Genomic DNA, 71,931 nt, shown 5'->3' on the forward strand with positions numbered 1-71,931 from the left:
GATGAGGGCATGGAGTCAGTCATCAGCAAGTGTGCAGATGACACCAAGCTGGGGGCAGATGTGGCTGGGTTGGAGGGCAGAAGGGCTCTGCAGTGGGACCTTGACCGCCTGCACAGATGGGCAGAGTCCAAGGGGATGGCTTCAATAGCTCCAAGTGCAGGGTGCTGCACTTTGGCCACAACAACCCCATGCAGAGATACAGGCTGGGGTCGGAGTGGCTGAGAGCAGCCAGACAGAGAGGGATCTGGGGGTGCTGATTGATACCCACCTGAACATGAGCCAGCAGTGTGCCCAGGTGGCCAAGAGAGCCAATGGCATCCTTGAGTACTGTGTTCAGGGGAGATTTAGGCTGGAGGTGAGGAGAAAGTTCTTCCCTGAGAGAGTCATTGGACACTGGAATGGGCTGCCCGGGGAGGTGGTGGAGTCGCCGTCCCTGGAGCTGTTCAAGGCAGGACTGGACGTGGCACTTGGTGCCATGGTCTGGCGTTGAGCTCTGTGGTAAAGGGTTGGACTTGATGATCTGTGAGGTCTCTTCCAACCTTAGTGATACTGTGATACTGTGGAAGAGGTGGGATAGGACAGAAATGAGCTCCAGGAACTGATTGTGATAACCCTACCCCCATAGTGAAAAGGAGTGATTTTGTAGCAGAAACATTTCACCTGACCAAGGTGAGGGCGTGCAAGGGCTTTGGAGGATGAGCTCTCCTGGTCACCCAGGCTGATGAAACATGCCTTACCTGATACCACTCTCTGTGTGCTCAGGTCTCATTTTCCCTAAGACAGCCTGCAGCAGCTTTGTGGCTCTGCACTGCACTCTTTCACCCTCATCCAGCCCAACCATTATCCAACTCTACCAAGGCTGGTGCTAAGCCACGTCCCTCAGCATCACATCTCTGCTTCTTTGAAACACCTCGAGGGATGGGGAATCAACCACCTCCCTGGGCAGCCTGTTTCAGTTCCTGAGAACCACTCCTATAGGATAAGTTTAGTTTAAGACCTGAATCCTCTTCCCAATCAGCACAATTTGATTCAAGGACTGAGTCAGTAGCAGTGAATAATTACTTTGCATTTCATTTTACGTTCTGTAGCAAAGGAAGTGACTTTGTGTGCATGTAGACAAGCAGAGAGGGATGGTGACACCAACTCTAGCAAGCATCCTTCATTCCCAGAGCTATCTGTGTGCTGCATTTCAGACTTGCAGCTTTTAGGCCTTCCTTTAGAACAAATCCTCATTTTGTATGAGGAGCAGAAGTGCTGCTGAGGCTCCTTACTGCTTTGCTTTCTTAATGTTTACTGATTTGAATCCAAATCATAGAATCATAGAATGGTTTAGGTTGGAAGGGACCTCAAGGATCATCCAGTTCCAACCCCCTGCCATAGGCAGGGACATCTCCCACTAGAACAGGTTGCTCAAGGTCTCATCCAACCTGGTTCTGAACACCTCCAGGGAGGTTGTGGAGCACAGAAGCACCCAATGTGATCTTTGATCACATTGGGTGCTTCTGTGCTCCACAACCTCCCTGGGCAACCTGTGCCAGTGTCTCACCACCCTCACTGCAAACAACTTCTTCCTAACATCCACTTTCAGTCTCCCTTCTTGACAATCTAAAGCATTGCAGGGACTCTGAATTAAAGAGATGTGCCCAGGTGATTTAAAACATTTCATAGGAAACTATCAGTGCTTAAGGGCTGGAGATATTTCTGAGCAGAAGCTTGACAGAGCTGGGTTAGAGAGAATTGTCTGCTTTGTTTTTATTGTCATCAAGTCCAGGCAGAAAGTTTCTCCTTTAATAGTTTGCCATTGTCACCAAACACATGGGACAGCAGTTCCATATTGACTTGGAGACCTGTTAGCAAAAGACAGGGATGGAAAGCTGGAATTTTCTTCACAGCAAATGTGCCAAATGGAGGAACTCCTCAGAGGCACCAAGAAGATCATGCTCTAATAATATTAAATTAGGGAAGGGAGAAAAGTGAGCATAGAAGTCACCAAGTACCTGGCTCAATTAAAGGGAGGCTACAAAAAAGCTGGGGAGGGACATTTTAGGCTCTCAGAGAGTGACAGGACTGGGGGGAATGAAGCAAAGCTGGAGGTGGGGAGAGTCAGGCTGGATGTGAGGGGGAAGTTGTTCAGCAGGAGAGTGGTGAGAGGCTGGAATGGGTTGCCCAGGGAGGTGGTTGAGGCCCCATGGCTGGAGGTGTTTAAGGCCAGGCTGGATGAGGCTGTGTGCAGCCTGCTCTAGGGTAGGGTGTCCCTGGGCATGGCAGGGGAGTTGGGACTGGCTGATCCTTGTGGTCCCTTCCAACCCTGATTGATTCTATGATTCTGTGGTACAGAGAGCAAAGAGAGGGAAAGCAGAGAGAGTTTCATTCATTGCACTGACTTCCACAAACAGTTGATTAATCTCAGAAATGATAAAGTCACTGAAGTGGAACATGCAGGAGGTCTTGCTCAGCCATGTGTGTTTCGTTGTAGCTCAGTTCAACTCTGTGACTGATAACCCTGTCAGGTTGTGGTTATAGACAGCTAGATCACTGCACACTTACAGCAAGATAGCTGCCTGGGTCAGAGGCAAAACAAACAGTGTGGGTCAGGGCTGGCCAAAATGCTGCTGAAAGACAAAAGACAAAAACTCAATTCAACCATCAAACCTCTCAGCATCTTCAGCTACATTTTTTTGGTGCTTTGCTGGCAAATCTTGAGGTGTGAGGGTAGTCAATACACTGCCACTATTCATTTGTTGGAGAGTAGGAGAGCCCTGCAGAGGGACCTGGCCAGGCTGGATGGGTGGGCAGAGGCCAATGGGATGAGATTGAACAAGGCCAAGGGCAGGGTTCTGCACTTTGGCCACAACAACCCCAAGCAGCACTACAGGCTGGGGCCAGAGTGGCTGAGAGCAGGCAGGCAGAGAGGGAGCTGGGGGTGCTGGCAGAGAGGAGCTGAAGCTGAGGCAGCAGTGCCCAGGTGGGCAGCAGAGCCAATGGCATCCTGGGCTGGCTCAGGAGCAGTGTGGGCAGCAGGACAAGGGAGGTTCTTCTGCCCCTGTGCTCAGCACTGCTCAGGCCACAGCTTTCTATGACCTCATCCCTCAGCCTGTATGGATAATAAGGGATTGCTCCAACCCAGGTGTGGCACTCTACACTTGTTCTTGTTGAACCTCATGAGGTTCACCTGGATGAATCACAGAAATAACCAGTGTGGCAAAGACTTCTGAGACCATTGAGTCCAATCTACCACCTAACACCTTCCAATTAACTAACCCATGGTACTAAGTGCCTCAGCAAGGCTTTGATTCAACACCTCCAGGGACAGCAACTTCACCACCTCCCTGGGCAGCCCATTCCAATGCCAATCACTCTGACAACAACTTCTTCCTAACATCCAGCCTAGACCTCCTCTGGCACAACCTGAGACTGTGCCCCTTTTTCTGTTGTTGGGTGCCTGGCAGAAGAGCCCAACCTCACCTGGCTACAGCCTCCCTTCAGGTAGTTGTAGACAGCAATGAGCTCTGCCCTGAGCCTCCTCTTCTGCAGGCTAAACAACCCCCAGCTGCCTCAGCCTCTCCTCACAGGGCTGTGCTCCAGGCCCCTCCCCAGCCTTTCTGCCCTTCTCTGGACACCTTCCAGCACCTCAACATCCTTCTTAAATCAAGGGACTTAAATCAACCATTTGCTGTTGCAAGCCATGTGTGGCTCAAGGCACAGGGAACTGTGTTGATTTTACCTTCACATCATTCCTATGGCTAACTGTTGTTAATCTGCCCTCAGAAGGCATGACCTTGCAGGTAATTGCCACGACTATTTGCTTTCCTTTCCATTCCTAGGAAGTGGTGGGGAAAGAAAGCAGTGCTGAGAACTGAAAGAGCAGCCAGCTTCAGAAGAGTGCAAGGCTTTTAATTAGGCTGCTTTTCACATATTGCCTTTTACTACGTATGGTGTCACGAAGGGAGGTTGTTAACGAGGCTGCCAGGACAGATGCTGTGTGGTTAACTGGGTTAGAGAGAAATCATATCAAATTATAACTGTCTTGTAAATCTTTTCTTTTAATGGTTTTGCCCTGTAAAGTTTACTGCCCTATTAAATCTGCGCATTAGCTTTGTTAGGAGGCTTTCATAAGTAGATGGCTGGTGGAAGAATTCCTTGTTTAAAACAACTCCTCTCAGGAATTCCTACTTATAATTCAGTTTATAAGAGGAGGGAATTAGGAGAGAGATTTCTTTCCTCCCCTTACTTCCAATTTCAAATTAACAGACAGACCTTCCTAAATCATTGAATCATAGAATCATAGAAACCAGGTTGGAAGAGACCTCCAAGATCATCCTGTCCAATCATTGAATCATAGAATGATAGAAACCAGCTTGGAAGAGACCTTCAAGATCATCTAGTCCAATCATTAACTCATAGAGTGATAGAAACCAGGTTGGAAGAGACCTCCAAGATCTCCCAGTCCAATCACTGAATCATAGAATGATAGAAACCAGGTTGGAAGAGACCTCCAAGATCATCCAGTCCAATCATTGAATCATAGAATGATAGAAACCAGGTTGGAAGAGACCTCCAAGATCATCCAGTCCAATCATTGAATCATAGAATGATAGAAACCAGGTTGGAAGAGACCTCCAAGATCACCCAGTCCAATCATTGAATCATAGAATGATAGAAACCAGGTTGGAAGAGACCTCCAAGATCATCCTGTCCAATCATTGAATCACAGAATCATAGAAACCAGGTTGGAAGAGACCTCCAAGATCACCCAGTCCAATCATTGAATCATAGAATGATAGAAACCAGGTTGGAAGAGACCTCCAAGATCACCCAGTCCAATCATTGAATCATAGAATGATAGAAACCAGGTTGGAAGAGACCTCCAAGATCACCCAGTCCAATCATTGAATCATAGCATCATAGAAACCAGCTTGGAAGAGACCTCCAAGATCACCCAGTCCAATCATTGAATCATAGAATGATAGAAACCAGGTTGGAAGAGACCTCCAAGATCACCCAGTCCAATCATTGAATCATAGAATGATAGAAACCAGGTTGGAAGAGACCTCCAAGATCACCCAGTCCAATCATTGAATCATAGAATGATAGAAACCAGGTTGGAAGAGACCTCCAAGATCACCCAGTCCAATCATTGAATCATAGAATGATAGAAACCAGGTTGGAAGAGACCTCCAAGATCACCCAGTCCAATCATTGAATCATAGAATGATAGAAACCATGTTGGAAGAGACCTCTAAGATCATCCTGTCCAATCATTGAATCACAGAATCATAGAAACCAGGTTGGAAGAGACCTCCAAGATCACCCAGTCCAATCACTGAATCATAGAATGATAGAAAGCAGATTGGAAGAGACCTCCAAAGATCATCTAGTCAAATCATTAACTCATAGAATGATAGAAACCAGCTTGGAAGAGACCTCCAAGGTCATCCAGTCCAATCATCTTAATTCTTCTGCTGGCCACACTGCTTTTCATGCAGCCCAGGAGTTTGCTCGCTTGAGTCTATCCAGCCCTTTTCCTACAGGGAAAGAAAGGGAAGAGCTTTTTCCCCACTCTCAATTAGCAAGGTCCAACCTGTCACCCAAAATGATGCTGTCCAATCCATCAGGCAAAAATCAATCTGCTTAAAAATATTGGAAATGCACTTGATGCATTGCAGAGCAGCTCAGCTGTTTTTCCTCTTTGCTTTTAAACAGCCTGGCAGTAACTCATGGTGTGTAGACAGAGAGTGGTTTACCTTCAACAACAGTAATGGGAAGAGAGACAGCAAGAAAATACAATTATTTATCATAGAATCAATCAGTCAGGGTTGGAAGGGACCACAAGGATCAGCCATTCCACCCCCCCCTGCCATGCCCAGGGACACCCTACCCTAGAGCAGGCTGCCCACAGCCTCATCCAGCCTGGCCTTAAACACCTCCAGCCATGGGGCCTCAACCACCTCCCTGGGCAACCCATTCCAGCCTCTCACCACTCTCATGCTCAACAACTTCCTCCTCACATCAAAAAGCAGCTTCATGAGGAGTTGTGGACAGTAGACAGTGAGAGGTTTATTCTGCTGCTTTACTCTGCTCTGGTGAGCCTGCCTGGAGGTTGTGGAGTCTCCTCCACTGGAGATGTTCAAAACTCACCTGGATGTGTTCCTGTGTGACCTGCCCTGGGTGATCCTGCTCTGGCAGGAGAGTTGGACTACATGAAGTCTAGAGGCCCCTTCCAACCCCTAACATTCTATGATTCTATGATCATCAAGTCCAACCAGTTCATTCTGGACAAGAGGAGACTCCAAGGAGGACTTATTGTGGCCTTCCAACATCTGAAGGGTGCCTACAGGAAAGCTGGGGAGGGACATTTTAGGATGTGGGTAGTGGGGGGAATGGAACAAAGCTAGAAGTGGGTAGATTCAAATTGGGTACTAGGAAGAAGTTCTTCAGCATGAGGGTGGTGAGACACTGAGACAAGTTGCTCAGAGAAGACAACTTCCAGAGGTGGAAACCTCATTCCTGGAGGTGTTTAAGGCCAGGCTTGATGTGGCTCTGAGCAACCTGATCTAGCATGAGGTGTCCCTTGCCCATGGCAGGGGAATTGGAGCTGGATGATCTTTGTGGTCCCTTCCAGCCCTGGCAATTGTGTGATAACAACCAACCCATACCACCATGGCTACTAAAGCAGGTGGCACCGTGGGCTACATCATGCCTTGTTATTTTAGCAGGATGTAGAACATCATCATGAAACATTTGCCATTACTGAGGGAAACCATGGAATTATGTTCTTAAACAGCCACCCCAGGGAGGTGGTGGAGTCACCATCCCTGGAGGTACTTAAGAGACCTGTGGCAGTGAGAGACAGGGCTCTGCAGCCTGGAGAAGTGAAGGCTTCCAGGAGATCTCATCGTGGCCTTCCAGTATCTGAAGGAGGCTACAAGAAGGCTGGGGAGAGAGGATTGACAAGGTCAGCAGGAGGAGGAATGGGTTTGAAATGGCAGAGGGGAGATTGAAACTGGATATTAGGAAGTTGTTTGCAGTGAGGGTGGTGAGACACTGGCACAGGTTTGAGGGTGGTGAGACACTGGCACAGGTTGCCCAGGGTGGTGAGACACTGGCACAGGTTGCCCAGGGAGGTTGCGGAGCACAGAAGCACCCAATGGGATCAAAGATCCCATTGGGTGCTTCTGTGCTCCGCAGCCTCCCTGAAGGTGTTCAGGAGCAGGTTGGATGAGGCCTTGAGCAACCTGTTCTAGTAGGGTAGGTGGTTGGAACTGGCTGAGCTTTGATCTCCCTTCCAACCTAAACCATTCTGTGTTGTACTTAGGGGTGAGGTGCAGCGGCAGTAGCTCAGTAGAACTGTTGGGACTGTGAGCTCTGAGCAAGCAGTTGGACTTGATCTCAAACATCTAACCTCAACAGTTCTCAGATTCTGTGATTATTGAAAGTCCTTTGGCAGTCAGTTGTGTCAAAATTTGGCAGCTAATGCTCCTAATTTTCCTTTTCCTACTGATGGCCTGGATGTGACAAGTAAAGATGCTGCAATCCACACGTGAAAAGAGGAGAGGAAATGGTGAAAAGAGTGTGATGCAAGAGCTTAAGAATGGCAGCCATAAACCAAGCTGTTAATTCACTTTACAAGCAATGCATATCTCAGTCTAGGAGGAAAGATCTTTTTATTGCTCTCATAGAAGTCATAAATCATGGTGAAAAATTGTCTGGAGCTACAGCCTTGCACAGTGGAAATGTCCTTGTCATGCCTAAAAGCTGATTAAAAAGTGTGCTGGAATTACACAGAGCTCTTCTGGGCTGCTGAGGAAGAATTGGAAGAAGGACCTGAAAGGGGCCTTCAAGAAAGCTGGGATGAGACTTTGGACAAGGGTTTGCTGTGATGAGTGGGGGACTTGAGTGTCTTCCCTATGCAGAGAGACTGACAGCCTATTTAGTCTGGAGAAGAGAAGGCTGAGAGGAGATCTGAGCAATGTGTACAAATCCCTGAGGGGATCTGGGTCCAAGCTCTTTTTGGTGGTCAGCAGCAATAAGCCAGGGAGCAACAGCTACAAACTGGAACAGAGAAGGTTTCAGCTCAGCATGAGGACAAACATCTTTCCAGTGAGGGTGGCAGAGCCCTGGAGCAGGCTGCCCAGAGAGGTTGTGGAGTCTCCTTCTCTGGAGCCTTTCCAAATCCACTTGGAAGCATTCCTGTGCCAACTACCCTGGCAGCAGGGGATTGGAGTTGATGATCTCTGGAGGTCTCTTCCAACCTCTAACATTGTGATGTTACTAAAGTATCACTAATAGCTGGGGCTGAGCAGAGACATTTCTTGTGCTTGAGTAAAAGGATTAGGAATTAAGACAGGAATAGGAACAGCGATAAGGATAGGGATAAAGATAGGAATAGGATCAGGAATAGGGATAGGAGTAGGAACAGGAGTAGGGATAGAGATAGGAATAGCAATAGAAATAACAACAGTGATTGCAATAGTGAGAGCAGTAGTATGGAAAAGGAAAAGAAAAAGGACTAGAAATAGGTAGACTTGGAGTAAAAGGGTTAGGAATAGGAATAATAATCTCCACATCAGGTAAGTTGTGCTTTTGGATAGCTGATGGGAATGGGAGCAGAGAAGCCCTGAAGCAGGCTGCCCAGAGAGGCTGTGGAGTCTCCTTCTCTGGAGATTTTCCAAGCCCACCTGAATGCATTCCTATGTTAGCTGTCCTAGGTGATCCTGCCTTGACAGGAGGATTGGACTGGATGATCTCTGGAAGTTTCTTCCAATCTTTAAAGTTCTGTGATTCTGTGATGAGGTGAGAGGGAATGGATTGAAATTTGAGGAAGGCAGATGGAGACTTGACATCAGGAAGAAATTCTTTATGGCAGGGGTTTTAGAACACTGGCACACGTTGCCCAGGGAGGTGATGGAAGCCTCATCCCTGGAGGTGTTTAAGGACAGGCTGGATGAGACTGTGGCCAGGCTGATCTAGTGTGAGGTGTCCCTGGGCATGGCAGGGGAGTTGGAATTGGGTGGGCCTTGGAGGTGTTGAAGCAAAGCCTGGTTGAGGCACTTAGTGCCATGGTCTGGTTGATTGGACAGGGCTGGGTGCTAGGTTGGACTGGATGGGCTTGGAGTTCTCTTCCAACCTGTTTGATTCTATGATCCTCGAGGTCCCTTCCAGCCCTAACAGTTCTATGATTCTGTGGTTCCCCTGATTTTGTTAGATGCTAAGGATGCTGAGGGACATGGTTCAGCACTAGAGCTGGTAAAGGTAGATAACAGCTGAACTCAGTGATCTTAAAAGGGCTTTTCCAACCAAAACAATTCTATGGTTCCATGCACCAAAATTTTCTAGACAGATATTTAGGACTAAGATGAGAAAAATCTCCTGATGCAGAACAGAAATATTAAAAATATTAAAGATATTAAATAACAACATAAATTAATTTAAAAACTATAATAGAATCACAAACTGTCAGAGCTGGAAGGGACCACAAGGATCAGACAGTTCCAACCCCCCTGCCATGCCCAGGGACACCTCACACTAGATCAGGCTGGTCACAGCCTCATCCAGCTTGGCCTTTAACACCTCCAGCCATGAGGCTTCCACCACCTCCCTGGGCAACCCCTTCCAGGTTCTCACCACCCTCATGCTGAACAACTTCTTCCTAACTTCTAATGTGAATCTCCCCATTTCCATTTTTGCTCCATTCCCCCCAGTTCTATCACTACCTGACAGCCTCAAAAGTCCCTCCCCAGCTTTCTTATAACCCCCTTAAGACACTGGAAGGCCACAATAAGGTCTCCTCACAGCCTTCTCCTCCCCAGTCTGAGCAGCCCCAACTCTCTCAGTCTGTCTGTATAAAATCTGACTCTCAAAAATATCCAAATGTAGCCAAAACATCTTTGCTGCAGAACATATCCAAATCTTTCCGGGCTCCTGAAAGAGCTGAGAGCATTTTTACTCCATCTTTTCCCCCTCCCCATTGTGGAAGCTGTGCAGCACCTTGCAGGACTGAGCTTTTTAATCAGGATTTCCACAACGTTTGAACTTAATGTTCCCTGTCAGGAATACTCCACCAGTGCTGCTCTTTGAACCTCAAATTAAACAAATAATCAGGGAAGAAACAAGGCTGTCACAAATGCATGAAAAGAGTGCTCAGAAGAGGACAAGGATGAATTATTCCCATTAGCAAATGAGGGTTGAAGAAGAAATGTTTTAAAACTGTAAGGGAGGGAATATGCAGGGTAAATATTGCAATAAAATAAAAGCATTGATAGAAATTAACTGTAACAAGCAATTTTAATGAGGAGAGGGAGGAGATGGGCAAGGGTAGGAAATCTTCTTTTAGGAGTGGTTAGTTTAATGATCACTGACAGTAGGGAGCGACTGAACGTATTAATGACCAGCTAAAGGTTTTATTCCACTCCAAATGACTCTGGAAATTCTCTTGTGGGTCTAAAACTTTCTTTTGAGCTCCATCTAAAGGCACAGAACCAAAGAGCTGACTCAAAGTCACTGCACTGCTCCTTGGCAAGCGGGAAGTGGTTGGCACCCTGGGCTCAGCGTTGCTTGAATGCTGGCTTGAGTTTTGGGGCACTCTCTGCAAGAAAGGCATGGAGGTGCTGGAGTGTACCAGAGAAGGGCAACAAAGCTGGGGAAGGGTCTGGACAATAGGTCTGGGGAGCAGCAGCTGAGGGAGCTGGGGGTGTTTAATCTGGAGAAGAGGAGGCTGAGGGCAGAGCTCACTGCTGTACAACTTCCTGAGAGGAGGTTGGAGCTAGGTGGGTTTGGGTTCCTTTTCCCTAGTACCAAGTGATAGGATGAGAACAAACAGTGTCAGGTTGCACCAGGTTGGCTGTTAGAAGAAACTTTCTTGACTTGAAAGGTTGGGACAGGCTGCCCAGGGGGGTGGTGTTATCTACACCTTTTTTGAACAACTTCAGGGGTGGTGACTCCAGCACCAATCTGGGCAGCCTGTTCCAGTGCCTCACCACTCTCACAGTAAAGAATTGGGACTTGGGGGTGCTGCTGGAGGAGAAGCTCAACAGGAGCCAGCAGTGTGCACTTGCAGTCCCGAAAGCCAAGCAGAGCCTGGGCTGCAGCAGCAGCAGTGTGGCCAGCAGGGCCAGGGAGGTGATTCTCCTCCTCTGCTGCACTCTGGTCAGACCCCACCTGAAGTACTGCATCCAGTTCTGGAGCCCCTGGGACAAGAGGGCTGTGGAGATGCTGAAGCATCTCGAGAGAAGGGCCAAGAGGATGCTGAGAGGGCTGCAGCAGCTCTGCTGTGAGCACAGAGTGAAAGAGTTGGGGCTCTGCAGTCTGGAGTAGAGGAGGCTCCCAGGTGACCTTCTTGTGGCCTGCCAGGATCTGAAGTGGGCTACAAAAAAGCTGGGGAGGGACTTTTTAGGCTGTCATGGAGTGCCAGGAGTGGGGGGGAATGGAGCAAAGCTGGAGGTGGGGAGAGTCAGGCTGGCTGCAAAGAGGAAGTTGTTGAGCATGAGAGTGGTGAGAGGCTGGACTGGGTTGCCCAGGGAGGTGGTTGAGGCCCCATGGCTGGAGGTGTTTAAGGTCAGGCTGGCTGAGGCTGTGTGCAGCCTGCTCTAGGGTAAAGTGTCCCTGGGCATGGCAGGGGACTTGGAGCTGGCTCATTCTTGTGGTCCTTTCCAACCCTGACTGATTCTATGTTCCCATTATTCTATTCTGTGAACAATGGACAATGAGCCAAGGGCTGGAACACCTCTACTATGAATATAAGCTATGGGACCTCAGATTCTTCAGTCTGGAGAAGACTCTGGGGAGACCTTAGAGCTACTTTCCAATACAGGAAGGCCGGAAAGAACTTTTTTACAAGAGTTTGCACAAACAGAACAAGGAGAAATGGATTTAAATTAAAGGAGAAGAAGTTTAGATTGGATCTTAGAAAAAGCTCCTCACTAGGAGGGTGGCAAGGCTCTGGAATGAATTGCCCTGAGTGGGTGTGGGTGCCTCCTCCCTGGAGATGTTCAACGTCAGTGTGGCCAGTAGGACAAGGAAGGTCCTCTCCCTGTACTCAACATTAGTCAGGCCACACCTTGAGTACTGTGTCCCAGGTCTGGGCTCCTGAATTGAAGAGAGATGTTGAGGTGCTGGAAGGTGTCCAGAGAAAGGTAGCAAAGCTGGGGAGGGGCCTGGAGCAGAGCCTTGTGAGGAGAGGCTGAGGGAGCTGGGGGGGTGCAGCCTGCAGAAGAGGAGGCTCAGGGCAGAGCTCATTGCTGTCTGCAGCTACCTGAAGGGACATTGTAGCCAGGTGGGGTTGGGCTCTTCTGCCAGGCACCCAGCAACAGAACAAGGGGACACATCTTCAAGCTGTGCCAGGGCAGGTTCAGGAGGTTGAGGCTGGATGTTGTTAGGAAGTTGTTGTCAGAGAGAGTGATTGGCATTGGAATGGGCTGCCCAGGGAGGTTGTGGAGTTGCTGTGCCTGGAGGTGTTGAAGCCAAGCCTGGCTGGGGCACTTAGTGCCATGGTCTGGTTGATTGGCTAGGGCTGGGTGCTAGGTTGGACTGGATGAGCTTGGAGGTCTCTTCCAACCTGGTTGATTCTATGATTCTATGATTCTAGGGTCAGGTTGGATAGGGCCCTGAATAACCAGGTCTAGTTGAGAGGCCCCCTTGCCTATGGCAGGGAAGTTGGATGAATTGATCTCTAAGGTCTCTTCCAGTTGAAGCCTTTATCTGCTTCTACGATGAATCATTTTGCAAACATCTTTCTCTTCACTCATCTCCCATCCAGACCCATCTGGATCAGCAGTGCTGATCCACTCTGCTCCCTCCCTCCCAGGAGCAGATTTCGGGGGTGGGTTAATTTGTCTTTGGATGAGGTCTCAGCAATAGGCCACTTGATGTAATTTCCAGCGGGAGGTCTTGTAAACCAGCCCTGAGTCAGTAGCTAATTTTCTTACAATGTTATAATAATAAAAATAATAATTATTTAGTACACAGCACATTTCATTTCCAAAGTGCTTTTTGCAGTGCTAATTAATCCTCACTGTGAGGTTTAATGGCGCGTACCAGAGAATTATACCCTGGCTTCATGCCAATTGCCAATCAACTGACAAGATTCTAATTTCAGGAGTTTTCCTAAGGGGGGAAGGGAAAAAAAAAAAAAAAAGGCAAAGCCCAAAGAACAAGAAGAGAAAAAAGAAAATGAAAGGGAGAATTTAAATTAGCCTGGACAGCAGCAGCTGTTTGTACAGAGAGAGATTCGTTGGTCTTTGGAGTGCTCTGAATGTTTGGTTGCTTGGGTTGAGAGTGAAATGAAATGAGGAAATTCCAAACAATTACACTAAGAATAGACAAAGATTGCTCTAAAAAGGGGGAAAAAAACCCCAACCCCAACAACAACAAAAGGCATTTTATAAGATGTGCTTAACAGGGTGTCCTGATGATGTAGGGATCATGGTCCTGTTTAGCCTGGAGAAGAGGAGGCTCAGAGGTGATCTTATTACTGTCTACAACTACCTGAAGGGACATTGTAGCCAGGTGGGGGGTGGCCTCTTCTCCCAGGCAACCAGCAATAGAACAAGAGGACACAGTCTCAAGTTGTGCCAGGGTAGGTCTAGGCTGGATGTTAGGAAGAAGTTCTTCACAGAGAGAGTGATTGGCATTGGAATGGGCTGCCCAGGGAGGTGGTGGAGGCACCGTCCCTGGGAGTCTTCAAGCAAAGCCTGGCTGGGGCACTTAGTGCCATGGTCTGGTTGATTGGTTAGGGCTGGGTGCTAGGTTGGACTGGATGAGCTTGGGGGTCTCTTCCAACCTGCTTGATTCTATAAATTAATTCTATAAATAAATCAATACCCAGCTCCACCATTAGCTGAAAATAGATGAGGGTTATTAGCTGTGCTTCACATGCAACAAAACAGAGAGTCATAGAATGGGTTGGGTTGGAAGGGAACATAAAGGTCATCCAGTTCCAACTCCCCTGCCATGGGCAGGGAAACCTTCCACCAGACCAGGTTGCTCAAGGCCTCATCCAGCCTGGCCTTGAACACCTCCAAGGAGCCCCTTCCATGCCCTCCCTGTTTCAGTGTCTCACCACACTCATAGTAATCAATTTCTTAGAGTCATAGAATCAGTCACGGTTTGAAGGGACCACAAAGATCAGGCAACTCCAAACCCCCTGCCATGCCCAGGGACACCCTACCCTAGAGCAGGCTGCACACAGCCTCATCCAGCCTGGCCTCAAACACCTCCAGCCATGGGGCCTCAACCACCTCCCTGGGCAACCCATTCCAGCCTCTCACCACTGTCATGCTCAACAACTTCCTCCTCATATCCAGTCTGAACCTGACCCAGTTCTTCCTCATCTCCAGGCTAAATCTACCCTCCTCAGACTTCAGTCCATTCCCTCTCATCCTGTCACTATAAACCTCAGTAAAAATTCCCTTCCCAGTTTCAGGCACTGCCATAAGGTCTCTCCAGAGATTTCTCCTCTCCAGGCTGAACAGCCCCAACACTCTCAGCCTGTCCCCATAGGAGAGGTTCTCCAGCCTTTTGACGGTCATTGTGGCCTCCTCTTGACCCATTCCAAGCAGTTTGATGTCCTTCTTATGATGGTGGGGACTTAATGAAGCTTAGGACTTAATGAAACACAGGTTCAAGAACTAAGTTACCTTTCTTAGGGTAGGAGCTGTTGTTCCACCTTCTACTGCCGAATAAAAAAGGCTATCTTGTGCTGCAAATTTCCCTTGAGTGATGCTGCTATACTTGATATGAGGCCAGTATGGAAGTCAGAAATGAAGTAGTGGAGTTTTAAAGGGGGGAAGACCACATTTGAAGTATTTCCAGTTCTGGGCTCCCCAGTTCAAGAGGGACAGAGATCAGCTGGAGACTCCAATGGATGATGAGGATGATGAAGTGAACAGAACGTTTGTCTGATGAGGAAAGGCTGAGAGACTTGAGGCTGTTAGATTTGGAAAAGAGGAGACTGAGAGGAGATCTTATTAATGTTTTTAGATACCTGAAGGGTGGGTGTTGAGAATCAGAATCATAGAATCATAGAATCAACCAGGAGAAGAAGGTACCAGGCTCTTTTCAGTGGTGTCCTGTGGTAGGACAATGCTCAATGGACACAAACTAGAGCAGAGAAGTTTTCACTTAAGCATAGAGAGAACATTCTTCACTTCAAAGGTGCTGGAGCACTGCAGCAGGCTGCTCACAGTGGTTGTGGAGCCTCCTTCTCTGGAGACTTTCAAGACCTGTCTGTGTATGTTCCTGTGCAGCTCAATCTAGGCTATCCTACTTTGGTAGCAGGGTTATAGAACCATAGAATAGTTTAGATTGGAAGGGACCTCACAGCTCAGCCAGTTCCAACCCCCTGTGCCATAGGCAGGGACACCTCCCACTAGAACAGGTCAGTCAGGGCCTCATCAAGCCTGGTGCTGAACACATCCAGGGAGGTTGTGGAGCACAGATGCACCCAATGTGATCTTTGATCTGTGCTCCACAACCTCCCTGGGCAACCTGTGCCAGTGTCTCACCACCCTCACTGCAAAGACTTTCATCCTAACATCCAGTTTCAATCTCCCCTCTGCACTTCAAACCCATTCCTCCTCATCCTGTCATTACAAGATCTTGTCAATAGTCCCTCCCCAGCCCTCCTGTAGCCCCCTTCAGATCCTGGAAGGCCACTCCAAGGTCTCCTGGAATCCTTCTCTTCTCCAGGATGCAGAGCTCCAAATCTCTGTGCTGGTTTGAGACTAATTGGCATATTTTGCTGAGAGAAATTAAATTGTTATCTGTGAGAAGAAAGAAAGAAAAACCAAGCAACAGTAACCCTATATCAGCTATTCTTCTGCTGAGAATCACAGTATCACAGTGTCACAGTATCATCAGGGTTGGAAGAGACCTCACAGACCATCAAGTCCAACCCTTTAGCACAGAGCTCAAGGCCAGACCATGGCACCAAGTGCCACGTCCAGTCCTGCCTTGAACAGCTCCAGGGACGGCGACTCCACCACCTCCCCGGGCAGCCCATTCCAGTGTCCAATGACTCTCTCAGGGAAGAACTTTCTCCTCACCTCCAGCCTAAATCTCCCCTGGCACAGCCTGAGGCTGTGTCCTCTTGTTCTGGTGCTGGCCACCTGAGAGAAGAGAGCAACCTCCTCCTGGCCACAACCTCCCCTCAGGTAGTTGTAGACAGCAATAAGGTCACCCCTGAGCCTCCTCTTCTCCAGGCTAACCAATCCCAGCTCCCTCAGCCTCTCCTCGTAGGGCTGTGCTCAAGGCCTCTCCCCAGCCTCGTTGCCCTTCTCTGGACACGCTCAAGCATCTCAATGTCCCTCCTAAACTGGGGGGCCCAGAACTGAACACAGCACTCAAGGTGAGGTCTAAGCAGTGCAGAGTACAGGGGCAGAATGACCTCCCTGCTCCTGCTGGCCACACCATTCCTGATGCAGGCCAGGATGCCACTGGCTGTCTTGGCCACCTGGGCACACTGCTGGCTCATGTTCAGGCAGGTATCAATCAGCACCCCCAGATCCCTCTCTGTCTGGCTGCTCTCCAGGCACTCTGACCCCAGCCTGTATCTCTGCATGGGGTTGTTGTGGCCAAAGTGCAGCACCCTGCACTTGGAGCTATTGAAGCCATCCCCTTGGACTCTGCCCATCTGTGCAGGTGGTCAAGGTCCTGCTGCAGAGCCCTTCTGCCCTCCAACCCAGCCACATCTGCCCCCAGCTTGGTGTCATCTGCACACTTGCTGATGACTGACTCCATGCCCTCATCCAGATCATCTATGAAGATGTTAAAGAGGATGGGGCCCAGCACAGATCCCTGAGGGACACCACTAGTGACAGCTGCCAGTTGGATGTGGCACCATTCACCACCACTCTCTGGGTCCGGCCCTCCAGCCAGTTCCTAACCCAGCACAGAGTGTTGCCATCCAAGCCATGGGCTGACAGCTTAGCCAGCAGTTTGCTGTGGGGGACAGTGTCAAAGGCCTTGCTGAAGTCCAGACAGAGCACATCCACAGGCCTCCCCACATCCACCAAGCAGTCACCTGATCATAGAAGGACATCAGGTTAGAAAGGCAGGATCTGCCCTTCCTAAACCCATGCTGGCTGGACCTGGATATGGCACTTGGTACCATGGTCTAGTTGATTAGGCAGGGCTGGGTGCTAGGTTGGACTGGATGACCTTGGAGATCTCCTCCAACCTCCTTGATTCTATGATTCTATGATTTTATGATTTCATTGTGAGTGTGGGGCAGGTAACTCCCAAACCATCACACTCTAGTAGCCTGTCCTCATAGCAGAGCTGCTGCAGTCCTCTGAGCATCTTTGTGGCCTCCTCTGGGCTGGCTCCAACAGTTTCATATCCTTTTTGTGCTGGGATCTCCAGAACTGTACATAGTACTCCAGGTGGGGTCTCAGGAGAGCAGAGTGGAGGGGGAGAATCCCTTCCCTTGGACTAGATGATCTCCAGAGGTTCCTTCCCATCCTTATCATTCTGCCATTCTATGATTATTTCCTTTTCCTTCACTATTTCATTTTATTCAGCTGATCCCAGAGCAGGGAGCAATCAGACTTTTGCAGGTTGGGAGAGTTGTGATTCTCCAGCCAGCTCTAATATTTTATGTTGAGAAATAACCAGCAGAAATCTTCCTCGAGAGGTTGACAGAACTTGTTTAATTTCCAGTGACATTTTTACAAGTGTTTACATAATGTACAGTAGTTTCATTTGTTTAATGCAGCCAAGAAGCTGGAGAGGCAATTTTTCTAGCCTGATGTAATCAGCAATGCCATTGCTTTCCTCCTCGGGGGAAAAAGAAATCCCACCAAATGTATGTACCATATTAAAGACTTCAGAAACATGAATTACTTGACAGATTGTTACTCTCCAGCCTGTAAATACATTCAGGGTATTTTTTTAAAAGACATATTAGCTACCTGATAGAATGTAATAACTCCAAATGGTTTTACTTCAGTGTGTCACATAGCTACAGTTAAAGTTCTTAAAATACAACAGAAAAATAACATATCCTTTAGCCAAAGGGAAAGCAGCAGTAGCAGCAGCTGCTGCAGAGGTGTTGCACTGTGGTTTATTTATCCTTGTAAATCAGATTTGGCTTCTTTAGAGCTGCAACCAGGGCTGTGTCAACAGCAATGTTTCTACCCTAACAGTTTGAAACACTGCAAGAGGAGAGAGTTAGTTTGGAATGGTTTAAAATGCTGTGAGAGGGAAGAGTTGGTTTGGAATGGTTTAATATGCTGTAAGAGGAAAGAGTTGGTTTGGAACAATTTAAAACACTGTAAGAGGGAGGAGTTGGCTTGGAATGGTTTAAAACACTGTAAGAGGGAGGAGTTGGTTTGGAATGGTTTAAAACACTGTAAGAGGGAAGAGTTGGTTTGGAACAGTTTAAAAACACTGTAAGAGGGAAGAATGGGTTTGGAACTGTTTAAACATTGAGGGAAGAGTTGGTTTGGAACGGTTTAAAATGCTGTAAGAGGAAAGAGTTGGTTTGGAATGGTTTAAAACACTGTAAGAGGGAGGAATTGGTTTGGAATGGTTTAAAAACACTGTAAGAGGGAAGAATTGACTTGGAACTGTTTAAACATTGAGAGAAGAGTTGGCTTGGAACGGTTTAAAATGCTGTAAGAGGAAGGAGTTGGTTTGGAATGGTTTAAAACACTGTAAGAGGGAGGAGTTGGTTTGGAATGGTTTAAAACACTGTAAGAGGGAGGAGTTGGTTTGGAATGCTTCAAAATGCTGTAAGAGAGAAGAGTTGGTTTGGAATGGTTTAAAACACTGTAAGTTGGAAGAGTTGGTTTGGAATGGTTTAAAACATTGTAAGAGGGAGGAGTTGGTTTGGAATGGTTTAAAACACTCTAAGAGGATTGGTTTGGAATGGTTTAAAAACACTGTAAGAGGGAAGAATTGACTTGGAACTGTTTAAACATTGAGAGAAGAGTTGGTTTGGAACGGTTTAAAATGCTGTAAGAGGAAGGAGTTGGTTTGGAATGGTCTAAAACACTGTAAGAGGGAGGAGTTGGTTTGGAATGGTTTAAAACACTGTAAGAGGGAGGAGTTGGTTTGGAATGGTTCAAGACGCTGTAAGAGGGAGGAGTTGGTTTGGAATGGTTTAAAACACTGTAAGAGGGAGGAGTTGGTTTGGAATGGTTTAAAACACTGTAAGAGGAAGGAATTGGTTTGGAAAGGTCTAAAACACTGTAAGAGGGAAGAGTTGGTTTGGAATGGTTCAAAACACGGTAAGAGGGAAGAGTTGGTTTGGAATGCTTCAAAATGCTGTAAGAGGGAAGAGTTGGTTTGGAATGGTTCAAAACACTGTAAGAGGGAAGAGTTGGTTTGGAATGTTTCAAAACGTTGTAAGAGGGAAGAGTTGGTTTGGAATGCTTCAAAATGCTGTAAGAGGGAAGAGTTGGTTTGGAATGCTTCAAAATGCTGTAAGAGGGAAGAGTTGGTTTGGAATGGTTTAAAACACTGTAAGAGGGAGGAATTGGTTTGGAATGGTCTAAAACACTGTAAGAGGGAAGAGTTGGTTTGGAATGGTTCAAAACACTGTAAGAGGGAAGAGTTGGTTTGGAATGGTTTAAAACACTGTAAGTCGGAAGAGTTGGTTTGGAATGGTTTAAAACACTGTAAGAAGGACGAGTTGGTTTGGAATGGTTTAAAACACTGTAAGAGGGAGGAGTTGGTTTGGAATGGTTTAAAAACACTGTAAGAGGGAAGAATTGACTTGGAACTGTTTAAACATTGAGAGAAGAGTTGGCTTGGAACGGTTTAAAATGCTGTAAGAGGAAGGAGTTGGTTTGGAATGGTTTAAAACACTGTAAGAGGGAGGAGTTGGTTTGGAATGGTTTAAAACACTGTAAGAGGGAGGAGTTGGTTTGGAATGCTTCAAAATGCTGTAAGAGAGAAGAGTTGGTTTGGAATGGTTTAAAACACTGTAAGTTGGAAGAGTTGGTTTGGAATGGTTTAAAACACTGTAAGAGGGAGGAGTTGGTTTGGAATGGTTTAAAACACTCTAAGAGGATTGGTTTGGAATGGTTTAAAAACACTGTAAGAGGGAAGAATTGACTTGGAACTGTTTAAACATTGAGAGAAGAGTTGGCTTGGAACGGTTTAAAATGCTGTAAGAGGAAGGAGTTGGTTTGGAATGGTCTAAAACACTGTAAGAGGGAGGAGTTGGTTTGGAATGGTTTAAAACACTGTAAGAGGGAGGAGTTGGTTTGGAATGGTTCAAGACGCTGTAAGAGGGAGAAGTTGGTTTGGAATGGTTTAAAACACTCTAAGAGGGTTGGTTTGGAACGGTTTAAAAACGCTGTAAGAGGGAAGAATTGGTTTGGAACTGTTTAAACATTGAGGGAAGAGTTGGTTTGGAATGGTTTAAAATGCTGTAAGAGGAAAGAGTTAGTTTGGAACAGTTTAAAACACTGTAAGAAGGGAGCGTTGGTTTGGGTGTGATCAGAAGTTGCAACAAGCTGATAATCACCAGGCTACTAAAGATAAGATCTGGGGGAATCAGGACTTGCAGGTGTGCACATGAGCAGTAGGGAAAGATGGGATGGAACAGATTCCAAAATAAAGGAGAAATTTGGTTCTCCTTGGTTCAGAACTCTGGGATGCACTGGACACAGGTCAGATGTTGGGTTGGCCTCTCTTCTAGGCTGCAAGGGAGAGGGAGAGACACAAGGCTTACACAAATGTAAAGTTCAATCCATTTACTGAAGCTGTGTGATACCTATAGAGTGGAGTTCAGTACAAGGATGTGTACTTTTGATAGGCTTACATAGGCAGAAATGGGCTGTCCACAGGCACAGAGACAGACCTGACCAACTACCCCCCTTAATCTCCCTTTTCAGCAGTTTAGCCACAACGTTGCTTGTTCCCAGGGCTAACCAGCCTGCCCTCCTCGCACAGCTCAGCTACAGGTAGCAGCTTCTCTGCTAGCCTCCCAAGGCCACTTTTCTGCACCTGTGCCTCCTTATCAGAATGACCTAAGTCTGCTCAGTGTCCCGGGTTTGGGCTGATCCCTCCCCCGGGAAGAAAATTCACAACACAAACCCCCTCCTCCTTTTTTGAAAGTCAGGGAAAGATGAAATTGTATTTTCTTATAGTATAAGTATAACAATGTAAAGAGAAATAATAACTAGAGAAGGAAGGAAGGAAAAAAAAACCACAATACAATAACCTTAAGGGAGATGGGGGAGGGGTCAGGCGGTGGCAAAGCAGCAGAAGCAGCAGTAGCCAAAACAGCAGCCGGGGAAGATAGGCGAAGCTGCAGCAGCAGAAGCCAGCAGGAGAAGGGGCAGAACAAGCTGTGCTTCTAGACATTAAGTTCTTGATGCTCCAATGAAATTATAGTAATTTATCTATTGTTGCCATTTATGTGGCCTATCCCTGGAATGTTCATCTCTCCCCTATGTCTGAGCTAGAGGATCAGCTCAAACGGCCACACTCAGTTAGCCTACTCTCCTTATTTTCTCCGACCATTTAGTTCTGCTCAGTTCTGCTCAATCCTGTTCAAACCCTGGCAGTCAGAGAATTCTGAACATGTACAAATGGAGATAATGGGTAGGGGAGTTGGAGCAGCACCAGTCCTACCACCATGCTGGTGCAGCTCCAGGTGGGGATGCCTACCTGCTAAGCCAGAGGCTGACCAGCTCTTGGGAGCTCTGCTGGCCAGGGGGATAGGGTGTTGCGAAGGGGAAATCAATTAATGTGAGATGTTATTTTGTCCAAAATTACTATTGTTTATTCATTTTGATATTCTGGACTCTCTTCACCCCCAACCATTTGTTTTAATAATATTTAGGTTCTTACATGGTCATGGAAGCATTCTGTGGATAATATCTGGATCTAGTAATAACCAGCAAAATATATAAACAAGAATTGAACTGGAAGAGTAGATTCTCGTGGTCAAATGCCACTTGTAGTCAGTACACTGCTTGCCCATTAGATGGATTCAAGGAGCTCTTTCAGCTCTATGACAGAAAGCAGTGGAGAATTACAAAGAGGCTTTTAAGCATTTGCTCACAAGTTATTATTATGACCCAACTTGCAGGGGCCAGCCACAGTCCAGACAGTACCCAAATGTTTTCAGGGGACTCTGTCTTGTTGGCTGTTGAGACTTGATTCTTCCCAGGCTTCTGGGAAAAGGAGGTAGACAATCTCTGACTTTGTCTCCTGGCTCCTCTGGACAGTCTGTGTATGTCCAGGACTTCTAGGTGTAGAGGCAGGAGGTCATGCAGTCTCAGCACTATGTCACGCTGGCCATGCAGGCCAATCATGTGCAGGCATCCAGAGTCAGCTCCTGGTAAACTCATGACAGTGAAGTTCATCAGCACACAGTAAGGCAGTAGGCAATTGCAGCAGGCAATGGCAGAGCTCAGCAGAAAGCATGGCTGAGCACAGGGGGGCAGGTTGTTCACCTGTGTTTCTCCTTTTATCAATGTGGGCCCAGATGAATTGCCCTTTGCACACAGAACAGCCAATCAGAATGGCAGTTAGCCAAACCTAACCATATTAGGCAAAGCCACAGGCTCGTTTTTACCCAAATTTGGGCAAAGCACAGGCCTTGCACTAGGCAGGCACAAGCTCAGTGTGTGTACCTTGTTTACCACAGGACCCTGGGCAGCCCAGACTCAGCGGCTCCAGGTTCTTCTGTGTCCGTTTCCCACGCTTGCCTCTCTGGTGGAGCAGAAAAACATGCCTAGGCAAGGCAGAATGTGTATAAACTTATTTTGGGCCTATCAGGCTTACCATGAGATAGGGTGAGTAGCATCTGCCTGTTGAGCTACTCAGGATTGTTTGTCATGTCTTATTCAGCACTGTAGTTTCTCCCTGTGGCTGCAGCAGGTGAGCCATAGGTATTGTGTCCCCACCTTTCTCCTGATGGTTTTAGTGTTTAAGCTATAATGAAGTATTGAAACTGTACCCAGAGCAGGGTACCAATGTGTGAAAACCTTCTCTGTTCACTGGAACAAACATGGTAGCAGGGGTAGGTGGTGTTCAAGAGACCTGTGGACATGGCACTTTGGGACATGGTTTAAGGGCTATGGTGGTGTTAGGCTGATGGTTGGATTCAATCATAGAATCACAAAATCACAGAATTAAGCAGGTTGGAATAGACCTCTGAGATCATCACGTCCACCCCATCACTTAACCCTTCTAATTAACTAAACCATGACACTAAATGCCTCATCCAGCCTCCTTTTAAACACCTCCAGGGTTGGGGATTCCACCACCTCCTTGGGTAGACCATTCCAATGCCAATCTCTCTTGCTGTGAAGAACTTCTTCCTGACATCTATCCTGAACCTGCCCTGGCACAGCTTGAGGCTGTGTCCTATTGTTCTGGTTGCCTGGCAGAAGAGCCCAACCCCACCTGGCTACAACCTCCTTTCAGGTAGCTGTAGAAGTCCTCTCCAATCAAAATAATTCTGTGGCTCCATTCTGTGAGCACATGATGTAACCTGTAGCTCAGTTGTCCATGTGTGGGCTGGTTGTCTACACCCCTCTTACAACCTGTTGAAGGAAAGGCAACTTAGGATGTGATTCTTCCAATCCTACATCCGTGATCAGATGTATCATGTCCTAAAATTTCACAGAATCACAGAATTGTCAGAGTTGGAAGGGACCTCAAGGGTCATCCAGTTCCAACCCCCCTGCCATGGACAGGGATGCCTCACACTAGATCAGGTGTTCAGAGCCACATCCAGCCTGGCCTTGGAAACTTCCATGGATGAGGCTTCCACCTTTTCCCTGGGCAACCTGTTCCAGCGTCTCACCACCCTCATGGTGAAGAACTTCTTACTAACATCCAATCTGAATCTCCCCTCCTCTAGCTTGGTTCCATTCCCCCCTGTCCTATCACTACCTGACACCCTAAAACGTAGGCTCCTTTCAGATTCATCCCATTTGCTCCTCACTGGCCTGCAGTCCTGTTTTCCTGTGGAAGGTTATCCAGAAACCCTTGAAGTGAGAAGGTGCTGCTTCTTAATCCTTAAGGGTGGAAATTTTGCTGATGAGAGTCGTGGGTTAGAACTTTACAAATCAGCAGAGGTGGTTGAGCTGAAGATTTTAGGTTAATTTGTGATGGAATGGAACTCACACATTTATCAGGAAATAATTTTAGGCTCCTCATTAGACTTTCAAACTTGATGCAGTAGCATCTTTAATTATAACCCTCTCCATAATGGCTTGTTACTCATTTATCTACATGGAATTGCTTCCTTGTTGCCTGATTGAGAAGCTTCAGTTGGTAATTATTCTCAATTATTTGATATGTGACTTAAGCCTTGAATCAATTGACCAGATATGGATGAGTAGTGACATTTAAGATGCCCTGGCCCCAAGCTTCTAAAGTGTTATCCTATCTGGCCTCCAACTGCTGTCCCAGAAAGGCATGTGGCTTATCTGCTAGATCTGTGTGGAGGTCTGGAAAAATCAGAAGCATTTTCAAATGGTCTATCTTTTGGCACCTGACCCAAAGCCCTGACAGTAGACAGGCCTGCTCAGATAAATGACACTACATCTACAAGCATGTTAATTGGAGGGGATTTTTCTGCCCAGGCTCTCATCTTGCACTTTGTATTCATAGAGCCAGACAAAATAAAAGGCTGACATTATTTCCTGATCACCATCTTAATGCTGTTCCCCTTTGTTGCTTCAAAATAAACCAGCCCAACTTATCTCCTCTCCATATCTGCTTCATATTTTCTACTGCTTCACGTTTCTACTGCTTCACATTTTCTACTGCTTCACATTTTCTGCTGCTTCACATTTTCTACTGCTTCCCATTTTCTGCTGCTTCACATTTTCTACTGCTTCACATTTTCTACTGCTTCCCATTTTCTGCTGCTTCACATTTTCTACTGCTTCCCATTTTCTGCTGCTTCCCATTTTCTGCTGCTTCCCATTTTCTGCTGCTTCCGATTTTCTGCTGCTTCACTTTTCTGCTGCTTCACATTTTCTGCTGCTTCACTTTTCTGCTGCTTCACATCTTCAACTGCTTCACATTTTCTACTACTTCCCAGTTTCTATTGCTTCCCATTTTCTACTGCTTCATATTTTCTACTGCTTCACATTTCTACTGCTTCACATTTTCTACTGCTTTACATTTTCTACTGCTTCACATTTCTACTGCTTCTCCTTTTCTACTGCTTCACATTTTCTACTGCTTCCCATTTTCTACTGCTTTATATTTTCTACCACTTCACATTTTCTACTGCTTCCCACTTTCTACTGCTTCACATTTTCTACTGCTTCACGTTTTCTACTGCTTCCCATTTTCTACTGCATCACATTTCTACTGCTTCACATTTTCTATTACTTTACATTTTCTACTGATTCACATTTCTGCTGCTTCTCGTTTTCTACTGCTTTATATTTTCTACTGCTTCTCCTTTTCTACTGCTTTCCGTTTTCTACTGCTTCCCATTTTCTACTGCTTCATATTTTCTACCGCTTCATATTTTCTATTGCTTCCCACTTTATACTGCTTTATATTTTCTACTGCTTCCCATTTTCTACTGCTTCACGTTTTCTGCTCCTTCAAATTTTCTACAGCTCCCCATTTTCTACTGTTTCATAATTTCTACTGCTTCATGTTTCCTACTACTTCACATTTTCTATTGCTTCATATTTTCTACTGCCTCACATTTTCTACTGCTTCACATGTGTTTTCCACACTAATAGCCTATTGATTATAGTTGTTTGTTTTTCTTCATTAAGTCAAATTTATGTGAAGGTAACACTGTTTGTTTACAAATGTTATTCTGAAAGGCCTCCTCTGGTACTCTTCTTTCACTTATGTTTGAGAAGAGTGAAAAAAAGAACCACCAAACCCAACCCATCCCACAAATCCACTTCCCAAGCAGCTGTGGTTTTCAGTGGGTATTATTCTTTCACTTAGATTTGTGAAGAGCAAGGAAAAAAAAACCAAACCCAACCCACCTCACAAACCCTATGAGGAGAGGCTGAGGTAGCTGGGATTGTTTAGCCTGGAGTAGAGGAGGCTCAGGCATGACCTCATTGCCCTCTACAACTACCTGGAGGGAGGTTGTAGCTAGGTGGGGTTGGGCTCTTCTCCCAGGCAACCAGCAACAGAACAAGGGGACACAGTCTCAAGCTGTGCCAGGGGAGCTCTAGGCTGGATGTTAGGAGGAAGCTCTTGACAGAGAGAGTGATTGGCATTGGAATGGGCTGCCCAGGGAGGTGGTGGAGTCAGCATCCCCGGAGGTGTTGAAGCAAGGCATTTGGTGACATGGTCTGGTTGATTGGACAAGGCTGGGTGCTAGGTTGGACTGAATGAGCTTGAAAGTCTCTTCCAACCTGCTTGATTCTATGATTCTATGATTCCCAAGCAGCTGTGATGTTCACTGAGTACTATTCTCTCACTTAGATTTGAGAAGAGCAAGAAAAAAACCCAAACCAACCCCACAAATCTACTTCCCAAGCAGCCATGGTGTTGAGTGGGTACTACTCTTTCACATAGATTCAAGAAGAGCAAGAAAAAAACCAAACCAACCCCACAAATCCACTTCCCAAGCAGCCATGGTGTTGAGTGGGTACTACTCTTTCACTTAAATTCAAGAAGAGCAAGGAAAAAACCAAACCAACCCCACAAATCCACTTCCCAAGCAGCCATGGTGTTCAGTGGGTACTACTCTTTCACTTAGATTCTAGAAGAGCAAGAAAAAAACCAAACCAACCCCACAAATCCACTTCCCAAGCAGCCATGGTGTTCAGTGGGTACTACTCTTCCACTTAGATTCAAGAAGAGCAGGAAAAAACCAAACCAACCCCACAAACCCACTTCCCAAGCAGCCATGGTGTTGAGTTGGTACTACTCTTTCACTTAGATTCAAGAAGAGCAAGAAAAAAACCAAACCAACCCCACAAATCCACTTCCCAAGCAGCCATGGTGTTCAGTGGGTACTACTCTTTCACTTAGATTCAAGAAGAGCAAGAAAAAACCCAAACCAACCCATCCCACAAATCCACTTCCCAAGCAGCCATGGTGTTGAGTGGGTACTACTCTTTCACTTAGATTCAAGAAGAGCAAGAAAAAAACCCAGACCACCCCCACAAATCCACTTCCCAAGCAGCCATGATGTTGAGTGGGTACTACTCTTCCACTTAGATTCAAGAAGAGCAAGAAAAAAACATACCAACCCCACAAATCCACTTCCCAAGCAGCCATGGTGTTGAGTGGGTACTACTCTTCCACTTAGATTCAAGAAGAGCAAGAAAAAAACATACCAACCCCACAAATCCACTTCCCAAGCAGCCATGGTGTTGAGTGGGTACTACTCTTCCACTTATATTCAAGAAGAGCAAGAAAAAAACCAACCCAACCCCACAAATCCAGTTCCCAAGCAGCCATGGTGTTGAGTGGGCACTACTCTTTCACTTAGATTCAAGAAGAGCAAGAAAAAAACCAAACCAACCCCAGAACTCTACTTCCCAAGCAGCCATGGTGTTGAGTGGGTACTACTCTTCCACTTAGATTCAAGAAGAGTAAGAACAAAAACCTAACCAACCCCATAAATCCACTTCCTAAGCAGCCATGGTGTTGAGTGGGTACTACTCTTTCACTTAGATTCAAGAAGAGCAAGAAAAAAACCAAACCACCCCACCCCACAAATCCACTTCCCAAGCAGTTGCGGTGTTCAGTACCTCAGAGTTAGCAAGACCTGATTTTAAATGCTTTGAGGATTCAAGCCATGCTTCAAGAAGCCAGAACCCTGCTTCAATCAGAATCCTCAATTCCTCAGCACTCTGATTTGTTAAGGTCAATGCACAAAGCACTTTGAAGGACTGCAGCTTGCTGATAGCAGGCATGCAGCCCTCTATGAAATTCTAGGAGAGCAGACACCTGAATGCTTTTGATTAAATATGGAAAAGCTACATCTGAGCCTGGGACTGAAATTTAAAGGATTTTTTCAGGAGGCATTTTCATACCATTTTCTTTTCCTTGCAGTGCTTTAATGTTTGGGAGGTTAAAGTTGATTTTTTAGCTAGGAAAAAAAAAAAACAAACCCAAAGCAGACCAACAGAAAAATGTTTTCCAGGGAACATGAGAGAAAGAAAAGCAACAAACCTGCAACAGCTGATAAAAGAGCACTAGGAGAAGATGGAAACATGGAGCAGGCTGCTCTTCTTGCTCTGAGGATGTGCAAAATAGTATGGGTAAGAAAATTCCATGGTAGATGTGCTGGAGCTGTCACACATCTGTGCTTCCAACGAAGTTTTGCCATGCTTCTACTAAATCATCTCTGTGTATATGTTATTGGCTTTGAAATGTTTGTGCTTTTCATTACCTTTAACTTCCAGGCTTATATTTCTGTAAGTAGGCTTTGAGGCACCTGAGAATTAGTTATTTCTTTAGAATCATAGAATCATAGAATCAACCAGGTTGGAAGAGACCTCCAAGAGCATCCTGTCCAACCTAGCACCCAGCCCTAACCAATCAACCAGACCATGGCACTAAGTGCCTCATCCATATTTACCACTATTAGTTATTTGCCACTATCTATTGCAGCAAAAATGGTTCTGCCTCAACATAAGCAAGAACTTCTTGACTGTAAAGGTCACAGAGCACTGGAATAGGCTGCCCAGAGAGGTTGTGGAGTTTCCTTCTCTGGAGCCTTTCAAGGACTGTCTGGATGTGTTCCTGTGTGATCTGTGTTAGATAGGATTGTCCTGCTCTGGCAGGGAGGTTGGACTGGATGATCTCCTTGGGTCCTTTCCAACCCCTAACATCCTGTGATCTCTCTATGTCTTGCCTTTGCTGTCTGCTCTGTTGAGGAAAGTCCTCCTAGTTTCACTTAGTGAAAGCAGTCAGACAAAAGTTGTGAAGGAGGGAAAAAAGTAAGGAGGGAAGAAATGAATGCTTAAAAACATGGAGAAAATAAGGAATGCTTAGAAAGACAGAGAAAGAAAGGAGTGCTTAAAAAATGGGGAAAGAAATGAATGCTTAAAAACATGGAAAAAATAAGGAATGCTTAAAAGGACAGAGAAAGAATAGAATGCTTAAAAACATGGAAAAAATAAGGAATGCTTGAAAGGACAGAGAAAGAAAAGAATGCTTAAAAATATGGACAAAATAAGGAATGCTTAAAAATGGATGAAATGAGGAATGGTTGAAAACTGGAGAAAATAAGGAATGCTTAAAAGTAAAGGATAAAGTAAGGAATGCTTAAAAAGTGGAGAAAATAAAGAATGCATTAAAAAAAAAGGGTAAAATAAGGAATGATTTGTAATTAGAGAAAGTAAGGAATGCTTTAAAGAAAAGGATAAAAATGGGAATGGTTTAGAATTGGAGAAAAAAAGGAATGCTTTTTTAAAAAAAGGATAAAATTAGGAGTGGTTAAAAAGTGGAAAAAATAAGGAATGCTTAAAAAAAAAGGATAAAATTAGGAATGGTAAAAAAAAAAGGATGAAATAAGGAGTGGTTAAAAAAAAAGGATGAAAGAAGGAGTGGTTAAAAAGTGGGGGAAATGCTGCTTAAAAAAAAAGGATTAAATAGGGAATAGTTAAAAATTGGCAAGAGTAAGGAATGTTTAAAAATAAAGGATAAAATAAGGAATGATTTAAACAAAATTATCACAGTATCACACAGTATCACCAGGGTTGGAAGAGACCTCACAGACCATCAAGTCCAACCCTTTAGCACAGAGCTCAAGGCCAGACCATGGCACCAAGTGCCACGTCCAGTCCTGCCTTGAACAGCTCCAGGGACGGCGACTCCACCACCTCCCCGGGCAGCCCATTCCAGTGTCCAATGACTCTCTCAGGGAAGAACTTTCTCCTCACCTCCAGCCTAAATCCCCCCTGGCACAGCCTGAGGCTGTGTCCTCTTGTTCTGGTGCTGGCCACCTGAGAGAAGAGAGCAACCTCCTCCTGGCCACAACCACCCCTCAGGTAGCTGTAGACAGCAATAAGGTCTCCCCTGAGCCTCCTCTTCTCCAGGCTAACCAATCCCAGCTCCCTCAGCCTCTCCTCGTAGGGCTGTGCTCAAGGCCTCTCCCCAGCCTCGTTGCCCTTCTCTGGACATGCTCAAGCATCTCAATGTCCCTCCTAAACTGGGGGGCCCAGAACTGAACACAGGACTCAAGGTGTGGTCTGAGCAGTGCAGAGTACAGGGGCAGAATGACCTCCCTGCTCCTGCTGGCCACACCATTCCTGATGCAGGCCAGGATGCCACTGGCTCTCTTGGCCACCTGGGCACACTGCTGGCTCATGTTCAGGTGGGTATCAATCAGCACCCCCAGCTCCCTCTCTGTCTGGCTGCTCTCCAGCCACTCTGACCCCAGCCTGTATCTCTGCATGGGGTTGCTGTGGCCAAAGTGCAGCACCCTGCACTTGGAGCTATTGAAGCCATCCCCTTGGACTCTGCCCATCTGTGCAGGCAGTCAAGGTCCCGCTGCAGAGCCCTTCTGCCCTCCAACCCAGCCACATCTTATGAAGTAAGAAAGGCTTTAAAAAATGGAAGGAATATTAAATGCTTAAAAATATGGAGAAAATAACCAACTCCCTGAGGACCTTGTTCCAGTCTTTGAGAACCCTTCCAGATAAGAATTTTCTTTTAATATCCAACCTAAACCACCTCTGCTGCAACCTGAGGTCATTTGCTCTCAGCCTATCGCTTGTTACTAGAGAGAAAAGACCAACCCCACCTGGCTCTAAGTTCCTTTCAGTGAGCTATACAGAGCCAGAAGGTCTCCCCTCAGCCACCTCTTCTCCAGGCTAAACACCCCCAGCTCCCTCAGCTGCTCCTCCCCAGCCCTGTTCTCCAGACCCTTCAGCAGCTTCATTGCCTTTCTCTAGACCTGCTCCATCCCCTCAATGGCTTTCCTGAAGTGAGGCCCCCAAAATTGAATGCAGTTCTCAAGGTGAGTGCTTCACTCTTGACAGAAAATGGGGAGGGTTTTCTATTTCATGTAACTAACTTTTAGAGGTTCATCTTTCGAGCACTTCCTCCTCCTTTGAGTGACCCAGGTAGTAGATGCAGGTGAAGACATGACTTATAATCAGGATTCTTGGTGGAATCCTGTCATTTATGGGTCTCACCTCCAGTAGTTTGCAGTGATGGGCTGGTTTGTAGAGGAAGCTTTTAAGTTCACAGTGAAATTAATTAGCACATCACAGGCTCACAGGATGTTAGGGGTTGGAAGGGACCCAAGGAGATCACCCAGTCCAACCCCCCTGCCACAGCAGGACCACACAATCTAGCTCAGGGCACACAGGAACACATCCAGACAGGCTTGGAAAGGCTCCAGAGAAGGAGACTCCACAGCCTCTCTGGGCAGCCTGTTCCAGTGCTCTGGGACCCTTCCAGTCAAGAAGTTCCCCTTGTGTTGAGCTGGAACCTCCTGTGCTGCAGCTTCCATCCATTGCTGCTTGTCCTGTCCCAGGGAGCAGTGAGCAGAGCCTGTCCCCCCCTCCTGGCCCCCAGCCCTCAGATAGTTATAAACATTTATCAAATCCTCTCTCAGTCTTCTCTTCTCCAGACTGAACAGTCCCAGGTCCTTCAGCCTCTCCTCATCCGGCAGTGCTCCAGTCCCCTCATCATAGAATCATAGAGTGGTTTAGGATGGAAGGGACCTCAAAGCTCAGCCAGTTCCAACCCCCTGCCATAGGCAGAGACACCTCCCACTAGAACATGTTGCTCAAGGCCTCATCACAGAATAACAGACTCAGAGAGTTTCTTATATTGGAAAAGGCCTTCAAGCTCCTTGAGTCCAATCATTAGTTTCACGCTGACAAGTCCTTGACCAAACCAAATCCCTCAGCACAACATCTAATCCCTATGAATCACCAGCATCATCCAGTCCAAGCTTCATCCCAGCATCCTTCATCACTAGACCATAGCCTCAAGTGCCACATCCACTCCTTGTAGTCCTCTGCTGGACCCTCTCCAACAGATCCCTGTCCCTGTTAAATTGGGGAGCCCAAAACTGAATGCAGTACTCAAGATGGGGTCTCACATCATAGGGTCATTGGGACATGTTTTTACTTAAGGACATGTTTTAGTAGGCATGGGAGTGTTGGGTTGGTGGTTGGACTTGATGATCATAGAATCATACAATTGTCAGATCTGGAAAGGACCTCAAAGATCATCTAGTTCCAATGCTCCTGCCATGGGCAGGGACACCTTGCACTAGATCAGGTCAGTCAGAGTCACATCCAGTTTAGCCCTAAATACCTCCAGGGATGAGGTTTCCATCACCTCATTGGGACCCCATCTGGAGTATCTGCATCCAGTTCTGAAGCCCCTGGGTCAAGAGGGATGTGGAGATGCTGGAGTGTGTTCAGAGAAGGGCCCCAAGGATGCTGAGAGGGCTGCAGCAGCTCTGCTGTGAGCACAGAGTGAAAGAGTTGGGGCTGTGCAGGCTGCAGAAGAGGAGGCTCCCAGGTGACCTTCTTGTGGCCTGCCAGGATCTGAAGGGGGCTACAAAAAGCTGGGGAGGGACTTTTGAGGCTGTGAGGGAGTGTCAGGAGTGGGAGGATTGGAGCAAAGCTGGAGGTGGGGAGAGTGAGACTGGATGTGAGGAGGAAGTTGTTGGTGATGAGAGTGGTGAGAGGCTGGAATGGGTTGCCCAGGGAGGTGGTTGAGGCCCCATGGCTGGAGGTGTTTAAGGCCAGGCTGGATGAGGCTGTGTGCAGCCTACTTTAAGGTAGGGTGTCCCTGGGCATGGCAGGGGGGTTGGAACTGGCTGATCCTTGTGGTCCATTCCAACTCTGACTCATTTTGTGATCCTAATTTAGATTTTATCCTTGTTTTAGTAACCCCAGCAGGCACATTCCATTAGGTCTAATAGGCAGTGGCTAAAGAGGAATATTAGGTACGTAGGAACTGCTGTACCATGTCAAACCTGAGAGGCAGTGTCATGTTTTCAGCAAGGTCTGGAAGCAGAGAACTTGGCTGAAAGTGCTAGAATTCTCCAAAAACAGTTGCTTGTGTGGAAAATTCTTCCTAGTTCCTCTTAGTTTGTGTTTAGTTGATGCTCTGAAGCAAAATGACTTCTCAGTCTGTACAAAGGGCACTGTGGTATAGAATGCAGCCCTCAGAGTAATATTCCCTTACCCACATCTTGAATTTTCATTTCCCTGATTGCCCTCTAATGTTGTATGTGCCTGTCTGAAAAGGTCATTATTAGGTAGTCCTCTACACACCCTGACTCCTAAAAGCTCCTCTCTAAAAAAAATACAGACTCATAGAATCGTTTGGGTTGGAAGGGACCTCCAAGGGTCATCCAGTCCAACTCCCCCCTGCAGTCAGCAGGACATCCTCCACTAGATCAGGTTGCTCAGAGCCTTGTCAAGCCTGACCTTAAGTATCTTCAGGGATGGGGCCTCAACTGCCTCCCTGGGCAACCTGTTCCAGTGTTCCACCACCCTCATGTTGAAAATCATGTTCCTAATACTCAGTCTAGATCTGATCTTGCATTGCATTTCAAAACCATTGCAGGTTTGGAAAGTCTCCAGAGAAGGAGACTCCATAACCCCCCTGGGCAGCCTGTTCCAGTGCTCTGTCACCTTCACAGGGGGAAAAATCTTCCTTAGGTTCACATGGAACCTCCTATGTCTCAGCTTCCACCCATTACCCCTTGCCCTGTCACTGGGCAGAACATGGAAAAGAGGGCAGACTCCACAACCCTCATCTCTGCCCTGCTGAGACCTCATCTGGAATCCTGTGTTCAGTTTTGGACTCCCCAGTTTCAGAGGGACAGGGATCTGCTGGAGAGGGTCCAGTGGAGGGCTAGGAGGATGATGAGGGGACAGGAGGGCATGGCTGATGAGAGAGGCTGAGGGGCCTGGGGCTGCTTAGTCTGGAGAAGACTTAGAGGGGATCTGATAAATGTTTATAAGTAGCTGAGGGCTGCCAGGAGCAGGGGGACAGGCTCTGCTCACTGCTGCCTGGGACAGGACAAGGAGCAATGGGTGTAAGTTGCAGCAAAAGAGGTTCTGCCTCGACACAAGGGGGAACTTCTTTAGTGTGAGGGTGCCAGAGCACTGGCACAGGCTGCCCAGAGAGGTTATGGAGTCTCCTTCTCTGGAGCCTTTCCAGGCCTGTCTGGATGTGTTCCTGTGTGACTTGTGTTAGATAGGATTGTCCTGCTCTGGCAGGGAGGTTGGACTCGATGATCAGCTTGGGTCCCTTTGAACCCCTAACATCCTGTGAGCCTCTGATCCTGTGATTCCCCCTGGGCAGCCTGCTCCAGGACTCTGTCATCCTCACAGTCAACATTTTTTCCCTTATATTCTTGGGCAGCCTTACCATAAAGTGTCCTTTCATGGTGAGTTGGAACTTTCTGTGTTCCAGCTTGTACTTGTTGTTCCTTGTCCTATTTCTGGGCACCACTGAAAAGAGATTATTACCTCTATCCTCATGCCCATCCCTCAGATATTGATAGACATTGATTGGATCTCCTCTCAGTCTTCACTTCTCCAGACTAAACAGCCCCAGGGCTCTCAGTTTTTCTTCAGAGCAGAGATGTTCAAGTCCTCAAATCATCCTGGTAGCTCTCTGTTGAAGTCTGTCCAGCAGGTCCCTGTCTCTCTGGAACTGAGGACCCCAAAACTGGACACAGTACTCCAGGTGTGGTCTCATTAGGGTAGAGTAGATGGGAAAGAGAACCTCCCTGAATCTGCTGGCCACACTCTTCCTGATGCACCCCTCATGTGATTGCCTCTCTTGACCATAACTCTGCTCTTGTTGTCATTAAACTTCATGAGGTTCACCTTCATCCAGCTCTATGAGGAGAGGATAAGGGAGCTGGGGGTGTGCAGCCTGAAGAGGAGGAAGCTCAGGGCAGACCTCGTTGCTCTCTACAACTACCTTAAGGTAGGATGTAGCCAGGTGGGGTTGGGCTCTTCTGCCAGGAAAGCAGCATCAGAACAAGAGGACACAGTCTCAAGTTGTGCCAGAGGAGATCTAGGCTGTATGTTAGGAGGAAGTTGTTCACAGAAAGAGTGATTGGCATTGGACTGGGCTGCCCTGGGAGGTGGTGGAGTCACTGTGCCAGCCTGGATGGGGCACTTAGTTGGTTGATTGGCTAGGGCTGGGTGCTAGGTTGGGCTGGATGAGCTTGGAGGTCTCTTCCAACCTGCTTGATTCTATGATTATTTCCAGCCTGTGTAGATCTCATTGGCTGTAAAGCTGTGTTCTTTGTTGTATGCAATACAAACCTGTGGTTTATAAGAATCCAGGCATTTTCCATATGATTTTCCCTATGATCATTCATTATCCATCAGATGCTAAATCTAGAGTGGGACCAAATCTGTTCATCTTCCAGCCTGGGGTAGATTTAACATTTTTGAGACTGTTCTCAGGTGAAAGTGGTGACACTGTTGTAATTTCATGAGAATTCACATGTCATGATGCTGTGCATCAAAATGATGCTATTTAGTGAGATAATTTATGTGTCATCCCTGTTTTGAAACATCACTCATCCCAGCTTCTTCAGGTTGACAGGCTGGAAAGCTTGGCTCAGGCAAGAACTGCAATTAGTCAAAGAGGAATTCAGCATCCATCAGCAGATTCTGAGGAGTCACTGAACACAAGTGGGACAACAGAAGTGAGCAGAGGAGAAAATGGGTATGGGTACCTAGGAATGGGAGAGAATAAACACCCTTATCCCATTCAACCCTGAGAGCTGTGTGCCAGAGTATGAAAACAAGCCCTATGAAAACAGAACTATTAATCACAGAATCATTCCTGTTGGATAAGACCCTCAGGATCACCAAGTCCAACCATTAACTCTACAAAGTTAGCCCTTAAACCTTATCCACAAGTGCCACATCCAAATGACTTTAAAGCACATCCAGGCTGGGTGACTCCGACACCTTCTTGGGCAGCTCATTCCAATGCCTGACCACTCTGGCTGGAAAAAAGTGTTTCCTAATGTCCAGTCTAAACCTCCCCAGCCTCAGCTTGAGGCCATCCCCCCTTGTTCTGTCTCCAATTACATGTGAGCAGAGCCCAGCAGCAGCCTCTTCGTAGCATCCTTTCAGCTACCTGTAGACACCAACGAGGTCTCTCCTCAGCCTCCTCTTCTTCATACTATCCATCCCCAGTTCCCTCAGTCTCTCCTCATCAGATTCATTCTCCAGGATGTTCCTCAGCTTCACTGCCCTCTTCTGCACTCTCTCCAGCACCTCCACACCCCTCTTGTCATGAAGTGTCCAAAACTGAACACAGCACTTGAGCTGTGGCCTCACCAGAGCCAACTCCAAGGGGAAAATCACCTCCCTGCTCCTACTGGACAGAGCATTTCTAATCCAAGCCAGGATGCCATTGGCTTTCTTTGCCACCTGGGCACTGCTGGCTCACAGTGAGTTGCTTGTCTGTTACAACCCCCAGGTCCCTTTCTGCCAGCAGCTCTCCAGCCACACTGCCCCAAGCCTGTAGCATTGCTTGGGGTTGTTGTAGCCCAAGTGCAGGACCTGGCATTTGGCCTTGGTACAGCTCATGCCATTGATGTTGGCCATGGATCCAATTATCCAAGTCCCTCTGTAGAGCCTCTCTACCCTCCTGCAGATCAACACTGCCACCCAACTTGGTGTCATCTGCAAACTCACTGCTGACACACTCTTGTGTCTGCATCAAGGTCATCAATAAAGACATGTTGAAAGTGCTGCAGCCAGCTCTTTGGTAGGACCACAGAGAGTTAATTTCCTAAGCCTTCTGATAGAGGCCAATATTTCCAGGGTTCCTCCTGCTCTTAATGTGCTTTTCTCCAGCTAGAGACCAAATTACATCTAAAGTTTAGGATGAGTGTGATGCTTACTCAGAGAATCAAAATGAGATGCTTCTGCATCCTACTGTGTATCAGGTAAAGATGTTATATCCTTCTTTTATGTTTTTTGTTTAACACTGAAGGTGATCAAGAAAACTCAACATGAAAAGCTCAAACAGGAGCCAGCAGTGTGCTCTTGCAGCCCAGAAAGCCAAGAAGAGTCTGGGCTGCATCAGAAAGTGTGGCCAGAAGGGCCAGGGAGGTGATTCTCCCCCTCTACTGCACTCTGGTCAGACCCCACCTGGAGTACTGCATCCAGTTCTGGAGTCTCTGGGACAAGAGGGATGTGGAGATGCTGGAGTGTGTCCAGAGCAGGGCCCCGAGGATGCTGAGAGGGCTGCAGCAGCTCTGCTGTGAGCACAGGCTGAAAGAGTTGGGGCTGTGCAGGCTGGAGCAGAGGAGGCTCCCAGGTGACCTTCTTGTGGCCTGCCAGGATCTGAAGGGGGCTACAAAAAGCTGGGGAGGGACTTTTCAGGCTGTCAGGGAGTGACAGGACTGGGGGGAATGGAGCAAAGCTGGAGGTAGGAAGAGTCACAGTGGCCATGAGGAGAAAGTTGTTCAGCATGAGGGTGGTGAGAGCCTGGAATGAGTTGCCCAGGGAGGTGGTTGAGGCCTCATGCCTGGAGGTAAGACTAGGCTGGCTGAGGCTGTGTGCAGCCTGCTCTAGGGTAGGGTGTCCCTGGGCATGGCAAGTGGGTTGGAACTGGCTGATCCTTGTGGTCCTTTCAACCCTGACTGATTGTGTGATCTATGTGTGGCCATGGCACTTGGAGACATGGTTTAATGGTCATGGTGGTGTTGTGTTGGTGGTTGGACTCAATGATCGTGGAGGACTCTTTGAAACCAAACCATTCTATGATTCCATGATTCATAGAATAATTTGTGTGTGTTATATATAACTGAGGGCTGCTAAGTTAAGTCAGTGTGCAATTTTGGAATGATCTTTGGGTACTGGGATGGATTGCACAGGGAGGTGGTGGAGTCACCATCCCTGGAGGTCTTTACTAGAAGATTGGATGTGGCACTTGGTGACAAGGCTTAGCTGATATGGTGGTGGTGGGTCATAGGCTAGACCTGATGGCCTCAAAGGTCTTTTCTAGCCTCTATGACTCTGTGATCAGAATCACAAAATCACAGCAATATGCAGGTTGGCAAAGCCCCTCAGGAGCACCAAGGCCAATCTAGAACCTACTCTACAAGATTCACCTTAAACCATAGCCCTAAGCACCACATCCAAACCACCCTTAAACACAGCCAGGCTGGGTGACTCCACCACTTCCCTGGGCAGCTCATTCTAGTCCCTGACCACTCTTCCAATGAAAAGCTTTCTCCCAATGTCCAATCTAAACCTCCCCAGCCTCAGCTTGAGGCCATTCCCCCTTGTTTTGTCTCCAGTTACCTGTGAGAAGAGACCTGCACCTTGAGCAGCAGAGTCTAGTTGAGAAGTGTCCTTGCCCATGGCTGGGAGGTTGGAGTAGGTGAGCTCTGAGCTCCCTTCCAACCTGAGCCATTCTGTGACTCTAGGATAAAGATGTTGAACAGCAGTGGCTCTGAGGGACACCTGTGACCAGTCACCAGCTGGATTTAACTCCACTGACCACTCTTTGGGCCTGGCTATCCAGCCAGTGTTTTATCCAAGCCAGGACCAGACAGCAAACCCAATTCTATCCTTCTATATAATGCCTGGTGTGGGGCTTTGTAAGGCTGCCCCTCCTGACTCTATGAGCCTGTGAGGGAGCTGAGGGTGCTTGAGAAGAGGAGGCTCAGGGGTGACCTCATTGCTGTCTACAACTACCTGCAGGGAGGCTGTGGTCAGCAACCTGTGAGAAGAGCCCAGCAGTAGCTACTTCATAGCATCCTTTCAGGTAGATGTAGACAGCAATGAGGTCTGCCCTCAGCCTCCTTTGTTTTGCACTAACCATCTCCAGCTCCCTCAGTCTCTCCTCATCAGATTTATTCTCCAGGCTCTTCACCAGCTTCGTTGCCCTCCTCTGGACCTGCTCCAGGAGGAAGTTATTTACAGTAAGATTGGTAAAACACTGAGACAAATTGCCAAGGGGTGTGGTTGAGGTCTGGTCCCTGGCAACATTCAAGGTCAGGCTGGACATGTCCCTGGGCAGCCTGATCTAGTTGGAGGTGTCCCTGCCGACTGCATGGGAGTTGGACAAGATGACCTTTGAGGGTCCCTTCCAATCCACAGTATCACAGCATCACAGTATCACCAAGGTTGGAAGAGACCTCACAGATCATCAAGTCCAACCCTTTACCACAGAGCTCAAGGCCAGACCATGGCACCAAGTGCCACGTCCAGTCCTGCCTTGAACAGCTCCAGGGACGGCGACTCCACCACCTCCCCGGGCAGCCCATTCCAGTGTCCAATGACTCTCTCAGGGAAGAACTTTCTCCTCACCTCCAGCCTAAATCTCCCCTGGCACAGCCTGAGGCTGTGTCCTCTTGTTCTGGTGCTGGGCACCTGAGAGAAGAGAGCAACCTCCTCCTGGCCACAACCTCCCCTCAGGTAGTTGTAGACAGCAATAAGGTCTGCCCTGAGCCTCCTCTTCTCCAGGCTAACCAATCCCAGCTCCCTCAGCCTCTCCTCGTAGAGCTGTGCTCAAGGCCTCTCCCCAGCCTCGTTGCCCTTCTCTGGACACGCTCAAGCATCTCAATGTCCCTCCTAAACTGGGGGGCCCAGAACTGAACACAGCACTCAAGGTGTGGTCTGAGCAGTGCAGAGTACAGGGGCAGAATGACCTCCCTGCTCCTGCTGGCCACACCATTGCTGATGCAGGCCAGGATGCCACTGGCTCTCTTGGCCACCTGGGCACACTGCTGGCTCATGTTCAGGTGGGTATCAATCAGCACCCCCAGATCCCTCTCTGTCTGGCTGCTCTCAGCCACTCCGACCCCAGCCTGTATCTCTGTATGGGGTTGTTGTGGCCAAAGTGCAGCACCCTGCACTTGGAGCTATTGAACTCCATCCCCTTGGACTCTGCCCATCTGTCCAGGTGGTCAAGGTCCCGCTGCAGAGCCCTTCTGCCCTCCAACCCAGCCACATCTGCCCCCAGCTTGGTGTCATCTGCACACTTGCTGATGACTGACTCCATGCCCTCATCCAGATCACCTATGCAGATGTTAAAGAGGGTGGGCCCAGCACTGAAATCCAGTGCCAGCTGTGGCTCTTTGCGGATGCCTTGGCAGGAGCACTGGGAGCGGTGAGCCTGGCCACAGCTAGGTGCCACTGTTTCTCCATCCAGAGAGCGCTGGGCAGACAGGCTCCTGCTCAGCGTCCAGCTCGGGCTGCCTCCTATCAGGCGAAGCCTTCCAGCAATCAGCTAATGGGGAAAAGAGGCTAAAGATGTTAACTTATTACCTTCGCAAACAGCCACATCGCTGCGGCTTAGTTCGTATTTAAAACCAAGGGGGAGGTTTAGAGCTCAGGCTGGGCAGCCCCACGGCAGTTTACATCACAAACAGCAACAGTTTGGCTTTTGGTTCATTTTGTTTTGATTGGAATTTGATTTTGTTTTTCTTTGTATTTTTATTTTTGTTTTTATTTCTATTTTTTTTTAATTTTTGATTTTAATTTAAAGTGATTTAAATGATTTTTATTATTTTATTTAGTTACATTTTATTTATTTTATTTTAATTTCATCTTATTTTTTTAATTTTATTTCATTTTATTTTAACTTAATTTCATCTTATTTTTTAATTTTATTTCATTTTATTTTAACTTAATTTCATCTTATTTTTTATTTTATTTCATTTTATTTTAACTTAATTTCATCTTATTTTTTTATTTTATTTCATTTTATTTTAACTTAATTTCATCTTATATTTTTAATTTTATTTCATTTTATTTTAACTTAATTTCATCTTATATTTTTAATTTTATTTCATTTTATTTTAACTTAATTTCATCTTATTTTTTATTTCATTTCATTTTATTTTAACTTAATTTCATCTTATTTTTTAACTTTATTTCATTTTATTTTAACTTAATTTCATCTTTTTTTTCTTTTATTTCATTTTATTTTAACTTAATTTAATCTTATTTTTTAATTTTATTTCATTTTATTTTAACTTAATTTAATCTTATTTTTTAATTTTATTTCATTTTATTTTAACTTAATTTAATCTTATTTTTTAATTTTATTTCATTTTATTTTAACTTAATTTAATCTTATTTTTTAATTTTATTTCATTTTATTTTAACTTAATTTAATCTTATTTTTTAAATTTTATTCCATTTTATTTTAACCTAATTTCATCTTATTTTTAAAATTTTATTTCATTTTATTTTAACTTAATTTCATCTTATTTTTTTATTTTATTTCATTTTCTTTTAACTTAATTTCATCTTATTTTTTAATTTAATTTCATTTTATTTTAACTTAATTTCAACTTGGTTTTATTTTACTTAATTATTTTATTTAGTTTCATTTCATTTTACTTATTTCATTTTAACTTAATTTAGTCTTATTTTTTATCTAATTTTGTTCTTCTATTTTATTTCATTTCACTTTAAAAATATTTTAATCTTATTTTTTATTTTATTATGTTTTTTCATTTAATTTCACTTATTTTATTTAAATTTAATTTAATCTTATTTTTATTTTATTTAATTTTGTTACTCAATTTTATTTCATTTTACTTATTTTAACATCATTTAATCTTATATTTATTTTATTTCATTATTTTATTTTATTTAGTTATTTTATTTTATTTCATTTTGTTGTATTTTAACTTAATTTAGTCTTTTTTTCTTGATTTCATTTTGGTTTTCTATTTAATTTCATTTTACTTATTTTATTTCAACTTAATTCCATCATATTTTTATTTAATTCCATTACTTTATTTAATGTAATTTTATTTTACTCATTTTATTTTTGTTTTAACTTAATTTACTCTTATATTTGTTTTATTTAATGTTGTTATTTTATTTAATTTTATTTTACTTATTTAATTTTACCTTAATTTAACTTTATCTTTATTTTATCTAATGTCATTTTATTTTATTTCATTTTACTTATTTTATTTTAACTGAATTTATCTTATTTTTATTTCATTTCATGTTGTTATTTCATTTAATTTCATTTTACTTCAAAAAATTAACTTAATCATATTTTTATTTCATTAATTTTTAATTTAATCTTATTTTTATTTTATTTCATGTTGTTATTTCATTTCATTTCATTTTACTTCAAAAAAATTAACTTAATCATATTTTTATTTCATTATTTTATTTTAATTTAACCTTAATTTTATTTCATGTTGTTATTTTATTTCATTTCATAGAATCATAGAATCAACCAGGTTGGAAGAGACCTCCAAGATCACCCAGTCCAACCTAGCACCCAGCCCTATCCAGTCAACTAAACCATGCGTCAATAAATTTAGTAATATTTTTATTTCATTATTTTATTTTAATTTAACCTTATTTTCATTGTATTTCATGTTGTTATTTTATTTCATTTCATTTTACTTCAAAAAAAATTAACTTATATTTTTATTTCATTATTTGATTTCAATTTAACCTTATTTTTATTTTATTTCATGTTATTTTATTTCATTTCATTTTACTTCAAACAAATTAACATAATTATATTTTTATCTCATTATTTTATTTTAATTTAACCTTATTTTTATTTTATTTCATGTTGTTATTTTATTTCATTTCATTTTACTTCAAAAAATTAACTTAATCATATTTTTATTTCATTATTTCATTTTAATTTAACCTTATTTTTATTTTATTTCATGTTATTTTATTTCATTTCATTTTATTTAAAAAAAACTTAATCATATTTTTATTTCATTATTTTATTTTAATTTAACCTTATTTTTATTTTATTTCAAGTTGTGATTTTATTTAATTTCATTTTACTTCAAAAAATTAACTTAATCATATTTTTATTTCATTATTTTATTTTAATTTAACCCTATTTTAATTTTATTTCATGTTGTTATTTTATTTTGTTTCATTTTACTTCAAAAAAAACTTAATCATATTTTTATTTCATTATTTCATTTTAATTTAATCTTATTTTTATTTTATTTCATGTTGTTATTTCGTTTCATTTCATTTTACTTCAAAAAAATTAACTTAATCATATTTTTATTTCATTATTTTATTTTAATTTAACCTTATTTCTATTTTATTTCACGTTGCTATTTTATTTAATTTCATTTTCCTTATTTTATTTTAACTTCATTTTATCTTATTTTTATTTTGTTTATTATTGCTCCTTTATTTTATTTAATTTTCCTTATTTTGTTTTACCTTCATTTATCTTATTTTTATTTTATTTAATGTTGTTGTTCATTTAATTTCATTTTACTTTTAAAAAATATTTTAACTTCATCATATTTTTATTTCATTGTTTAATTTTAATCCATTTAATTTCATTTTGCTTATTTTAATTTTGTTTTAACTTCATTTAATCTTGCTTAAATTTTATTTTATTCCACCAGAATGGGCTGGACTTTGCCAATGTTTTATGTGTGATAACAGAAACTCAAATGTGGGATAACTTTCATGGGGTTTTTTTGGTCTTCTTTAATTTTTTCCATCTGATTTATTTTCAATTTGATATTATTTTGACTTTTTGCTCTGATAGTATCTTTTATTTGGTGTAGGTTTTAATTTTTTATCTGTTCTTTAAAATGTTTGAATCTGATATTTTGGGGGTTTTATTTACAGTATCCCAGTATCCCAGTATCACAGTATCACAGTATCCCAGTACCACAGTATCACAGTATCACAGTACCACAGTATCCCAGTATCCCAGTATCACAGTATCACAGTATCCCAGTATCACAGTATCACAGTATCACCGTATCACAGTACCACAGTATCCCAGTATCCCAGTACCACAGTATCCCAATATCCCAGTATCACAGTGTCACAGTATCACAGTATCACAGTATCCCAGTATCCCAGCATCACAGTATCCCAGTATCCCAGTGTCACAGTATCACAGTATCCCAGTATCCCAGTATCCCAGTGTCACAGTATCACAGTATCACAGTGTCACAGTATCCCAGTATCCCAGTATCCCAGCATCACAGTATCCCAGTATCCCAGTGTCACAGTATCCAAGTATCCCAGTATCCCAGTATCACAGTGTCACAGTATCCCAGTATCACAGTACCACAGTATCCCAGTATCCCACTATCCCAGTATCACAGTGTCACAGTACCACAGTATCCCAGTATCACAGTATCCCAGTACCATAGTATCACAGTATCACAGTATCACAGTATCACAGTGTCACAGTATCACAGTATCCCAGTATCCCACTATCCCAGTATCCCAGTATCACAGTATCCCAGTATCCCAGTATCCCAGTATCCCAGTATCCCAGTATCACAGTATCACAGTATCACAGTATCCCAGTATCCCAGTATCACAGTATCCCAGTATCACAGTATCCCAGTATCCCAGTATCCCAGTATCCCAGTATCACAGTACCACAGTACCACAGTACCACAGTATGCCAGTATCCCACTATCCCAGTATCCCAGTATCCCAGTATCACAGTATCACAGTATCACAGTATCCCAGTGTCACAGTACCACAGTAACACAGTATCCCAGTATCCCAGTACCACAGTACCACAGTCTCACAGTATCCCAGTATCCCAGTATCACAGTATCACAGTACCACAGTACCACAGTATCACCAAGGTTGGAAGAGACCTCACAGCTCATCAAGTCCAACCCTTTAGCACAGAGCTCAAGGCCAGACCATGGCACCAAGTGCCACGTCCAGTCCTGCCTTGAACAGCTCCAGGGACGGTGACTCCACCACCTCCCCGGGCAGCCCATTCCAGTGTCCAATGACTCTCTCAGGGAAGAACTTTCTCCTCACCTCCAGCCTAAATCTCCCCTGGCACAGCCTGAGGCTGTGTCCTCTCGTTCTGGTGCTGGCCACCTGAGAGAAGAGAGCAACCTCCTCCTGGCCACAACCACCCCTCAGGTAGTTGTAGACAGCAATAAGGTCTCCCCTGAGCCTCCTCTTCTCCAGGCTAACCAATCCCAGCTCCCTCAGCCTCTCCTCGTAGGGCTGTGCTCAAGGCCTCTCCCCAGCCTCGTCGCCCTTCTCTGGACACACTCAAGCATCTCAATGTCCCTCCTAAACTGGGGGGCCCAGAACTGAACACAGCACTCAAGGTGTGGTCTAAGCAGTGCAGAGTACAGGGGCAGAATGACCTCCCTGCTCCTGCTGGCCACACCATTGCTGATGCAGGAATTTTTATTTTTCATTTGGTGTTCTTTTTATTTTTTTATCATGATCTTCATTTTGGGTTTTATTTATAAAATCAGAAGGTCACAGAATGTCAGAGGTTGGAACGGATCCAGGGAGATCATCCAGTCCAACCTCCCTGCCACAACAGGACCATACAGTCTAGCTCAGACCGCACAGGAACGCATCCTTGAGCCCTGTGTGCAGTTCTGGAGCCCCCAAAGCAAGAAGGAAGTGTTGGAGCCAGTCCAGGGGAGGCCACCAAGATGCTGAGAGGGCTGCAGCAGCTCTGCTCTGAGGACAGGATGAGAGAGTTGGGTGCTAGGTTGGGCTGGATGAGCTTGGAGGTCTCCTCCAACCTTTTTGATTGTAGGAACACATCCAGACAGGCCTTGAAAGGCTCCAGAGAAGGAGACTCCACAGCCTCTCTGGGCAGCCTGTGCCAGTGCTCTGGGACTCTTCCAGTCAAGAAGTTCCCCCTTGTGTTGAGCTGGAGCCTCCTGTGCTGCAGCTTCCATCCATTGCTTCTTGTCCTATCCCAGGGAGCAGTGAGCAGAGCCTGTCCTGCTCCTCCTGACCCCCAGCCCTCAGATAGTTATAGACATTGATTAAATCCCCTCTCAGTCTTCTGTTTTCCAGACTAAGCAGCCCCAGGTCCCTCAGCCTCTCTTCATCAGGCAGTGCTCCAGTCCCCTCAGCATCCTTGTAGCCCTCCCTTGGACCCTCTCCAGCAGTTCCTGTCCCTCTGAAACTGGGGAGCCCAAACCTGCAGGCAGTACTCAAGATGAGGTCTCAGCAGGGCAGAGTCGAGGGACAGGAGAATATCCCTTGACCTGCTGGACACACTCTGCTTAATACACCTCAAGATCCTATTGGCCCTCTTGGCCACAAGGGCACATTGCTGTGCCATGGTTAATCAGAGAATCACAGAGTGGGTTAGGTTGGAAAGGAGCTCAAAGATCATCTGGTTCCAACTGCCCTGCCACAGGCAGGTATTTGGTCCTTTCATTTTTCATTTGGTTTTCTTTTCTCTTCTTTTCTTTTCTTTTCTTTTCTTTTCTTTTCTTTTCTTTTCTTTTCTTTTCTTTTCTTTTCTTTTCTTTTCTTTTCTTTTCTTTTCTTTTCTTTTCTTTTCTTTTCTTTTCTTTTCTTTTCTTTTCTTTTCTTTTCTTTTCTTTTCTTTTCTTTTCTTTTCTTTTCTTTTCTTTTCTTTTCTTTTCTTTTCTTTTCTTTTCTTTTCTTTTCTTTTCTTTTCTTTTCTTTTTATCAGGATTGTTCTTTTCCAGATTTTATTTGGCATTATTTTTAGCTTTCCTTTGGTATTTTTATAACTTTAGTTTAATTTAAATATCTTTTATTATTTGAACAATTATTTTACTATATTTAGTTGCTTCATTTAAATCTTTTTTTTTTTTTTTTTTTTTTTAACCTGGAGGTTAAAAAACAAGAGAGAGAGAGACAGAAATAAGAGATTGGTTCTAGCAAACCTCTGAGTGTAAGAACCACAGAACTAAAGAGGTAAATAATTTTGATTTAAAGAAGATGACCTCAAACATCAGATGCCAATCAAAGCTAAGCTCATATTGCTTATAGCAGTCCAGTGCAGTGCTGGTTATAAACTCACTGAAGAAATTTACTCTGACAAGACAAACATCTTTAAACCCTCTCCCAGTTGGGTCTAAAGTTTCTATGGTAAATGAGAAAAGCATTATTACAACCCTGGCTTCAAAGGCCAGCAAAAGGCTTTCCTTCTGCTGTGATTTCCCCAGAGCTTCACTTTCCTGCTTCCCACTTGTGATGGTTTGGGGGTTAGCTGCCCCTCCACACTTAAGAAAATCACCCAGACTAGACTCAGTTGAGCTTGAAATTAAAGAATGAAGCTTTATATTTACAGCTTAGGACAAGATTCCAGCAGATAGTTGCACTATCTACAGCTATAGACAGAAATAGATAAGTTAAAGGTAATACAGACACAACAGCCCTGCCAAAACCCAGAGCCTCCAGGAGGGGCTCCCAACGCCCCTTCCACCTCCTTTCCACCCCTCTACCTTACTCCAGACTTTGTCTTACGTTCAAGGTGAGTTTGGAGAGTTGGCCAGGGGGGTTAGGAAAGAGGAGAATTAGTCAGGCAGCAAGTCAGAGAGAAAAAAATGCAGCCCAAAGCCAGGGAGCAGAACTCCCTTATCTATGTTTGTGTTCTTAGCCATCTCAGCAAGCCTATGAGTGCAGCAGACATCAGCACTGGTTCCTTTGCACAGCCTAGCATCTAATTCCTCTCACTAAAATATCCCAGCTAGGCTCAAACTAGCACAGGGAGGCAGCCAGAGAGCAACTCTGTTATCTATGTTGGTGTTCTTAGCCATCTCAGCAAGCCTATGAGTGCAGCAGACATCAGCATTGTTTCCTTTGCACAGCCTAGCATCCAATTCCTCTCACTAAAATATCCCAGCTAGGCTCAAACTAGCACAGGGAGGCAGCCAGAGAGCAACTCTGTTATCTATGTTTGTGTTCTTATCCATCTCAGCAAGCCTATGAGTGCAGCAGGCATCAGCATTGTTTCCTTTGCACAGCCTAGCATCTAATTCCTCTCACTAAAATATCCCAGCTAGGCTCAAACTAGCACAGGGAGGCAGCCAGAGAGAACCTCTGTTATCTATGTTTGTGTTCTTATCCATCTCAGCAAGCCTATGAGTGCAGCAGACATCAGCATTGTTTCCTTTGCACAGCCTAACATCTAATTCCTCTCACTAAAATATCCCAGCTAGGCTCAAACTAGCACAGGGAGGCAGCCAGAGAGCAACTCTGTTATCTATGTTTGTATTCTTAGCCATCTCAGCAAGCCTATGAGTGCAGCAGACATCAGCATTGTTTCCTTTTCACAGCCTAACATCTAATTCCTCTCACTAAAATATCCCAGCTATGCTCAAACTAGCACACCACAGCTGCACTGATGCTGCCAGTGTGCATCACCTGGAGCAAACACACCAGCCTCAGTTAGGGCCACTCTGGAGCTCACAGCATGGGTTTGATATTGGCATAGAGGGGTAGGAGTTGGAAGTGACCTGCTTTACAATCCTAGAATCAGTCAGTGTTGGAAGGAACCTCAAGGATAATTCAATTCCAACCTCCCTGCCATAGGCAGGGACACCTCACACTAGATCAGGCTGCCCACAGCCTCAGCCAGCCTGGCCTTAAACACCTCCAGGGATGGGGCCTTAACCATCTCCCTGGGCAACCCATTCCAGGCTCTCACCACCCTCATGCTGAAGAACTCCTTCCTCACCTCCAGTCTGAATCTCCCCATTTCTAGCTTGGTTCCATTCCCCCCAGTCCAGAAGGATGGTTCCAGTTGCTTTTCAGTAATAGCCACTGCTAAACCAAGGGGCAATGAGTGGAAACTTGAGCACAGCAAATTCCTGCTCAGTGTGAGACAAAAAACCTCTTTCCTGTCAGGGTGATTATGCTGGTTTGAGGCTGCTTGGAATATTTCAATGAGAGAAATTAGATCATTGGTGTGCCAGTTTGAAGCAGGCTAGAATGTTTTGGTGAGAAGAACTAGATTACAGGCTGTGGAAAGAAAACAATGGTGATGTCTACTTCACTCACAGGCTTGCTGAGATGCAGAGGAACAAGAAATAAAAACATAGCTAACCACTCTCACTGGGGCTGCTGGCTGAGCTGCATCTCTCTAACCTCACTCTCCATTTTGGACTAATCCACTTTGCTTCCTAACCCCCTGGCTGAACCTCCATTCTTCCTTGGGACTGGGGTAAGGTTGAGAGGGGTAGGGGGAAGGTGCAGGGGTGGTTGGGAGCCCCTCCTGGGGACTCAGGTTTCTGGGAGGGGAGTTGTGTTTTTGTATTGCCTTTTCCCTTGTCTATTTCTGTCTATAACTGCATACACTGTAAATATCTGCTTGTATATTGTGCCAGCTGTAAATATAAGCTGCATTCATATTTCCAGAGCTGGCTGAGTCTAGTCTGGGTGATTTCTAAAGTGTGTGTGGGGGGTGGGGAACACCCAAACCATCACAAATGGATGTGAAAAGAAAATAATCACAGAATCACAGAACTAAGCAGGTTGGAAAAGACCTCTAAGTTCATTGAGTTCAACTTATCACCTAACCCTTCTAATTAACTAACCCATGGCACTAAGTGCCTCATGCAGCCTCCTCTTACACACCTCCAGGGATGGGGACTCCACCACCTCCCTGGCCAGCCCATTCCAATGCCAATCACTCATGCTGTGAAGAACTTCTTCCTAACATCCATCCTGAACCTGCCTGGGCACAGTTGGAGGCTGTGTCCTCTTGTTCTGTCATGGGTACCTGGCAGAAGAGCCCAACCGCACCTGGCTACAGCCTCCCTTCAGGGAGTTGTAGAGAGCAATGAGGTCTGCCCTGAGCCTCTCCTTGAAGGCTGTGTCATTCACTGGTTTGCTGAGAGAGATAAAAAGCTAAAATGCAAATAGCATTCCCTCACTCTCTTTCCATCTTCACTCCACTTTAATCCCTCCACTCCCAACGTAAGCTTTGCTGCTTTTGCTTTCGTTTGCCTGTTTGCGACAGGAGATAGAGAAGGAGAAAGAGGAGGAGCTTTGAGCCCTTCTGAGTAGTTTCCTTTGTCCAGGAGGGAGTTTGGGTTTCAGCATCGTTTCTATTGTGTCTATAATTGTAAAGACTTGTCAATAGATTGTGTATATGTGCTTCTAAATTTGCCTCTGCTCTAAGTATAGCTGCAGCTTACTTCCAAGCCGTCTGAGCTGGTCTGGTGAATTTCAGTAGTGAGAGGGGGGGAAGTTCCTAACCTGGAGGTTAGGAGCAGGCTGCCCAGAGAGGCTGGGGAGTCTCCTTCTCTAGGGATCTTCAAAACCTGCCTAGACATGGTCCTGTGTGGTCCTGCTTTGTCATTCTTTCTTTCATGGAATCACAGAATTAAGCAGGTTGGAAAAGACCTCTAGGATCATCCAACCTACTACCCAACCCTTCTCATTAACTAACTCATGGCACTAAGTGCCCCATCCAGCTTCCTCTTACACACTTCCAGGGATGGTGACTCCACCACCTTCCTGGGCAGCCCATTCCAATGCCAGTCACTCTCTCTGACAACAACTTCCTAACAACATCCAGCCTAGACCTCCCCTGGGACAATTTGGTCAACAACTGTTGCTGTTTGCCTGAGAGAAGAGCTCAACCCCACCTGGCTACAACCTCCCTTCAGGTAGCTGCAGACAGCAATGAGCTCTGCCCTGAGCCTCCTCTGCTGCAGGCCAAACACCCCCAGCTCCCTCAACCTCTCCTCACAGGGCTGTGCTCCAGGCCCTTCCCCAGCCTTGCTCTGGACACCTTCCAGCACCTCAACATCTCTCCTCAAGTCAGGAGACCACAACTGGACACAGTACTCCAGGGGTGGCCTGAGCAGTGCTGAGCACAGGGGCACAAGAACCTCTCTTGTCCTGCTGCCCACACTGCTCCTGAGCCAGCCCAGGATGCCATTGGCTCTGCTGCCCACCTGGGCACTGCTGCCTCAGCTTCAGCTCCTCTCTTCCAGCACCCCCAGCTCCCTCTCTGCCTGCCTGCTCTCAGCCACTCTGTCCCCAGCCTGTAGTGCTGCTTGGGCTTGTTGTGGCGGCCAAAGTGTAGAACCCTGCACTTGGCCTTCTTCAATCTCATCCCATTGGCCTCTGCCCACCCATCCAGCCTGGCCAGGTCCCTCTGCAGGGCTCTCCTACCCTCCAACAGCTCCACACCTGCTCCTAGCTTGGTGTTATCTGCAAACTCACTGATGCTGGACTCAATCCCCTGCTCCAGATCATCAATAAAGACATTGAACAGGACTGTGCCCAGCACTGATCCCTGGGGACACCACCAGTGACAGCTGTCAACTGAATGAGGCACCATTCACTACCACTCTCTGGGCCTGGCCTGGGAAGTTTTAGGTTGGATATCAGGAAACCTGAAGAGTTGTTGGGCATTGGATCAGGCTGCCCAGGGAGGTGGTGGAGTCACCATCCTTGGGGATGTTAAAAAATATGTGGACATGGCACTTTGTGACACGGTTTAGTGGCAGTAGTGCTGTTTATTTTACAGTTAGACTCGATCATCTTAGATGTCTTTTCCAACCTTCATGATGCTATGATCACAGTATCACAGTATCAGAGTATCAGAGTATCATCAGGGTTGGAAGAGACCTCACAGATCATCAAGTCCAACCCTTTACCACAGAGCTCAAGGCCAGACCATGGCACCAAGTGCCACGTCCAGTCCTGCCTTGAACAGCTCCAGGGACGGCGACTCCACCACCTCCCCGGGCAGCCCATTCCAGTGTCCAATGACTCTCTCAGGGAAGAACTTTCTCCTCACCTCCAGCCTAAATCTCCCCTGGCACAGCCTGAGGCTGTGTCCTCTTGTTCTGGTGCTGGCCACCTGAGAGAAGAGAGCAACCTCCTCCTGGCCACAACCTCCCCTCAGGTAGTTGCAGACAGCAATAAGGTCTGCCCTGAGCCTCCTCTTCTCCAGGCTAACCAATCCCAGCTCCCTCAGCCTCTCCTCGTAGGGCAGTGCTCAAGGCCTCTCCCCAGCCTCGTTGCCCTTCTCTGGACACGCTCAAGCATCTCAATGTCCCTCCTAAACTGAGGGGCCCAGAACTGAACACAGCACTCAAGGTGTGGTCTGAGCAGTGCAGAGTACAGGGGCAGAATGACCTCCCTGCTCCTGCTGACCACACCATTCCTGATGCAGGCCAGGATGCCACTGGCTTTCTTGGCCACCTGGGCACACTGCTGGCTCATGTTCAGGCAGGTATCAATCAGCACCCCCAGATCCCTCTCTGTCTGGCTGCTCTCAGCCACTCCGACCCCAGCCTGTATCTCTGCATGGGGTTGTTGTGGCCAAAGTGCAGCACCCTGCACTTGGAGCTATTGAACCCCATCCCATGATCACCCAGTCCAGCCCCTGACAGAACAGCTTCAGGAGACAGTACCTAGGTGAGTTTGGAATGACTCCAGAGAGGGAGACTCCACAACCTTCCTGGGCAGCCTTTTCCAATGTTCCACCCTCAACATAAAGAAACTCCTCCTTGTGTTAAGATGGAACTTCCTATGATCAAAACGTCCAAGTGGCTGCAGTTGTGGAGGCAGAAGGCTCAGTTACCATGAGATACAGGTGCACCCCTTTTATTTGGCAGTGGAAAGTCTAATCACAGCTCATACTTCTCATCTGCTGTGTTGTTTACCCCAGAGTATTTGCTTGCCTGTTTGCTAAGCCAATATTTGCAAAGGAAACCTAAATTGCCTTCAAGCCATCAAAACACATCTTCAATCTATGTCCAAATCAGGTCCTAGCTGCAGTTTTCTTCTAGAAAAGAGGCCTCTAATCCTTCAGTGCTGCAGTTAATGATTTAATCTCAATAACTTCTTTGGACAGGGTAACTAATTAATAAAGCAATCAAGTAGTTTCCTATTTGTCTGGGGAAGAGGGGGTGTAAATCCCATATATACCTGTAGCAAATAAATGAGGCAGTGCTTAAGAAGCTGTTGGGTGAGACCTTGAGCACTGGCTCAAGGGAGGTCTTGGATGTCTCCTCCCTGGAGGTGTACAAGACTGGGTTGGATGAAGCAAGAGGACACAGCCTCAGGCTGTGCCAGGGGAGATTTAGGCTGGAGGTGAGGAGAAAGTTCTTCCCTGAGAGAGTCATTGGACACTGGAATGGGCTGCCCGGGGAGGTGGTGGAGTCGCCGTCCCTGGAGCTGTTCAAGGCAGGATTGGACGTGGCACTTGGTGCCATGGTCTGGCCTTGAGCTCTGTGGTAAAGGGTTGGACTTGATGGTCTGTGAGGTCTCTTCCAACCCTGATGATACTCTGATACTGTGTTTTGGGTTCAAATGCAAGTTCCCAGAGACTCTTATAAATTTGGTAGACCCAATGACAATTTATAGAATTTATAGAGTTTATAGAGTGCCCTCCCCTCCTCCCCCTCCTTTCCCCAAAAGACAGGGAGAGAGAGATAAGAGGTAGGGACACCCCCAATAAATCAATCTCACTCGATTTGGAAGTTAAAAAGGAAAAGTTTAACAATAACTTAGAAAAAAAAAAGGGATTGGAGGTAGGGGAGTTTACAAAGGATAAGGAAGGGAAAACAGCAAAATACAAAAACAGGGATGGATACAACCCGAGTGTGTGATGGTGTCTCTGCCTCGTGGCTGGTATGCAGTATCAGTGTGTGTGTGTGTTCGTGAACGCAGGTAGAGGAGGAACGAGCAAGAGAAAAGAGAGCGAGGAGCAGGAAGTGCTCCTCTTTTATACCGCAAGAAGTGGGGGGAGTGGGCTAACCATCACCTGGAGTGTGGCCCACCCCTGGGGAGGGGCCAAGACCCCTAGGGTCAGGTTCAGGGTCACTCCCCCAGGAGTGTTAACCCTATACATACTGTGATACTGTGAAGCTTTGAGCTTCTTCATCTAATGGAAGGTGTCCCTGCCAGCACCGGGGGGGTTGGAGCTAGGTGATCTTTAAACTCCCTTCCAACCCAAACCAGTCTGGGAATTTGTGAATCTATCTATGAAATCTAAGCAATATTGCAAGAGAAATGATCACAGAATCACACAACGTTAGAGGTTGGAAAGAGCCTCCAGGGATCGCTGAGTCCAGCCTGCCTGCCAAGGCAGGATCACTGAGAGTAGTTGGCACAAGAATGTATCCAGGCAGGTTTCGAATGGCACCAAAGGAGGCTCCACCACCTTTCTGGGCAGCCTGCTCGTATGCCAAAATGTTTCAGGAGCAGCTGTGCCTTGCACTGGGTGTTGTAGCAACAGTTAGAGAGGAAGACTCTGTAAAGCACTGCCCTGATCCATGGGCTTTGGGAATCCAACCTGTTCTGTGCCTTCAGGGCCTCTCTTTTTAAAGTCAGGCAGCCCCTGGAAGGGCAAGTCTGGAGAGTGATCTGAGCAAAGCAGCTGCTGCTTTGCAGCTCTCCTATTGCCAGTGCTTTCTAACAGCCTGCACAATGATGAGTGCAACCCAACCAGACCCAGAACCGACTGCGTTAGCTACGGGAGCTGCTCAGCAGTGCAGGACTTGTCCCTGTGTCATCTGCCTGAGCCTAGGGGCTCTGGCTTGGCTGCTGCTGCAAGGAAGGCAAACATCCCAAAGAGCTTGCTTGGGATGCCTTTCAAATGCTCCCTTAGCTTGCCAGATTGAAGGGACTGATTATTCCTCACTGCCTTCTGCCTGTCTCTGAGAATCAGAGAAACATAGAATCAGTCAGGGTTGGAAGAGACCACAAGAATCAGCCAGTTCCAACCCCCTGCCATGCCCAGGGACACCCTACCCTACATCAAGCTGGCCATAGACTCATCCAGCCTGGCCTTAAACACCTCCAGAGATAGGGTCTCAACCACCTCCCTGGGCAACCCATTCCAGCCTCTCACCACTCTCATGCTCAACAACTTCCTCCTCACGGCCAGGCTCACCCTCCCCACCTCCATCTTTGCTCCATTCCCCCCAGTCCTGCCACTCCCTGATATCCTAAAAAGTCCTTCCCCAGCTTTTTTGTAGGCCCTCTTCAGATAATGAAAGGCCACAAGAAGGTCCCCTGGGAGCCTCCTCTTCTCCAGCCTGCACAGCCCCAACTCTTTCACTCTGTGCTCACAGCAGAGCTGCTGCAGCCTCTGAGCATCCTCCTGGCCCTGCTCTGGATATGCTCCAGCACTTCCACATCTTTCTTGTAATGGGGGCTTCAGAACTGGATGTAGTACTCCAGGTGGGGTCTGAATAGAGTAGAGTAGAGGGGGAGAATCACCTCCCAGGCCCTGCTGGCCACAGAAGAAGGTGTGTAACAACCTGCAGGGTCTGCCACCCCTGATCTGCACTGCTGGTACTTGAGGCAGCTTAGGTTTGCAGTTTCTGTTTCATATCATAGGGTCATAGAATGCTTTGGGTTGAAAGACAGCTTAAAGTTCATCTAGTCCCAGCCCCCCTGCTATGGACAGGGACACATTCCACTAGATGAAGTAGCTCAAGGCCTCATCCAACCTGGTCTTGTACACCTCCAGAGAGGAGATATCCAAGACCTTCCTGGGCAACCTGTTCCAGTGTTTCACCACCCTCACTGTCAAGGATTTCTTCTTGATCTCCAATGTAAATCTGCCTTACTTAAGCTTCAATCTATTCTCTCTCAACTCATCACTACAAGCCTTTGTCAAAAGTGCCTCAGCAAAGACCCTCTCCAGGTACATCTCCAATGTAAACCTCCAGGTACATCTCCAGGTACATCTCCAATGCAAATCTGCCTTACTCAAGCTTCAATCCATTCTTTCTCATCCCATCGCTACAAGCCCTTGTCAAAAGTCCCTCAGTGAAGATCCCTTCCAGGTACTGCAAGGCTGCAAGAAGGTCTTCCCAGAGCCTTCTCTTCCCAGTGGAAATATGAAAGGCAAAAGTCCCTCAGCTAAGTCGAGAACTTCTTCCTAATCTCTAATCTAAATCTGCCCTCCTCAAGCTTCAATCCATTCTCTCTCATCCTACCACTACAAGCCCTTGTAAGAAATCCCTCAGCTAAGTCAAGAACTTCTTCCTAATCTCTAGTCTAAATCTACCCTCCTCAAGCTTCAATCTGTTCTCTCTCACCCTACCACTACAAGCCCTTGTCAAAATCCCTCAGCTAAGTCAAGACCTTCTTCCTAATTTCTAGTCTAAATCTACCCTCCTCAAGCTTCAATCCATTCTCTCTCACCCTACCACTACAAGCCCTTGTCAAAATCCCTCAGCTAAGTCAAGACCTTCTTCCTAATTTCTAGTCTAAATCTACCCTCCTCAAGCTTCAATCCATTCTCTCTCACCCTACCACTACAAGCCCTTGTCAAAAGTCCTTCAGCCAAGTCAAGAACTTCTTCCTAATCTCTAGTCTAAATCTACCCTCCTCAAGCTTCAATCCATTCTCTCTCATCCTACCACTACAAGCCCTTGTCAGAAGTCCCTCAGCTAAGACCCCCTCCAGGTACTGCAAGGCTGCAAGAAGGTCTTCCCAGAGCCTTCTCTTCTCAGTGGAAATATGAAAGGAAAAAATCCCTCAGCTAAGTCAAGAACTTCTTCCTAATCTCTAATCCAAATCTGCCCTCCTCAAACTTCAATCCATTCTCTCTCATCCTACCACTACAAGCCCCTGTCAAAAGTCCCTCAGCTAAGTCAAGACCTTCTTCCTAATCTCTAATCCAAATCTGTCCCCCTCAAGCTTCAATCCATTCTCTCTTATCCTACCACTACAAGCCCTTGTCAAAAGTCCCTCAGCTAAGTCAAGACCTTCTTCCTAATCTCTAATCCAAATCTGCCCTCCTCAAGCTTCAATCCATTCTCTCTCACCCTACCACTACAAGCCCTTGTCAAAAGTCCCTCAGCTAAGACCCCCTCCAGGTACTGCAAGGCTGCAAGAAGGTCTTCCCAGAGCCTTCTCTTCTCAGTGGAAATATGAAAGGAAAATGTCCACTTGGAGATAAAGCTTAGTAATATCTTAGCCTGCTTTTAATAGGCTAAATCCTGGGAAATGAGTGAACTGTGCTGTGAGAGGGCATTGGCATTTGGGGCTCCCAATGAGAATTGATATTTCACATTAAATGTGGTCCTGAGAGGAGCTCACATCATAAATTGCCACTGACATTAATGTGAATGTCAATGTGAGTCGTGGGGTGCTCTGAAAACCTCTGCTTTTCTCTGGATCAGTCCCAGGAACAGTTTTTCTCAATCAAAGTCTGGAGCAAAAGCTGAATTCTAAATTGTGAATCAAAAGCTCATGAATATGTCTGCTGCCTTCACCGTGGTGATTAAAACCTAAAGAGAACTCTGGTCTGACATGTTCAGAGAAGTAGAAAAGTGCCTCATCCAGAACCATCAGCACCACTGGGATTTACCCTGTGCAGTTAAAAGGAGCTGCTCTGGGGCAAATGCAGAGGAAGAAAAGGAAGGGGGGGGGGGGGGAACAGTCCAACACCAGGAGTTTTAACAAGGCCAAGTGCTGGATTCTGCACTTTGGCCACAACAACCCCAGGCAGAGCTACAGGCTGGGGCCAGAGTGGCTGAGAGCAGGCAGGCAGAGAGGGAGCTGGGGGTGCTGGCAGAGAGGAGCTGAAGCTGAGGCAGCAGTGCCCAGGTGGGCAGCAGAGCCAATGGCATCCTGGGCTGGCTCAGGAGCAGTGTGGGCAGCAGGACCAGAGAAGTCTTTCTGCCCCTGTGCTCAGCACTGTTCAGGCCACACAGAATCAGAGAATTAAGCAGGTTGGAAAAGACCTCTAGGATCATTGAGCCAAATCTATCATCTAACCCTTCCCATTAACTAACCCATGGAACTAAGTGCCTCATTCAGCCTCCTTTAAACACCTCCAGGGATGGGGACTCCACCATCTCAGCCACACCTTGAGTCCTATGTGCAGTTCTGGACTTCTCAGTTGAAGAGAGATGTTGAGGTGCTGGAAGGTGTCCAGAGCAGGGCAGCAAGGCTGGGGAGGGGCCTGGAGCAGAGCCCTGTGAGGAGAGGCTGAGGGAGCTGGGGGTGTGCAGCCTGCAGAAGAGGAGGCTCAGGGCAGAGCTCATTGCTCTCTACAGCTACCTGAAGGGAGGCTGTAGCCAGGTGGGGTTGGGCTCTGCTGCCAGGCACCCAGCAACAGAACAAGGGGACGCAGCCTCAAGTTGTGCCAGGGGAGGTGTAGGTTAGATGTTAGGAGGAAGCTTTTGGCAGAGAGAGTGATTGGCATTGGAATGGGCTGCCTAGGGAGGTGGTGGAGTCCCTATCCCTGGAGGTGTTTAAGAGGAGGCTGGATGAGGCACTTAGTGCCATGGCTTAGTTAATTAGAAGGGTTACATGCTAGTTTGGACTCAATGACCTCAGAGGTCTTTTCCAGCCTGCTTAATTCTGTGATTCTGTGATTATTTTCTTTTCAGAACCAATGATCTAATTTCTGAGATCATAGAATCATAGAATCATAGAATCAAGCAGGTTGGAAGAGACCTCCAAGCTCATCCAGTCCAACCTAGCACCCAGCCCTAGCCAATCAACCAGACCATGGCACTAAGTGCCTCATCCAGTCCTTTCTTGAAGACCCCCAGGGACGGTGCCTCCACCACCTCCCTGGGCAGCCCATTCCAATGCCAATCACTCTCTCTGGGAAGAACTTCTTCCTAACATCCAGCCTAGACCTACCCTGGCACAACTTGAGACTGTGTCCCCTTGTTCTGTTGCTGGTTGCCTGGGAGAAGAGGCCACCCCCCACCTGGCTACAATGCCCCTTTCAGGGAGTTGTAGACAGCAATAAGATCACCCCTGAGCCTCCTCTTCTCCAGGATGCACACCCCCAGCTCCCTCAACCTCTCCTCATAGGGTTTGTGCTCCAGGTCCCTCACCAGCTTTGTTGCCCTTCTCTGGACATGTTCCAGCACCTCAACATCTCTCTTGAATTGAGGGGCCCAGAACTGGACACAGTACTCAAGGTGTGGCCTGAGCAGTGCTGAGTACAGGGGCAGAATAACCTCCCTTGTCCTGCTGGCCACACTGCTCCTGATGCAGGCCAGGATGCCATTGGCTCTCTTGGCCACCTGGGCACACTGCTGCCTCATCTTCAGCTTACTGTCTATCAGTACCCCCAGGTCCCTTTCCTCCTGGCTGCTCTCAGCCACTCTGTCCCCAGCCTGTAGTGCTGCTTGGGCTTGTTGTGGCCAAAGTGCTGAACCCTGCACTTGGCCTTGTTCAGTCTCATCCCATTGGCCTCTGCCCACCCATCCAGCCTGGCCAGGTCCCTCTGCAGGGCTCTCCTACCTTCCAACAGATCAACACCTGCTCCTAGCTTGGTGTCATCTGCATGATGACACCAAGATGTCTCCCCACCTCTATCAGCATTGCACAGCTCTATCCAAACTGAACTGCTGCTGTTTCCTCCTGCAGAAGAAAAGAGGAAGCTGGACAGGGATAAGACCTTTGACTGCAATCACAGCAAGTAGCTGTGATTCCTGCCCCTGGGGCTGGACAGCAGGCTACATCTGCTCTGAGGAGACACTTATGCCATTGCCCTCCACTCAATGCTCAGTCTAATGACCATTCACATGAGGAACATTCCAAGCTCCCCCTCTGCCTCTCCATTTAATGAAAGGAAGCAAAAAAAGAAAAGAAAGCAGGGCAGCAAACATTCATTTTATGTCTGCTGTTATGTTTAATGATTTGTGAAATCAACAGCCACAAACATCCACCTCTCTTTGCCAGGTAGCAGCTTGAGATTGCCTTTGGTTTTTATTTTTATACCCATTACTTGCCCTTTTAGCTGCTCCATTTGAGACTTTTTAGGAAGGCACTTGGGCCTAATACCCTCAGACTCCAACAGAAAATTGCTTTCTCCACTGCTTAAGGTGGAACTGGAGAGCTGGGTTTTGATCTCCAAATGCTATCAAGTGACTCAGTGAAGACTTAGGAGGCAATGAGAGGAAGCTTTACAGAGCTCATGTTGGCAGCCATCTGGCTTTAGGTCACTATAGATTAGAGGAGGGGCTGCAGTCGCAGGGTATTGGTTGGCTAAGCCCTGTTTTTGGGGTAAGTAGAGACCAGAAAAGCTCAGATCTGGTCAAGGTGATCCAAACTATTCCTCAAGATTTTAGGAGTGTTGGGAGATGTGGTGTTAATTTTTTTTTCTAAAATGAGCTTAAGCTGTAGCCACAGAAAATCACTCCTGAGTCATTGGGCACTAGGCAAAAGAGAGAGTGCTCAGGGACTGGGCTCTGCTCACAGGTAACTGGTGACAGAAGAAGGGGGAATGGCCTCAAGCTGAGGCTGGGGAGGTTTAGATTGGACATTAGGAATAAGTGGTCAGGGACTGGAATGAGCTGCCCAGGGAGGTGCTGGAGTCACCCAGCCTGGATGTGTTTAAGGGTGGTTTGGATGTGGTGCTTGGGGCTATGGCTGAAGGTGAATCTTGTAGAGTAGGGTTCCAGGTTGGACTTGGTGCTCCTGAGGGGCTTTGCCAACCTGCATGGTGCTGTGATTCTGTGAGGTTGGAGAAGATCTTTGAGATCATCAAGCTCCTGCCCCAGCTGGCAACCCGTGGCTTGGACAGATTCACTCTGAAATGGGTCAAGAACTGGCTGAGGAGTCAGGCTCAGAGAGTGGTGGTGAATGGTGCCACATCCAGTTGGCAGCTGTCACCAGTGGTGTTCCCCAAGGATCAGTGCTGGGCCCAGTCCTGTTCAATATCTTTATTGATGACCTGGACGAGGGGATTGAGTCCAGCATCAGTAAGTTTGCAGATGACACCAAGCTAGGAGCAGGTGTGGAGATGTTGGAGGGTAGGAGAGCCCTGCAGAGGGACCTGGCCAGGCTGGGTGGGTGGGCAGAGGCCAATGGGATGAGATTGAAGAAGGCCAAGTGCAGGGTTCTACACTTTGGCCACAACAACCCCAAGCAGCACTGCAGGCTGGGGACAGAGTGGCTGGAAAGCAGCCAGGAGGAAAGGGACCTGGGGGTACTGATAGACAGTAGGCTGAAGATGAGGCAGCAGTGTGCCCAGGTGGCCAAGAGAGCCAATGGCATCCTGGCCTGCATCAGGAACAGTGTGGCCAGTAGGACAAGGGAGGTTATTCTGCCCCTGTACTCAACACTGGTCAGGCCACACCTTGAGTGCTGTGTCCAGTTCTGGGCCCCTCAATTCAAGAGAGATGTTGAGGTGCTGGAAGGTGTCCAGAGAAGGGCAACAAAGCTGGTGAGGGGCCTGGAGCACAAACCCTATGAGGAGAGGCTGAGGGAGCTGGGGGTGTTTAGCCTGGAGAAGAGGAGGCTCAGGGGTGACCTCATTGCTGTCTACAACTCCCTGAAGGGAGGCTGTAGCCAGGTGGGGGGTGGCCTCTTCTGCCAGGCAACCTGCAATAGAACAAGGGGACACAGTCTCAAGTTGTGCCAGGGTAGGTCTAGGCTGGGTGTCAGAAGGAAGTTGTTGTCAGAGAGAGTGATTGGCATTGGAATGGGCTGCCCAGGGAGGTGGTGGAGTCACTTTCCCTGGAGGTGTTCAAGAAAAGCCTCGATGAGGCACTCAGTGCCATGGTCTGGTTGACTGGCTAGGGCTGGGTGCTAGGTTGGACTGGATGAGCTTGGAGGTCTCTTCCAACCTGGCTGATTCTATGATTCTAAGGATACTATAGGTAATTTGACTATTTTGGAAGTCAGAAGTTGGAAAAGGCTGAGCTATTAAATAATAGCATCCCCCACTATAGCTGGCTGAGCCAAAGTTCCCCACAGGTGAGCCAGGCTGGCTGACAGAAGGGTGGTCCAGCTGCTTGTCCCCTGCTCTCTTTCAGAGGCCATCCGAGGGTCGTCAAGGTCTATTGAGCCTGCACAAAGGGTGCTCAAGGTGGGAAGCCTCCTTCGGAGCAGAGCGCCAGGGGCTCCTTCTGCAGAGTCTATCCAGGTGGGGAAGAGCTCTAAGGAGGGGAGCCCAAGGCAGGAAGTCCCCCAATATTTAGAGGCTTCCTAGACCAAGAGCAGAGTTACCACTGCCTAGGCACGAAGAGCACAGCCAATCCCAGCCCAATCCCAGCGCAGGCACTGCTCCTGCCAGAAGGGTCCCTTGCTCCCCCCCTGTGAGAGTCTAAATCCTCTCTCTCGTTCATCAACAAAGATAAAGATTGCATCGTCTCTTCTTAATCTTGTGACTTCTGGGACTCAGACTCAGTGCTTGGCCCAAAGCTCAGGGATGCAAACCAGCAGACAACACCTTCGAAACTCCTGGACCTCAGCCTGGCTGGAATGCCCAGGAGACCTACATCTTATCTCAGCTACCCCCAAGGGAAAAGGTTTGTGTGCATTCAGGGTGTGGACAGCTGCAGCCAGGGAGGGGGTGGAGGCCCTCCCCCTGGTGGTGCCGGACCCCTGTGAATGCATGAGAATGCACAGGAAGATGCCCTGGGGAGCTGCAGCTGGACACTGAGCAGAGAACTGTATAAAAAGGCAGGAGAAATGCCTGCCAAAGGGTGGTATTCCCATCGGACCACCAGTGCACCTCCATCGGACCACCAGTGGCACCTCCACCGGACCGCCAGTGGCACCTCCATCAGACCACCAGTGGCATCTCCATCGGACCACCAGTGCACCTCCATCAGTCCGCCAGTGGCACCTCCATCATTCCACCAGTGGCACCTCCATCAGACACCAGTGGCACCTCCATCAGACCACCAGTGCACCTCCATCAGACCACCAGTGGCACCTCCATCAGACCACCAGTGGCACCTCCATCAGACCACCAGTGGCATCTCCATCAGACCACCAGTGCACCTCCATCAGACCACCAGTGGCATCTCCATCGGACCACCAGTGACATCTCCACTGGACCACCGAGGGCAGACCACCACCAGACCACCAGAGCTGCACACCACCCGAAGAACCTCTGACAAACTCCACAGAAGATCATCCCTGGGCCACGCACCAGTCTCTCTCTCTCCCCTCCGTCTGCGACTGAGGGTAATATGATCACAGCTTTTTTCCTTCCCTGCTCCTTCTTCTCTTCTCCATTGTTCTCTTTATCTTTCTCTCTCCCCCTTCTCCCCTCTCTCACTCTGTTCTGATCTCTCTCTCTCTCCCCCTTCTCCCCTCTCTCCCTCTGTTCTGATCTTTCTCTCTCCCCCTTCTCCCCTCTCTCACTCTGTTCTGATCTCTTTCTCCCCCTCCTCCCCTCTCTCCCTCTGTTCTGATCTTTCTCTCTCCCCCTTCTCCCCTCTCTCCCTCTGTTCTGATCTCTCTCTCTCCCCCTTCTCCCCTCTCTCCCTCTGTTCTGATCTCTCTCTCCCCCTTCTCCCCTCTCTCCCTCTGTTCTGATCTCTCTCTCTCCCCTTTCTCCCCTCTCTCCCTCTGTTCTGATCTCTCTCTCTCCCCCTTCTCCCCTCTCTCCCTCTCCCCCTTCTCCCCTCTCTCCCTCTGTTCTGATCTCTCTCTCCCCCTTCTCCCCTCTCTCCCTCTCCCCCTTCTCCCCTCTCTCCCTCTGTTCTGATCTCTCTCTCTCCCCCTTCTCCCCTCTCTCCCTCTGTTCTGATCTTTCTCTCTCCCCCTTCTCCCCTCTCTCCCTCTGTTCTGCTCTTTCTCTCTCCCCCTTCTCCCCTCTCTCACTCTGCTCTGATCTTTCTCTCTCCCCCTTCTCCCCTCTCTCCCTTTGTTCTGATCTTTCTCTCTCCCCCTTCTCCCCTCTCTCCCTCTGCTCTGATCTTTCTCTCTCCCCCTTCTCCCCTCTCTCCCTCTGTTCTGATCTTTCTCTCTCCCCCTTCTCCCCTCTCTCCCTCTGTTTTGCCCAACCTTATCCTTTAATAAACAGTTTCATGGTGATATCTGGTCTCGTTTGCACCTTAATTTCACAACACAGAATCCATAAGAACTGCTCTAGCTCCTCTGGACAGAGATACTGTTCATCTCTGCTCCTCCAGACCTTGACACCCCCTTCAAGCCTGCAGGGCAGCAGGGGGGAACAGGTCTTTTCACACATTGCCCTTCCCCATTCATAGAATCATAGAATCAACCAGGTTGGAAGAGACCTCCAAGCTCATCCAGTCCAACCTAGCACCCAGCCCTAGCCAGTCAACCAGACCATGGCACTAAGTGCCTCATCCAGGCTTTTCTTGAACACCTCCAGGGACAGTGACACCACCACCTCCCTGGGCAGCCCATTCCAATGCCAATCACTCTCTCTGCCAACAACTTCCTCCTAACATCCAGCCTATACTTCCCCCAGCACAGCTTGAGACTGTGTCCCCTTGTTCTGTTGCTGTATGCCTGGGAGAAGAGACCAACCCTCACCTGGCTACAACCTCCTTTCAGGTAGTTGTAGGCAGCAATGAGGTCACCACTGAGCCTCCTGTTCTCCAGGCTGCACACCCCCAGCTCCCTCAGCCTCTCCTCACAGGGCTGTGCTCCAGGCCCCTCACCAGCTTTGTTGCCCTTCTCTGGACACCTTCCAGCACCTCAACATCTCTCTTGAATTAAGTAGCCCAGAATTGAACACAGTACTCAAGGTGTGGCCTGACCAGTGCTGAGTACAGGGCAAGAATAACCTCCCTTGTCCTACTGGCCACACTGTTCCTGATGCAGGCCAGGATGCCATTGGCTCTCTTGGCCACCTGGGCACACTGCTGGCTCATCTTTAGCCTACTCTCTACCAGTACCCCCAGGTCCCTTTCCTCCTGGCTGCTCTCTAGCCACTCAGTCCCCAGCCTGTATTGCTGCTTGGGGTTGTTGTGGCCACAAACCACAGAGGGAGAGGAATTTTGGGTACACAGGACTCCAGGACAACCTGACACATGTTTGTCCTTCAGATTCTTGGATGCAATTAAATTTAATGTCATCACGACTCCCCCTTTTTTTTTTTTGCTCTGATATTTACTGCCAACAGCAAAGCTTCATTAAAAAAAGAACTGTCAAAGGCTTTTTTTGGCTTCTGAAAGCCACAGCCTAGGGTAGAGGAGCTAATTTTTCTTTCTTCTTCTTCTTTTTCATTTTGCCTGACCATGTGTTTCCCATTCATTAGCAGCATCACAAACGTTCTCTACTGCCCCTACTAAGATCACCTTCATGCTTCCTCTGAAGATCTTTGTCCATCTGAGCACACACATGATTAGTAAGTGACCCTTCAGAGGAGCTCTTGGGTGCAGAGCACAGTCTGGGGATATATGTTTCAGGAGGACTTACAGCAGCCTCCTCCTCACAGTAGGTAATTTGACCTTGTTTGAGTTCCCTTGGGAAAGATTGAAAGTAAACAGAGATAGCTTTCAATTTTATTTTCTTCTGGCCAGATATTTTTTTTTTTGGTGCAAGTCATCTCATTAGTCCAGAGAAATGAAAAAATGTCTTTCAGCTGGTGGAAATAAAGGGAAAAAAAAAAACATACCTCTCTTTTTCTTCTTTTTTTCTTTTTTCAGTGATGAAAAAGACAAATTTCCCCCCCCCCCCACCCCCACCCTGCTTTTTCCAATCTGAAAAGAATAATAATAATAATAATAACAGTAATAATAATACAAGGGTATCTTTCATTTTATTTCAGAAAGGTTACAATCCAGGATGAAAGGAAAATATTGTGTCCAAATTCCTGGCTGCAGGCTATAATAAGTTCAGGCTGTAATTGGGAGAGCTGATGGTTGAAATTTGTCTCTTTGGGAGTTTGCAGGCTTTTCTAACTGGGAAATGGAGATGGAGATGGTGACTGAGTCATAGAATCATAGAATCAAGCAGGTTGGGAGAGACCTCCAAGCTCAGCCAGCCCAACCTAGCACCCAGCCCTGGCCAAGCAACCAGACCATGGCACTAAGTGCCCCAGCCAGGCTTGGCTTCAACACCTCCAGGCACAGCGACTCCACCACCTCCCTGGGCAGCCCATTCCAATGCCTCCCTCTGCCAACAACTTCCTCCTAACATCCAGCCTAGACCTCCTCTGGCACAGCTTGAGACTGTGTCTCCTTGTTCTGTTGCTGGTTGCTTGGCAGAAGAGCTGTGGTGGTTTGGGTGTTCCCTGCCTCCCCCCACTTAAGAAAATCACCCAAACTAGGCTCAGCTGCTCTGGAAATTGAAGAATGAAGCTTTATATTCACAGCTTAGCACAAGATCCAAGCAGAGAGTTACAATCTATGCAGCTAGAGACAGAAATAGACAAGTTAAAAGTAATACAGAAACACAACAGCCCTGCCAGAAACCAGAGTCTCCAGGAGGGGCTCCCAACCATCCTTCTACCTTCTTCCCACCCCTTTACCTTACCCCAGACTTTGCCTTATGTTCAAGATGAGTTTGGAGGATCAGCCAGGGGAGTTAGGAAGCAGATGGATTAGTCACACAGCAGGTTAGGTTAGAGAGAAGTGCAGCCCCAAAGACAGAGCAAACAACTCCCTTATCTATGTTTGTGTTCTTGTTCTTACCCATCTCAGCAAGCCTATGAGTGCAGCAGACATCATCATTTGTTTCCTTTGCACAGCCTAGCATCTAATTCTTCTCACCTAAATATCCCAGCTAGGCTTAAACTAGCACAAGAGCCCAACCCCCCCTGGCCACAATCTCCCTTCAGGTAGTTGTAGACAGCAATGAGGTCACCCCTGAGTCTCCTCTTCTCCAGGCTAAGCACCCTCAGCTCCCTCACAGGCTCATAGAGTCAGGAGGGGCAGCCTTACAAAGCCCCACACCAGGCATTATATAGAAGGATAAAATTGGGTTTGGTGGGAAAAGAGCTCTAAGATCATTATATGCTCTCTGGTCCTGGTTTGGATAAAACACTGGCTGGATAGCCAGGCCCAAACAGTGGTCAGTGGAGTTAAATCCAGCTGGTGACTGGTCAAACCACCCCAACACCTCCCCCTGCCCCTCTCAACCTTACCCCAAATCCTGAGAAAGAATAGAGGTGCAGCCAAGAGGTTAAGAAGGAAGGTTAGTGGCAGTGAGGTTAAGGAGATGTGGCTAGGTCTGAAGACAAAGGCAGAGAGAGAATACAATGGAGAATGTTATCTAATGTTTTACTTCTTGTTCCCACAGCTCTCAGAGGGACTGTGAGAGAAGGAGACACAACCATTGTTTTCCTTTTCACAGCCCATTATCTAGTTCTTTTCACCAAAACATTCTAGCTTGCTTCAAACTAGCACAAGTACTCCAGGTGGAGTATCACCAGTTGTGGTGGTTTGGTTGTTCCCCGCCCCCCACACTTTTGAATTTGCCCCAGCTGACTCAGAAGGGCTCTGGGAATATGAATGAAGCTATTTATTTACAGCAGCACAATATACAAGCAGCTATTTACAGTCTATACAGTTATAGACAGACATAGACAAAGGATAAGTAATACAGAAGCACAACTCCCCTCCCAGAAACCTGAGTCCCCAGGAGGGGCTCTCAAACCACCCCTGCACCTTCTCCCTGCCCCTCTCAACCTTACCCCAAATCCTGAGAAAGAATAGAGGTGCAGCCAAGAGGTTAAGAAGGAAGGTTAGTGGCAGTGAGGTTAAGGAGATGTTGCTCAGTGTGAAGCCAAAAGCAGAGTGAGAACAAAATGGAGAATGTTATCTAATGTTTGCTTCTTGTTCCCAGACTTCTCAGTGGGACTGGGAGAGAAGGAGACACAACCTTTGTTTTCCTTTTTCAACCAACTATCTAGTTCTTTCACACAGTATCACAGTATCACAGTATCACAGTATCATCAGGGTTGGAAGAGACCTCACAGACCATCAAGTCCAACCCTTTAGCACAGAGCTCAAGGCCAGACCATGGCACCAAGTGCCACATCCAGTCCTGCCTTGAACAGCTCCAGGGACGGCGACTCCACCACCTCCCCGGGCAGCCCATTCCAGTGTCCAATGACTCTCTCAGGGAACTTTCTCCTCACCTCCAGCCTAAATCTCCCCTGGCACAGCCTGAGGCTGTGTCCTCTCGTTCTGGTGCTGGCCACCTGAGAGAAGAGAGCAACCTCCTCCTGGCCACAACCTCCCCTCAGGTAGTTGCAGACACCAAAACATTCTAGCCTGCTTCAAACTAGCACACCAGTGTGGAGTAGAGGGAAACTATGGAGGAAGCAGAGTGAAAAGTGGCAGTTTTATTGTGTGAGAGATGGTGCCACGATATGAACAAGTCCACATTGCCACAACAGATGGGAAGGAATCTATAAAATGGCAGGCAGTGGTGGTTCCAAGAGCTGGGAGCAGTTCTTGGAGTCCAGAAGCTTGGCACCAGTCGTTGATTGTAGCTTTGTTTGCATCATGTTCAACTCCAAGCCATCAACAACACTTCTTTTATGGCACCTGCTGTTGTGTTGTATTCTAGAGCTCTCTTAGTTTGAGGAAGAGGAGGCTGAGGGGAGGCCTCATTGCTGTCTACAGTTACCTGAAGGACATTTTGGAGAGGCTGCTGCTGGGCTCTGCTGACAGGGAACTGGAGATAGAACAAGGGGGAATGGCCTCAAGCTGAGGTTTAGATTAGACATTAGAGGAAATCTTTTCATGGAGAGAGTGGTCAGGGACTGGAATCACAGTATCACAGTCTCACAGTCTCACAGTATCACCAGGGTTGGAAGAGACCTCACAGATCATCAAGTCCAACCCTTTACCACAGAGCTCAAGGCCAGACCATGGCACCAAGTGCCACGTCCAGTCCTGCCTTGAACAGCTCCAGGGACGGCGACTCCACCACCTCCCCGGGCAGCCCATTCCAGTGTCCAATGACTCTCTCAGGGAAGAACTTTCTCCTCACCTCCAGCCTAAATCTCCCCTGGCACAGCCTGAGGCTGTGTCCTCTTGTTCTGGTGCTGGCCACCTGAGAGAAGAGAGCAACCTCCTCCTGGCCACAGCCTCCCCTCAGGTAGTTGCAGACAGCAATAAGGTCTGCCCTGAGCCTCCTCTTCTCCAGGCTAACCAATCCCAGCTCCCTCAGCCTCTCCTCGTAGGGCTGTGCTCAAGGCCTCTCCCCAGCCTCGTCGCCCTTCTCTGGACACGCTCAAGCATCTCAATGTCCCTCCTAAACTGGGGGGCCCAGAACTGAACACAGTACTCAAGGTGTGGTCTGAGCAGTGCAGAGTACAGGGGCAGAATGACCTCCCTGCTCCTGCTGACCACACCATTCCTGATGCAGGCCAGGATGCCACTGGCTCTCTTGGCCACCTGGGCACACTGCTGGCTCATGTTCAGGTGGGTATCAATCAGCACCCCAGCTGATTGATACCTGCCTGATGAGCTGCCCAGGGAGGTAGTGGAGTCACCCACTCTGCATGAGTTTAAGGGTGGTTTGGATGTGGTGCTTGGAGTTATGGTTTAAGGTGAACCTTGTTGAGAAGGGTTCTAGGTTGGTGCTCCTGAGGGGCTCTGCCAGCCTGCATGTTTGATGCTGTGATTCTGAGCATCATACCACTTTCCTGTGGGAAGACCATATTGATGGGATGCAGCACGGGTACAGCTTCACAAAGGAACTTCAGAAGCTGCAGAAGCTGTTGGGAGAGGTTTGTGTCTCAGAGGTGATGACTTTCATTGTCCAGCTGAGATCCTTCCATTTGGTACCTTGCTCAATGAAATGTTCTTGGCTGCAGAGCATTGCCACAGTCACCTCCCTGTCCCTGGGTGCTGCTAAAAGCACTGCCTAGGAGAGGTGGCTGCAAAGCAGGAGGAGGACTGCTCTCACATTTGTGTGGGTGACACTGGTGCCATGTGGATCACAGGTTCACAGCATGTCAGGGGTTGGAAGATACCCAAAGAGATCAAGTCCAACCCCCCTGGCCAGAGCAAGACCATACAATCCAGCTCAGGTTACAGAGGAACTCATCCAGACAGGCCTTGAAAGGCTCCAGAGAAGGAGACTCCACAGTCTCTCTGGGCAGCCTGTGCCAGTGCTCTGGGACCCTTCCAGTCAAGAAGTTCTGGATCTGGAAGGTATCTCCAGCTAAATGGTATCACAGAATCACAGAATGTCAGGGGCTGGAAGGGAACCTCCAAAGCTCAGCCAGTCCAACCCCCCTGCCAGAGCAGGATCACCCAGAGCAGATCACACAGGAACACATCCAGGTGGATTTTGAGTATCTCCAAAGAAGCAGACTCCACAACCCCCCTGGGCAGCCTGTTCCAGGGTTCTGGCACCCTTACAGGGCAAAAATTCCTCCTCAGGTTCACATGGAACCTCCTATGGCTCAGCTTCCAGCCAGTGCCCCTTGTGCTGGCACTGGGCAGCACATGGAAAAGAGGGCAGACTTCTTTCACTGTGATGTTCTACAGGATGGTCTCCTTCACTCTGCTTGATAGGAATGTTTTTTCTCAGGCTTCACAGGATCATAGAATGCACTGAGTTGGAAGTCAGTAGGGAGACACCAGCATCCTGCAGCTGCTGGAGATCACCTACTTCAACTTCCCTGTAGTAAGGAGGGATCTTTTTTTACTGAAAGAAAGATTCTTTGCTGCAAGGGTGTTCAGGAGCCACTGACCAGCCTGCCCAGGAAGGTGCTGGAGTCATCATCCCTGGAGAGAGAAATATAGAATAGTTTAGATTGAAGGGACCTCAAAGCTCAGCTAGCTCCAACCCTCTGCCATAGGAAGGGACACATCCCACTAGAACAGGTTGCTCAAGGACTCATCCAACCTTGGACACCCCCAGGGAGGTTGTGGAGCACAGAAGCACCCAATGTGATCAAAGACCACATTCTGTGCTTCTGTGCTCCACAACCTCCCTGGGCAACCTGTGCCAGTGTCTCACCACCCTCACTGCAAACAACTTCTGCCTAACAGCCACTTTCAATCTCCCCTCTGTCACCTTAAACCCATCCCTCCTCTTCCTGGCATGACAAGACCTTGTCAGTAGTCCCTGCCCAGTCCTCCTGGAGCTGCCTTCTGGAAGGTCACTCCAAGGTCTCCTGGAAGCCTTCTCCAGGCTGCACAGCCCCAACTCTCTCAGCCTGTCCTCACAGGACAGCTTCTGCAGCTCTTGGAGCATCTTGGTGGTCTCCTCTGCACTGGCTCCAACACTTCCATGCCCTTCTGGTGTTAGGGGCTCCAGATCTGCACCCAGGAGTGCAGGTGGGGTGTGAGGAGAGCAGAGCCAAGGGGCAGAATCAAATAATGTGTGGATGTGACACTTTGGGCCATGGTTTAATGCCCATCAGTGTTAGGCTGATGGTTGGACTCGATGAACTTAGAGGTCTTTTCCAACCCAATCAATTCTGTGATTCTGTGTTTCCCAACTCAATCAGGTTGCTCAAAGCCCTGTCAAGCCTAACCATGAATGCCTTCAGGGATGATCTCCCTACTACCTCCCTGGACAACCTCTTCCAGTGTTTCACCAGGCTCATAGTAAAGAATTTCTTCCTGATGTGCAATCCAATTCTACCCTGCTGCAGTTTCAAACTATTGCCTCTTGTCCTATCACTACAAACCCTCATTAAAAGTCCCTCCCCAGCTTTGCTCTAAGTCCCCTTCAGTTACTAAAAGGCTGCTCCAAGGTCTCCCTGGAGCCTACTCTTTTTCCTATAGTGGATAGGAATATAAGGGATAGTTGGAAAGGTATTTGCACACAGTTAGCAGGGTGGGTTTTAGTAAAGAAGGGAAAATTCCCCAAAGGACTCCATTTCATCCTGGGTGGAGCATTTTTTCCTGCCTGTGGGGGCTGTTTGGTGTGACTGCTGCAGCTGAGCCATCCTCTCAGCCTGGGCTTTCCTCAGTGATGCAGCCATGGGAGCTCTGTGTACTGGCAGCTTCCCTAGGGCGTTTGCAGCTGTAGTCTGGGTGGGAGGATGGCAATCTGCTCAGCAGGGCTGTAGGAGGTGTTTATAATCAGAAGCAAAGCTTTCAGACTGTAAAGGCAGAGGAACATATTTAGAGAAGAGAAACTAAAAAGCAGCTGCTCCAAAGACTGAGTGCCTTAGCTTTGTGGCTCTGCAGAGCAGGACCAAACGTTTTAGCTGCCCAGGGGAGGACAGGGCAAAAAGGAAAGTGGTCTGTGGAGAAGAGAAGGCTTCCAGAGGATGTTAGAGTGGCCTTCCAGTATCTGAAGGCCAAGGGAGGGCTGGGGAGAGACTATAGACAAAGTCTTGTAATGGCAGGAGGAGGAGGGATGGGTTTGAACTGGCAGAGAGGAGATTGAAAGTGGATGTTAGGGAGAAGTTGTTTGCAGTGAGGGTGGTGAGACACTGACACTGCACACCCCCAGCTCCCTCAGCCTCTCCTCACAGGGCTGTGCTCCAGGCCCCTCCCCAGCCTTGCTGCCCTGCTCTGGACACCTTCCAGCACCTCAACATCTCTCTTGAATTGAGTAGCCCAGAACTGGACACAGCACTCAAGGTGTGTCCTGAGCAGTGCTGAGTACAGGGGCAGAATAACCTCCCTTATCCTGCTGCTCACACTGCTCCTGATGCTTATGCCCTTTAGACAGGTGGCACCAGGACCCTTCTCAAAACCCTCTGAAG

The sequence above is a fragment of the Pogoniulus pusillus genome, chromosome 7, assembly GCF_015220805.1.
Source record: "Pogoniulus pusillus isolate bPogPus1 chromosome 7, bPogPus1.pri, whole genome shotgun sequence".
Taxonomy (NCBI): Eukaryota; Metazoa; Chordata; class Aves; order Piciformes; family Lybiidae; genus Pogoniulus; species Pogoniulus pusillus.